The sequence below is a fragment of the Nelumbo lutea genome, chromosome 1 (genome assembly GCF_056320005.1).
Source record: "Nelumbo lutea isolate HS-2025 chromosome 1, American lotus-T2T, whole genome shotgun sequence".
In the NCBI taxonomy this organism is placed as follows: Eukaryota; Viridiplantae; Streptophyta; class Magnoliopsida; order Proteales; family Nelumbonaceae; genus Nelumbo; species Nelumbo lutea.
Window position 1 is genome coordinate 90,962,143 of NC_142684.1, and position 60,948 is coordinate 91,023,090.

General features: G+C 38.2%; 2 protein-coding genes across 10 annotated transcripts; both read left to right on the forward strand.

Annotated features, from left to right (window-relative positions):
* Nucleotides 1–11,500: 11,500 nt before the first annotated feature.
* LOC148876092 (2-oxoisovalerate dehydrogenase subunit alpha 1, mitochondrial-like) lies at nucleotides 11,501–16,070 on the forward strand. The gene is made up of 9 exons (XM_088966040.1): nucleotides 11,501–11,948; nucleotides 13,097–13,234; nucleotides 13,357–13,539; nucleotides 14,022–14,179; nucleotides 14,342–14,441; nucleotides 14,524–14,635; nucleotides 14,737–14,876; nucleotides 15,385–15,570; nucleotides 15,671–16,070. Exons 1-9 carry the CDS (start codon nucleotides 11,694–11,696, stop codon nucleotides 15,836–15,838), a joined length of 1,440 nt encoding a protein of 479 aa, XP_088822166.1. The 5' UTR covers nucleotides 11,501–11,693; the 3' UTR covers nucleotides 15,839–16,070.
* A 10,061-nt stretch (nucleotides 16,071–26,131) lies between these two features.
* LOC148876093 (MIF4G domain-containing protein / MA3 domain-containing protein) lies at nucleotides 26,132–60,127 on the forward strand. Of its 9 annotated transcripts, none has more exons than XM_088966043.1 (14): nucleotides 26,132–26,244; nucleotides 26,812–26,907; nucleotides 27,011–27,105; nucleotides 27,206–28,382; nucleotides 28,490–28,575; nucleotides 30,784–30,866; nucleotides 43,715–43,814; nucleotides 44,147–44,232; nucleotides 44,745–44,827; nucleotides 45,100–45,236; nucleotides 45,323–45,424; nucleotides 46,262–46,555; nucleotides 46,633–46,755; nucleotides 59,500–60,127. In XM_088966043.1, exons 2-14 carry the CDS (start codon nucleotides 26,904–26,906, stop codon nucleotides 59,881–59,883), a joined length of 2,754 nt encoding a protein of 917 aa, XP_088822169.1. In that variant the 5' UTR covers nucleotides 26,132–26,244; nucleotides 26,812–26,903; the 3' UTR covers nucleotides 59,884–60,127. The 9 variants fall into 9 exon arrangements, with proteins under 9 accessions (XP_088822169.1, XP_088822174.1, XP_088822170.1 ...); XM_088966048.1 differs by having other exon boundaries at nucleotides 28,508–28,575; XM_088966044.1 differs by having other exon boundaries at nucleotides 26,165–26,556.
* The last annotated feature ends 821 nt before the right edge of the window (nucleotides 60,128–60,948 follow it).

The window sequence follows — 60,948 nt, forward strand, 5'->3', positions numbered from 1 at the left end:
ATTTTTGTTGCTCGGGTGTGGCTATTCGTTGCTCCAACAAATATTTTAGATTGCGCTGATTTGTTTGGATATAGAATTTCCAGCCCAGCAAATATGGTCTCCATATCTGAATGGCATGAATGATTGCTAGTATTTCTTTTGCATAAACCAACCATGAACGTTTGGTGGCGCCCAAGGCGTGACTCATAAATGCAATAGGCCTTCCCTATTGTGATAGAACCGCCCCTATGTCGTCCCCCAAAGCATCTGACTCAATGATAAATGGCTCATTGAAGTTCATCATTGCGAGTGTTGGGGTAGTGGTCATAGCTTTCTTGAGTTCTTGGAGGCATTTTCTGCCTCATCTGGCCACCCGAACTACCCCTTTTTTAGGAGATTGGTGAGAGGGCGTGTTATGATGCCATAGTTATGGACAAATTTTCAGTAATAACTTCTAATTCCTAGAAACCCACGCAATTCAGAGATATTAGTAGGCTTAGGCCAATTCAGCATAGTTTGGATTTTGCCTTGATCCACCTTAACCCCTTGAGGAGTTACAATATAGCCTAAGTATTCCAACCCTTATACCCCGAAAGCACATTTGCTGCTTTTGACAAAAAATTGGTGTTGCCTATGTTCAAGGTGCATGTTCCAGTTGGGGCTATAGATCAAAATGTCATCAAAGAAGACAAGCATAAATTTACGGAGGTACGGGCAAAATATTGAATTCATGATTGTTTGAAATGTAGATGGAGCATTACAGAGACCAAAGGGAATAACTAAGTATTCATAGTGGCCATTATGAGTGCGAAAATCAGTTTTATGAATATCTAGGGGATGCACTCGAACGTGATGGTATCCTACCCGTAAGTCCAATTTAGTGAAGTACGTAGCTCCATGGAGCTCATCAAGCATGTCACCTACTGTGGGAATTGGAAATCTATCATTGATGGTTACGGCATTCAGCGCTCTATAATCAGTGCAAAAATGCCATGAACCATCCCTCTTTTTAACCAACAAAACAGGAGATGAGAAAGGACTAGTGCTAGATCTTATAAGCCCCAACTTTAACATATCATGAACTTTCTTTTCAATTTCGGCCTTTTGGAAATGGGCGTACCTGTATGGTCTCACATTGATGGGCTCGATTCCTTCCTTTAGATTGATATGATGGTCAATTTCCCGTGTGGGTGGGAGAATGCGTCGATTCTTGGAACGCATCTTCGAATTTTCCAGTAGATGTTGCACCTCCGGGTTGACATCCTGTGATATTGGCTCAGCGGCGGCTTGAAGGAAAATAGCAAACATTGAACTCCCTTTCCGCATGTCCTTGGAGATAGCTTTGACTGATGCGGGTTGGATTGATTGCGCATCGATCCCTTGTAGTTTCTGAGTTTAGTTGCTCCACTGGAATTCCATCGTTAGTTGCTTCCAGTTGCATACTACCATTCTCAGTTGTTCCAACCAATGGACACCTCAGACCAAATCCAGTCCCATTAGTGGTAAAGCGTATGCAGTGAGGATAAAAGGGATACCTTTTTGGAGAACTTGGACATTTTTTAATATGCCTTGGCATTTCAACGACCTCCCGCTTGCCACCTTGACATTGAATGGTTCAGTTGGTACTACGGGCAACCGCAGCATATTGGCCACTCTTTCACTAATGAAGTTATGAGTAGAGCCACTATCAGTTAATACAACCACCTCATAGGAACCAATTTTTTCCATTACCCGCATGGTTTTATAGGCTGTCCATCCTGAGAGCGCATGGAGTGAGATCTCGGGTTGTGGTTCCATTAGCCCGTAAGTTTCCTCATCCTCTGATTGTTCACTGCTGCCTTCTAATAGTAGGAGTTGTGGTCCTTTACATTGGTGAGTCAGTGTAAACTTCTCATTGCAGTTGAAGCATAGCCCTTGCGCCCTCCATTTCTGCATCTCGTCCCACGTGAGCCTCTTCATAGGTAGAGACATCTTGAACTTCGTTGGGGAAGGGGAGTCAGCGATGGGTCGGTTGAAGGACCGAATGGCTTTCCGTTGGTGCATCAACTGCTCGTCTCTCATCCATAAAAGGTTGATAGCTTATTTCAGCGACTTTGGTTTGAACATCCGTATGCCGTCAGCTATGTCGAGTTTGAGACCTCCCATGAATGTCCCGACTAAGGCTTTTTGTGTCCAACCGTGTACCCGGTTACCAAGCCGCTCGAACATTTTTTGATAGTCACGTAAGGAACCTTCCTGTTGGATTTTTGACAATGCTTTGTCAAAGTCCTCACAGTCGGTAGGAACAAACCATGCCCAAAGTTCTTGAAACATCTCCCATGTCACCTCCTTGCCTTCTTCCTTATAGGATCTGCGCAACCATTGCCACCATTGGTTAGCCTCACCTTCCAAATGGAAGGAGGCCAAGTACACCTTGTGGGATTCAAGGGTGCCTTGATATTCAAAAAATTGGTCGACTCTTGTGAACCATTCGATGGGGTCATCTCCGGCAAATCGCGAAAACTCCAACTTGGCTAATTTGGAAGAGAATAGTTGTCGTCCGACTTTGGAGTTGTCTCGGTATTCTTCTCTCACATTGTGAGAACGTCCCGTAGGAGAATTTGCCTTAAGCTCAAAGCTGTTGTTAGTCGATGCAGCTCGGTTGGAGAGTAGGGTTTCTGATAATTTGTTGATGGCATCTTCCAATTAATGAAACTTATCAGATATGCCCACCTCCATACAACTAAAGCTATATTGGAGTCCTCCAAGTCCAGTTCTAAGCTCTCAATTCGCTCCTTGTTAGTAGCCATAGTGCCTAGCTCTAATACCAAATGTTAAGTCGCGGTCAAAACTAGAACTAAGGAAAAGTATTTTGCTTAGGGTGAGAACAAACCACCATATTTTATTGAACTTTCAGCTGCCCTCCCATGCTGGTTGGGGGTGTTTAAATACAAGAAATTTCTCAACTTCCTTCCACTAACTTAGCCACTGATTAAGGGATTAGGTTCTCTGTTAGCTAGCCTATCTCTAAGCCATAGGAACATAACCACTAACAACCAGACCTAGTCTTAAGCTTAACCACTAACAACCAGTCCTAGTCTTATGTAATAACTGTTTAACCACCTTGACCACTTCCTAAGGAGCCAAACCTTGGCTTTATTAACCTATTCCTATGCACTGATAACAATGAAATAGAACAGAAATAACTGATAAGAAAATGAAGCAGCCCTAATGCCACGTCACGCCTTGACTGATGCCACATCACGCCTTGCATGGTCCATGCATGGGACGTTAATCGACGTATTTGGGATTCCTCATGGGTGTTCTCAACGACCTTCGTAGCTTATCAAATAACGTCATAAAGAAAACCAAAATAGTGGAATCCACCCTTTTGTAGGAGAAGAAGAAAAAAGCTTTGTAGAGAAAACCACCACACTCCAAGGTTGTGTTTTGTTTGAAGGGAAAAGTAGGGAAAAGAAGGGAAAGGTAGGAAACCTTTACAAACCTTGTATAGATTTCCCTACCTTTCCCTTCCTTTCCCTAACTAAGGGTATAAACAACATTTCATGCATCTCCATTACGATTTAATGATGGTGATAATTGTCAAAAATAGTAGGGGTATACTTTAAGACAGTACTAAAATAGTAGTGGTAGAGTTAGTCAATTTCCGAAACCTTAAAGGTAGTTTAAGATATATGCCCTAATAACAATTTAAAAACTTTAAATTTTTTATAATATAAGCTTGACAAAAATGGTTGTGTTGATAAAACAAGTTTTTAACTTAAATTATCTCATATACAACCTATGAAACTTACCCTTTATGACATAAAATATGTCTAGTAGGCCTGTGTATTTTTTTGGTAAATCTCTAAAAGTACCCCTACTGTTTAGCTAATTAACACGTGGTACCCTTACTATTTAGGTATTGTCTTGCAGTACCCTTAAGTTTTCTGACAATTGTCCAAGTCCTCCCTTGTCGTTACTTGACTGTCAGGTCCCATTTGCATGTGACACCACGTGTTTGATAATTTTGTCCATAATTCCCAAACTACCCTTTTACGATAAAAAATACCCTTTTGGTTTTAGTTTGGGCTCGCTCTCTTTGTCAGCACTGGATCGATTGGACTGTTACTTGTCACTAGCACTAGAACTGTGGTGTAGGGCTCACCGGCATCCTATTGCTAATCACCAACACTAGACCGTTATTTGTCAATGGCGGCATCGTCGGTGTAGTGGACGTTTTCTTAGAGTAGGGCTCGCCACTAACATCCTCTTACAGAATGGTGACAGTGTCATTTTAGCTTTCAGCATCGGCACCATCATTGGTGATTTTGTTGTAGGTAATCAATTAGGTTAATTAGTTAATTTTGTTGTAGTTTGCCCAACATGTTTAATGTAGGTTAACATGTTCTATGTTAAATTACATGTATTTGTTGTAGTTTGCCCCCGAAAACAATATAACTTTTTCTTATGGAAAGATGAAGCAATGATGTGTCTCTATAGCATTGGGCTATGTCGAGTGTTCACATCGAAAAAGCCTAACAGCCAAGGAAAACAGTTCTGGGTGTGTGTACAAAGTCTCAGGTAAGAAAAAAAATTTGTTATTCCATAATTGTTTTGGTTCAATGACTTATGAAAATTCAATTATTTTTGTAGGATGTAGGTGGTTGTAAATTATTTTCATGGGTAACACCGGTGGATAGTGTAACCATGAAAGCAGATGATGGTTCAAGACCTTCCAGAATAAATGAAAGGTCATTTAGGGACACATTGGACGAAGTAGTAACAGTTATACAATTTAAGAAGGATAGTTTGGATAGGATGTCCAAATTTTCTGATAAATTATTGAAGTGTATCAAGGATTTATGCATAAAAGATGCATGATGTGGCTTTCTAATTTTACAATAGTGTTTGAAGGTGTTTGTTTAATATATAGGGATGACACTCATAACTATCTCTCTTTCTCATATGTTTTATCGAACAGTTGTGAACCTTTTTTCATATATTGTTAAGTCTAATACTACAATATGTTTATTATCTAATTATTATTCTAAAACAAATTTCACTACTATCTTGGCCATTAAATAAGATAAGCCATCATGCTTCTATGGCATGAATCTTTCTTTTCTGAAGTTAATTTCAGATTGGAAAAACATTTTGTTTAACTTACATCCATAACAAGCTATAATATACTTAACTCACACCATTAACCCGTAAAAAAAAAAAAAAAGCTGTAACATATTTAAACTTTATAATCCTTTGCTATATAGTAAGTGGCTTGATATGGACTTTTAAGAAAACAAGTTATCTCTTGAATCCATAAGGTCCATATTCATGGGATGGAATGGAGCTAATTCAGAATGCCCCTTCATCCATCCAAGTCGTCTCTTGAACAATGAATAGGATAATAACACAACCCCTTGTGGAGACATAATGGATCAAAGGTTGTCTATTGAATAATGATGTAAATTGTTTATATCTCCATTATGTACCTGTAAATTCTGATATGTTAGATGCCTTGTGGAAACATAATGGACCAAAGACCAACCAAGTATAAGTTTAAATTCTGATATGTTGAATAGAATAATAACACAACCATCACAACTAAGTATAAGTTTAAATTTTGATTTGTTGAATAGAATAATAAAACAACCATCACAATAATGTATAAGTTTAAATTTTGTTCTGTTGAATAGAACAATAACCATCACAACTAAGTATAAGTTTAAATTCTAAATATTCTATGTCTGAAATATATCACAACATGGGTGTGTCAAAATATATCAAAGTTCAAAATATACCGAAGTTCAAAAGATAACACAACTGAAAGTTATATGTTTGAAATAACCCAATTGGAATAAATGCTAGTACAAACTTCAGCTGAAATACTAAATTGTTATGATAACTAAAATGTCTTCACTAGTCTTCTTAATGAAACAATGTCTGGATGTTGCAAGTTCCCCATATCAAATCTACCACCTCTACCTCCCCCTTCCCCTTGTTCTACCACCCCTATCAGATATTCCACTTGTACAACCATCTGCTGCTCCTAATGATGACCCAACATGATAAGTTGTTGGAGTGTGATGGGGCATGTATGAGTCAACGATAACTTGTGTAGAAATAACCCCGCTCTTGGGTGGCAAGACTTTCCTTCTTGCAGTCTGGGTAGGATTATGATCAACAATAGGCCTTTGTACCTATAATTCAAATACCCTACTTAGTATACAATACACAAATAAAATACCCTTTATAAGTTCATTTGTGTTGAGGCTTGTGTGATTTTACAATTGGAGTCTCTCTGTTCATATTCGAAGGAGGGGCTCTACAATCCCTTTTGTTGTTCCCTGTTATACCACAAATCGAACACCCGAATATCTTACATTCTAGTAGGGCACAGCATAATGGGACTACTTCATCATCTTCTCTTCTTCTTTTGGTTGGGGGTCAACTTGGCCTCCTCCTCAGTATGGGAGTTTTAACTTAGTGGTGTTGCACTTGTTGCTAGTATTCCTACCCCAAGAGAGCATGAATAAAATGATTATATACCTTTGCATAGATTGTCTTGTAGAAAGCCTTATCATATAGGTCATCCATCGTACCTCTTGTAAAAGTAACTATTGCAAGTGTTCATGACATTACATCCATCTTGGGGACATTTTTCAACCGAGTCAATTCCTAGTGCTTAATACTCATATTGTCCTGATTGGAAAACCCTAATAGACCTGTTAATGCATTACACAATAAGTAAGTACATGTACTATGAACTCCTCAATCCAACAATACAATAAATATATGGGCAATAAACATCACTTAACTTCCCTTCTTCTCTTGTCAATGATTGCTTGCACCTTTGGCAATAGATCAGACCTAGGTGCAATAGATGCCTTGTGTCTATAATAAATCTTCTACATCTATCTTTTCCTTATGTCTTCAACATCTCAACAATAGGTATTGCTCTGGTCTTCCCAATCCACGCATTAAATGACTATGTCCAGTTGTTTGTTGTATCATTAGACTTAAAAAATGGGTCAAACCCATGCCTGGACCATATGTCGGGGGGGGGGGGGGGGATTCTACTAAGCCATTCAAATGCATATCTAGATAAACTTTTCAGTATGAATATATGATTTCCCAATAGCCCATACGACATTTTTCAATGTCTTCCCCTTGAAGAGTTTTTTGAAGTTAATATATAGATGTCGCAAACAAAACCTATGATTTGCACCAGGCATGTAACATGATACTACTTCAACAATGCCTTGCAAATAAATACCACATTTATTATTGCTAGTTGTAATCAAAACAAAGGAAATTATGCATTAACTACAAACAAATATATACATACCTTCTGCCTATCCGACATAAATGTCCATTTGTGTAGGTCATCAATACCTAGAGCATCTCTTAACCAAAAACCATGTCCAACTGTCCTTGCTTTTAGCTTCCACCATAGAATATGCAATAGGAAAGATGTCATTATTGCCACCAACCCTACATTTGTGATTATACCCCCTATTGCACCAGTCTTGGTGTGGCAACCGTCTAGTCCAATAATCATTTTACAACTATCCAAGAACCCATCCCTTAGACATGCAAGGCATATGAAGACTCTCTTGAAAATCCCATATGTGTCTTTTTTTTAGCTAAGGGAATAATGCATATGAATCTGCCAATGATCCCTTGATTCTATCGACAGCCTTAAGCTTATCCTATGAATTTTCCTCCAAGTGACATCTATCCCAAACATTCTCCTAATTTCAGACCTAAGCACACTGCTTAACACGGTGGGATCAGCCCTTAACAGCCCTTCAATCTTTGTTGACAGTCATGTATTTGTTGCCTCCCTATTTGTAGTCACCCTGGTACAACCATGTGTTTCATTGAAGGTCTTCACTATGAAGCTGCCTCCATCATGACTAAGGGATGCATGAATTATCTTGTCACACTCACTTGCAATGTACACCCCAGTAAACCTACACTTCTCATTTTTCTTTCTTTTGATCTCTATACCCTCCACCACACAATATTGCTTCAATGTTTGCTTAAATTCTTTCACATTGGTAAACTACATACCAATCCAAAATCTTGGTTTGGAAAAGTCAAAATCCCTTGTATTGCCCCTTTCCCTTAGACTATCATACTCACTGATAGGCTTATAATTAGAAAAATTAGCACCACCTCCATCATGTACACCCTCATTACCACCATCCCCACCATCATCATCCAAACCCTCATGATCCCCACCATCCGAACCCTCTTGATCTCCACCATCAATTTCATAATCCTCGCCATCATCATACATACCCTCAAATCCCCCATCATTAACATCATGATGACCATCCAGCCCCTCATCATTGCCATGGCTATGATCAGTTACACCTCCATCATCAACTACATAATAGTTAACATTATCATCATCATCTTGCAATTTTTCCTTTCCATTGCCACTACACCCATCATCTATACTAATACACTTGACTTTGGTATAAATAGCATAAAACACTATCTCACGGAGGTCCCCGTGGATGGAAAACATTACCATCACATCATTTTCACAACCAAGAACGTACACTTAAATGCTCATCTAAATCCCATCCCAGTCCACATTATCCATATTTTGCCACTATCCACATTATCCATATGTCCAACCTGACCATTTACGTATGATAACTTTCCATCAGTGGTCTTCCAGTGACCACCATAATTGATGATGAACATGTATCTACTCCCATCTATCACCTACATCATAGATATAGACAAATATAGTTACAACATAAGCTATACCATAAGCTACACTACAACCTATACCATAAGCTACACTATGAGCTAGAACATATAAGCATACACAAGCTAAATTCCCCATCTATAACATTCCAATATGGACCCTACATTTATTTACTGGTATTAACAGTTTCATGTTGAAACAGTGTTTCAGACATTTTGTTGAGCACCTGAACCCACGTGTGGATCCCATGTGTATGAATTAAAGTAGACACATGGGTTCCAACACACCACATATACCCAGATCTATGAGTGGTCCCCCAAAACCTAGCTATTTACCTCAATTCCAAGTGTCGTTTTACCCAAAATTGTCAACGAATCCCTGTGAGTGGTCCCCAAAAACCTACCTAAAAAGCACATAAAAAGCTTGGACCATAACTATGTGATGACAGAAAACATAGGCTTTTAATATTCGAATCCCACTGCAAAACAATAAAAAGTTGTAAGAAAAAATTCTAAGAACTAGTTTAGAGAGATGACAAACGCCGTCCTTCCACTGAAAAAACATGACGGAAATGCATGGTTTTTCATACAAACCTGTTGTGCACCACCGTACCACCTGCCAGAGTTGTGGAAAATGACTATGAATCTTCTCCGCTAGAATGATGATATTCTTCTCCACTGAAACGATGATATATAGCGTTCAAATGAGAATAATCCTTTAATCAACCCCTCATTAAGGAAAGGTAAAAACATAATTTGCAAAATGAGTTCGATTTGAGTGAGAGTTAATGGAAGGGTAAAAACAAAAAATCAACTTTTTCATCCTGATTTAACGACGATGACAATTGTAAAAAAAACTTAAGGGTACCGCAAGACAATAGCTAAACAATAAGGGTACCACGTGTCAATTAGCTAAATAGTATGGGTACTTTAAGAGATTTACCCTATTATTAATTATATAACTAGTGGGGACCCATGTGATGCATGGGATTTGTTAAGCAAAAGCTAAACTAAAGTTTTAAAAGCCAACTTAGAAATGTCTGGCCACTAGTTTCCAAGTCAACGGTTCGACCATCTGGTTTGAATGGATGGCCCACTCCAAAGAAAATAAATAGTTAAAATAAAAAACGATCAAAAACTATTGAACAGGAATAGGTCGATAGTTTGACCACCCAAGTCAATAGGTCGTTGATCAATTCAATGGTTTTTGGCTAGGGACTAGGTTTGGAGTAAAACGGAACTGGTTTCCTAGACAGTTCTTGAGCCAAATGGCTCGACCGTTCAAGTTAACGATGGTTTGAAAACATTGAGCTAAACAATAGAAATATATAAAATATAAAATTGTTTTATAATTTTTACTTTTAAATCATTAATAATTATTTATATTTTATATACTATTTTTAATAATTTTTTAACAATACAAAAATAACAATAAATAATTTCAGCTAGGATGTTTATAAACTGATGAAACCTACCAACTCAGTTTTCCTGTATTTCCGGTCAACTTTGGCTCAATAGTTTCCTAACCCATATAATTTTTTAATATGACAAAGTGAAAAAATTCCCATATTTCTTGGTCTAAAATATTTTATTTCATAAATTTAATTTTTAAATTTATTTATTTAATAATGTTATTGTATTTTTTTAATTTAACATTAATTTTTAAGTTTAAATCTTTTGAACCAACCGACCAAACCGAAAATTGACTCAAATCAATACGACCTGAGTTGGTCAATTTTCACTAATGGTCAGTTGGTTTCGTGTGACTAACTCCCCAACCTGACCAGGTCAATTTGGTTGGCTAAACAACCTATAATTAAACTGAACCAACTAGTGAACACTCTTAATTTCAAATAAATTAACAATCTAATATTTAATAAATAACAATAGTTTAATCTCTAATAATTATTGAAATTTTATAGCACAAAATAGACAATTGTGAAAAATATATTGATAATGAAGATACAATAAATAACTAATAAAAATACAATAATTTTAACAATTACAAAAATATAATAAATACTAAAAAATATATTAAAATAATCAACAAATAGTGTAATCTCAAATAATAATTTAATTTCTAATAAATATTAATCAATAAATTATAACAAAAACACAATAAATATAATAAATAAATTTAAAAATTAAATAATATTATAAATAACAGTAATTTAATCTCCAAAGCCATTGCAGTTCTGAATAGAAATTTGGGTTCTCTGGGGCATTGTGGGGCGGCCCCTTGTGGGTAGCGGTGTAAACGGAATTCGAAAATCCGATTTTGAATTCGATATTTGACATAATCGAATCGAATTGAATCGAATTCGGATAATTCAAATATTTAATCGGTCAAATTCGGATATCCTATTCATACTGAATAGTTAGTTGGATTCAAATTCGGATGTGACCTTATTCAATTTGATAAATATCTAAATTCAACCGATTATTTAATTCTTATATATAATATATAAAATAATAATTTACATATTTCTATAATTTTTATGAATAAAATATTTAATTTATATATTTATTAATTATTTATTTAATTAAATTCAAATCGAATTGAATATTCAAAATTTAATCGAATTCGAATTCAGATATTAATTTTCAATATATGTTGGATATCAATCAAATTCAAATATCAATAATCTAATCGGATTCAAATTCGGATATTGCATGATCCTATTTGAATTCGATCCGCTTACACCTGTGTGGGGAGGAGAAGTGATTTCGGTCCTCCCTTGCCATAGTGGGTCCCCATCAGATTCTCTTTTGGATTCCCTCTGGTTCACACTTCTCGTAACACGTTCACCATTTGTGGGGACTTCTTTTTTTGTAATTTTCTAATTCCCCACCAACAGAAGTCGACGTCGGATGCAGATAAGATCAGGCTGACATGTTACAGTTACGTATTAAAACCATTTTATGGTGATTAGGATCTCTTCATCGTGTTTTTCGCTGCAACCCATCGTTCTTTTGGCATCTCTGTTTGTGATTCTAAGCTCTGTTTCATGGCAGTCTGGTTCACAAGGTCGGGAAATATCGCTCGACATCTCAAAAGAAACATGGGTTTCTTGGGAAAACTCAACCACAGCTTTTTGGGTTTCTACCAACGTAATTCCTCACTCGTATCACCAATTGATGAAAGCTATAGAAACGCGGTTGCAGTTCTGAATAATGCCATGGCCCTTTTCTCTGTTCGCTGTTCTGAATCTACTCTAGCGGAAGCACAACGTGATTCACGGTACGACGAACACGAAAATCAGGTACGAATGGATTGAAGCCTTTTTTTTTACATTTCTCTTTTATAAGCTTGCAATTCTAATTGGTCCCTATAATTCATAGATTTCCTATACTGTTTATAAGCTTGAAAATATCTGCATGTTGTAGATTTTGAAGATCCTCTATGCACATTATTCACCTCAGAATCAATCTGTAGTTCTTTTACAAATTAGATTCAACTATTTTATTTGGTAGCAGATGCTCTGGAAAAAACTTAATCTGATTACTTAAATAATGTAAAAGAGTCCTACACCATATATGGTTGAATGCCCGATTTGTAAGGAGAAAGCAGGTTTTCCTTGATATTTGTTTTCATAGGTTTCAATGACTTTTTGGATTTTTCGCTTGATCATTTAAAGCAATTTCTTGGTCTGCTTCAAGGAACAGAACAAAGATCGGAAATTAAAACCTTTAAAGAATATGGAGCCTATATGAAGCCTGGGAAATGTTCAATTCTTTTTACTGATTTCATTGAAGATAGTTTACTGGTGGATATTTCATTGTTAACTTTGACTTCCAAGTTCCAACCATTCTCTACCTGTAAGAATCCTCAGCCTGACAGTCTAAATTAAATTGATGAATGAGAAAGAAAATGATGTTTTACAAATGGAAGGCGGATAATTCATATTAAACATGGACAAAAGAGTATAGACAGGAAAATAAAATATGTATTTCTTCCTACGGAAAACCAATGACCTCTCACTTGGATGCTAATTTTACAGAAATAAGAAAATAATAATTGTGGATCAAGAAAAGGAAGAATATGATAACTATATCAACTTATTCAAGTTTATCCAAGGTATTCATTTAATTAGGGGCATTAGAATCCTTCCTTGTTTTATATGATTCTGCCATATAATTGGTGTTACAAGTTTGCAACTTAAATTTGGATGAAAATTGTTTTTATATTATGTGATTTTTATATCTATTAGGAAAATTAACTTAAGAAGCCAGCAGTCAACTGATAATATCGCAACCCTGATACTAACTTTGGTCCATGAAGGAGGCCTTGCTTCATTTGAATAATTTTTCTGCTATAGAGTTGTTACATGAATTTCAGGAAACATCTTGAACCTTTTAAAGCTGAAAATGTAATCTGTCTTTCCTCATTACTTTTATCTCATCTTTCCAGATCTTGGATTTTCCTGGAGGGCAGGTAACATTTACCTCAGAAATGAGATTCATATCTGAGTCCCCTGAGAAGCGGGCAAAATGCTATCGGGTCCTTGATGACAATGGGAGACCAATTCTAGGCACCAGTTTCCAACCGGTATTCCTCCCTCTTTGCTTCTAATAATTCAAGTATCAGTTTAAAAGAGTACATGTTTTCCCCCAACTGTTTGCTAATACTACACCTTCCTTGACAATAATTTGGGTGCTCAAATTCATCAGCTAAGCAAGGAATTTGCAGTAAGAATGTACAGCAACATGGTCACTCTTCAAACTATGGACACTATTTTCTATGAAGCTCAGAGACAAGGAAGAATTTCCTTCTACGTTACCTCAAACGGGGAAGAGGCCATCAACATTGCATCAGCTGCTGCCCTCACATTTGATGACGTTGTGTTGCCTCAGGTTGTGAAAAGTATGCATTTTTACATTCCTATCGGTACATATCTACCTGATTGATAAAATTCATATAAGTAAATGCATCAATCTTAAGGATACAGATACATACTATGAATAGAAAACATTCTTAATGAAACACTCAAGACGACAGGAATGGAAAAAGTTAAGAAGCTCTCCTTGCATCTCCAGTACAAGTGGCATGAATTCAAAGTGTTGGAGACCCTACATTAGATTTTACCTACTGAGGAAGTCTCCTTTGCCAAGAATTGATCCAATAGGATAATTCTGACCATTTCATTTCTTACATTAGATCTCCTTTGGGAACCCATCTATGATAGGTCTTAAAACCCTTCACCTGTACAGCAGAGGCAGGGAACATGGGTTATTCTAGTCATCCAATGATGAAAGTATTCCTCCTCTGCTGTGCGTCGATAATCAAATCAGTTTTATTGCCAATGATGTGAGTGTACAATTCTGTATAACTGCAGTATAGAGAGCCAGGAGTTCTCCTTTGGCGTGGTTTCACCCTGCAAGAATTCGCAAATCAATGCTTTGGGAACAAAGGTGATAATGGGAAAGGTCGTCAGATGCCGATACACTATGGGTCCAAAAAGCTCAATTACTTCACCGTATCATCAACAATTGCGTAAGATATAAGCCCACAAGCATCCATTTATACATGCATGAATGTATACATACATACATATATACATGCATACATATACACACACACGCATATGCTTTTCCGAGTATTTACTAGCCATCATGAATGCACCAACAGAAATCTTACCTTTTTTGTGTTTGCCAGTACACAGCTTCCTCAAGCTGTGGGTGCAGCTTATTCTCTGAAAATGGATAGTAAAGATGCATGTGTCATCACTTACTTTGGGGATGGTGGCACAAGTGAGGTAAATTTATAATTGATATTAAATTAAATTCAGAGACCAAATTTTTTAGCTTTCTTTCTAACTTTTTTATATACTATTTTAGGGAGATTTCCATGCTGCTTTAAATTTTGCAGCAGTCATGGGGGCCCCAGTTATTTTCATCTGTCGCAACAATGGATGGGCCATTAGTACCCCCACATCAGAACAGTTTCGAAGTACATTCCATATGCTATGCATTCTTATGTTTCAGTTCTCCATTTCTTAAAACTATTTATTAACCAATTAGGCTCATTGTGTTAGGATTTTGGCATTGCAGGTGATGGTATTGTAGTGAGAGGTCAGGCTTATGGAGTACGTAGTATTCGTGTAGATGGGAATGATGCCCCTGCTGTCTATACTGCAGTTCAAACAGCCCGTGAGATGGCCATTAGTGAGCACAGACCCATATTAATTGAGGTATGTTTGCTGTTCTTCTAATACCAAAGTTTTCAACCTACAACCAAACTGGCCAGTTACACCAGTCAACCTCACCCTGCCAGATTTCTGGATCCATTTCACCCCCCCCCCACCCACCTCTCACTTCCAAAAAATGTTCACTTGGTCAACGATCCAGTGACCTGGCTGACTGAAGCGCTGAACCATTTGGCCCGGTCAACAGGTCACAGGTTAGCAATTTATTCTCCTTTTCCTTTTCGTATTTTCAGCTATTCTTATCATTAATAACATCCAATCTCACTTATTACACTTATTTTTGTTTTATATGATGAATATATAATACTGGAATTGACCTGTTTCACCCAGATGACTGAATGCTAACCCACCACCCGGATGGAAAACTGGTTCTGTTTCTGGGTTGGTTTTAAAAGCATTGTCTGATACTACCTGTTTATTTGTTTTTATGCAACTTAAATGTGGTCATATTTTTTCAATTTATTGATTTTTTGTCTTGGTCTTGAATTACCAGGCACTTACATATCGAGTTGGACACCACTCTACTTCAGATGATTCCACCAAATATCGCCCAGTTGATGAAATTGAACACTGGAGAATGGCAAGAGACCCTGTAACCAGATTCAGAAAGTGGGTTGAATGGAATGGCTGGTGGAGTGACGAAGATGAGTCAGAGCTTAGAAGCAGTGCAAGGAAGCAGGTAGTGTTTTTTGTATCTACATGGCTTCTACCGTCTGGTTTATGTTAACATTTTATGTTTGTTCAGGAAAAAAAATCTGACTGGTTACACTTCAATGCAGATATTGCATGCAATTCAGGTAGCAGAAAAGGTGGAGAAACCTCCACTTTCTGATTTATTCACAGATGTCTATGATCACCTCCCATCTAATCTGCTTGAGCAAGAAAGATTACTTAGAGAAAACATCAAGAGACATCCACAGGATTACCCCCCTGAAGTGCCTATGTAGATCAACCTAATAAAGCAAGGATGTGGAGCTGTATGTCTCTGGACAACCTTGGAATCTTCCACCTTGCATCTATTTAACTATCATTACACCTTTGTAATTCAAAGCATCTGGTGCCTACCCATATCTGATCTTGGAGATCACATCTGATGTAGAACAGAATCAAAGAACAATGGTTTAGATGTTAAGACAGTTAATAAGCAATAAAAATAGTTTTTTTTTCTATTTATAAAAACAGTACTTTGTGTTCTATTATTTTCTATCAAACCATATACAGCCTAAAAGGATCCAACTTTTCACTAGTCAATGTAAAGGATATTTGGCTTAGATACAATTAGGTGGATAGAGCAACTTCATGTCACAGACTTGCAATTGTTGCCCATATGCAAAAATTGTCAATCTGGAGAAATGTTTGGTGCAGGTTGTACTCTCAATTATAGAAATCATCTGCATCTCGTCTCTTCTCTATCTTTTGCCTAGAGAATTGAAGCCAATGGTAATTCAAACTACAACTGATGAAGACTTACCCTCACAGGGAAGGAAAAGCTTGTTTTCTTTTAAGTCATACTCCACAGAAGGTCTCGGAACATAAGTCATCTATTAAGGCTTCCCACTCAGACTTGCTGGTTGCTCTTCAGTATTGCAGCCACCTATGGCCAAACATCACACATGCCTCCTATGCAACGCCCGGATATGAGGACCCAAAATCTGATGAGTGTTACCTGGATCTTGTGATCGGTGTCAATATAATCATATATCCGTCTGTAATCACTCAATAAAGATTTTTTCTGCGCATTAATAGCTTGCTTAACCATGGAAGAAAAGGAAATAGGTACATGATCGAGACAAAAGCAGATTTTCGAGTGATCCACTGATCATCAATCCTTCAAGTGTCAAACTTTCCATGATAAACCATTCATAGAGACAAAATCAGATATACTTTTGTCTACTGAAATCTCCAAATAACTTACGCTGTGTTTGGACTTTGAATCCACATTATATTCTAGTTTGTCTACTAAAGTCCCTAAATAACTTAAGCTGTGTTTGGACCTTGGATAAGCTTCAGGATTTATTCTTTTTATAGTCCAGAAGCACAATGCTCCAAGTTTAGGTTTTGTGCTAAACATCAACTTGGAAGCTCTGATATGACTTTGGTGCGGCTCACAACAAACTCACAGGATAAAATCACAAAGTATTTAAAACAAAATACTAATTAAGAGAAATCCAATGGCAATAAAAAAAAATCCAAGCAAAGACAATTAGAAACAAGCACCACCAAGAATACAAAATGATTTATGTGATTGACCTTATCGCTTATGTCTACAAAAAGAAATGAAAACCATTCTTCACTATCAAATAGAAATGAGAAATTATGCATGTATCTTGTGACTTGGAACCTAAACCAACTTTTAACCCTTCTACACATGTTCTTTCTTTCTTCTCCCAACCCAATAAACATAACAAGAGAAAAGGAATATACTTTTACACCAAAAGCACATTCTTTTTCTCAATTTCTCTTCTTTCACTCTCCAACAGGAAAAAAGAGCAAATTTCCTTTTTCTCATTTGAACCCCATATACAAAAGAAGCCTTTTATATATAAAAACACATTAACCTAAAAGAGGAACCACACCTACCAATAAAACTTTGGCTTGGATTGAGTTAAAATATCATTGAACCCCTTTGATCAATTCCAATAAAACAAGGATATCAATCAGATGAATTGGATTGAGTTAAAAGCCGAAACCAATACCAACCCTAAATATAAACTTTGGCTTGGACCCAAACTGCTTTCAAAACCTAATTTTGTTGGGCCAAACATGATCAAATTTCCATGCAACCCCATGCATTGCGTGGATTCACTTACTAGTAGAATAACAATCCTCCGTTTGAAGGAATGACCATTCCGCCCCCCTCCCTTGAGAAAATCCTTTTCTAATTTCCATTATGATTTATATCTAAGTCAAATATACTTTGAGAATAGATCATTCCAATTCCAACTGCAAAACCAAATGGACCCATATAATTTGAATTCAAACCTAATAAAATTCTATCTTCTTGGCTTCTCATTACTCCTTATAGGGTTATTTGAATTCAATCCGTTAATAATCGGAATAAATATGCATCCACTCTTATATAATTTGAATTGATTCAATTTAAATATACATTCTAATGAATGAATACTTAAATCACTAGCATTATATTAAGGGGAAATTCCTGATTAATACACTATACTTTGGGCCTTGTGCCACTTTGGTCCCCAAACTTTAAAATGCAAGAATTTAGTACCCAAACTTTCAAAACGTGACAATCCAGTACTTGTCGTTAATCAGATGTTAGCATGCGATTAAATGACATCTGAAAAAGACACAATGGCCTTCAAGTGTTATTTAATTTTCTTTATCAACCACCTAAACGTTGACAAAAAATTAACAGTCCCAAATCCTTGCCTCTTCCACTCAAGGAAGGAAGTTGGGGTTGGGGTGGAAGAGGCAAAGATTTGGGACTGTTAATTTTTTTTGTCAATGTTTGTAATTGTGCATGATCTGTAAGCTCCTAGTTGGAAGATGACTTGTACCTTAGTCGTGTAGCGAGTTGGACCAAGCTGCAAGACAGAGGATCAGAGAACTTGGGGTGGCTAACCCAACGAGGTCTCTCCGATGCTTAAATTAGTACTGGGTTGTGCGAGCTAAAAGTTTGTATGCTAGTAAACTAGTGAGCAAATAATCATGCATACCTTGAGTCTTGGGGGTTGATCCCCTTATATAGTTGGGATGTCGTAGGTCTCTCGAAATGTTTCCGAAATCTTCGGCTCAAATGTTGGGATTCATTCCACTTTGGTAGGAGAGTAACGCATCAATTAATGAGGTTTATTGTTTCCCTTCAATTTGGGCAGGGAGAAGATAAGGCCTACGGTTACGCAACGTGATCCTAGGTAGTTCGGAGTCTGTTGAGAAGCTTCTAGAATCGATTACATGGCACCTCGGCGTATACGGGTAACAAAGTGATTTTGGCTCCAAGGCAACTGAGCACCCGAGCTCCCCGATCTACTGACTTGGCACTTCGTGCTGAGTTGTCATCCCGCTGGCAGGCCACGTCCACATGTCCTTCACTTACTAGGTCAGGCCAAATCACCCCTCATCAGTTTGGATGGTTGATAAAAAAAATTAAATAACACTCAAAGGGCATTTGTGTCTTTTTCAAATGCCACTTAATAGCTGATTAATAGTTAGTTAATGGCAGGTATTGGATTGCCATGTTTTGAAAGTTTGGGGACGAAAGTGGCACTAGGCCCAAAGTACAAGGTACTAATTGGGAATTTTCTAATTTTTATTAATAATATTTAATATTATAATTATTTATAGTTTAATTTTCCTAATGGTTGGCACTTTTATCTTTTCTTGTTTGGTTGGGAGAAGATCTAGCCGTTGAATGACTCTGCCTCGAAAAGGCGCAAAAAGCTCGATTCGAGCTTATTTCAGGAAGCTAGAAATGAAACTCCTCGCTTTTTTGGTGTCTCATCTTTGCACATCTTTCTACGTGAATATGTTCCTCCAACCAAACAGTTTGTGGGCTGCCAAGATCTTTACATAAAAGCCCACTATATCTTTTGACTGTCAAATCTTTCGAAAGATCTTTCAAAAAAGACTTGCCAAAACAACTCCTTAGTGGTTTGGCTAATTAACTAAGTATATCCCTACTATTTGACTATTGTCTAATGCTACATCTATTGTTTCTAACAATTACCATTGTCATTAAATATTAACAAAAGGGTTGAAATGTATGTTTTGCCCTTGAATCAAATTTGCATGCGAAAATAAACTAAGTGGTTTTTGTGATATTGCTTGCTCGTTTTTTGGTTTCTAGACTTCTATGTTCTACACCTTTGAACATTTTTTCTCTATTTCTATTATGAGGTTTACATTCTTCTATGAGTTTTTTTTTTTTTTTTGTTATCTTTCAAGCTTATTGATCTGATTTGAATTCTAAAGTCCAAACAATATCACCATCTTAAAGCGGTCTACTTCAGAATCTGATAAGGGAGAACGGGTGTAGATGATTGACGTCAGGAAACTCAATCGTCTTCCTTGTATTTTTCTCAAATGGTCTCCGCATTCTAGACTGTCTCAATCTTCTTCAATGTATTTTTCTCTCAAGCTCTAAAATCTTCACCATTGGAGAAGTTGTGAGGCTAGAAGCTTAGCTTGAGTTCCTAGTTGTTTTCAAGGAACAAAATTATTCTCTATTCGCGCCAACTCTTTTTGCATTGTATGGAATTCATCTTTTCATCCTCTTACAAAGGAGAGAGGGACCAATCTTGTTCTTTCCCTCCTCATCGTGTCCTCTTCTTCTAACATTCTGCCTAAGAATATCCCTTTTCCTAGCAATTGCATCTCCGCCAAGGTAGATGTGATTTGCGACTTTGGAGCATTCTTCATTGAATAATGCAATCATGTCTTTCTTAACAAGAGTCCTTGTTGGATGTTGGTTCTTCTAGAACGAAGGCAAGTCAAGTTTCAACCTTTCCTTTGGCTTGTTTACATATTTTCTACCACTTGGGTTGGGGGTGAGGGCTGTGAAGCCACTCTCTGACATCATCAGAATCCACCTTTGCCCACTTGTCCAAGTTGCGACAAGCAACCAACAATGACTACAAGGGGGGCAAGCAAGCTTGAGCCTTACTATTTTGTTGATCTTACAAAGTAAGAGGAATAGGAAATTGCCACACCTATCCACCATTGTTGTCAATGCGGTGTGGTTTTGCACAATCTTTACCACTATCAAAATGTGAAACCACTTGCTTAGAAGATTAGGATGTAGACCTCCACAGTGTTTTTGCGGCCACCAGAAATTTGGCACTGACCTCAAGATCTGACAACATCCTCATCCCCTACCATGCCCACTACAAATTCTCAATTTAGAAGCCCTGCCAAATTTGAACCCAAAAAACTAATTTCATCAATCATGAACCATTTTTTGGTATTGTAGTTTGAACCAAATGAAATCCAAAAGATGAATAAGAAGAAGAAATCAGATGTACGATGAATACCTGCTAGCTCCATCCATGCTTTTAACCCAAAAACAATAAATAAGAATGAAAATATGAGAGAGAAAGAGAGACTTTTTTAATCATAAAGTTTTACCAAGACAGGAGAGATCTTAGAGTCGGGACAAAAGTCTCATGGCACCCTACTCTAATGGAAGTGAATACTTCAAGATCAAATTAGAAGTAAAAAACATTGCCAAATTAGTGTTGTTGAAAGGGAGAAGATGGTGAAGATTGGGTTTTTAAAAAATTTGTCACATAGTGTCATATGTGTGAATTTTGATGAAATATTAATGGATGCTGATGATAAAGGTAGAACTGGTCAATTGAAAATAGTAGATATAGTATTAGACAATAGTTAAATAGTTGGAATATACAATCAATTTTCTAAACTGATTAAGAAATTTACCCTAAATCAGATGGATAATATCCAATTCAAATTTGAATATAAACACCAAAGAATTCCATTGAATGGTATATCCTAGAGTTTGTGTTCGTGTGGACCTCACCAGTCCGTTTAAACTACAAATTCTCTCACTTCTAGTGGGCAAGAACACATTGTCAAACCACTTTATGATAACATCTATGATTTGTGCTTAAATTGTGGATGGCGTGGACACAAAGCCATCAACTATCTGGAGTTACAGAAACAAAAGAATGAGGATGGATGGACTATAATGTAGCAAAAGAGGATGGGTAAACCCAAGATTCAAGAAGGTAAAAAGGTGGGTGGAAACAAGAGCTTTAATAGAATCTGGAACAGCAAATCTTAGAACTGGATACAGGCAAATCTCAGGAGCGGGTGAGAAATGGTGCATGTTTTAAATTTATCAATCCCGATCACATGACTATTGAACTAGCTCTGAAGCCAAATTTGAAACAAGTTTGAGTTCATAAAGAATACTCTAAAGTGTCCAAGATGATCACCTATGGGGGAAGTCACAACGAATCAAAAAGCCACAAGAACAATGTGGTGGGTGATATGAAGGATGACAGGGAAGATGGATGTGATGTTGATGGACCAGATGATAAGAATGTTCTAGATGAGGAATGGGAAGGTTAGGACATGCAAATTGAAGATGCTTCTTTCATTGAAGTTGAATGAGAATGGTTACCTGAATGAAGTAGTTATGAAAGAAAATATAGGTCTGGGAAATCATGTTAGTAGCAAATGAAATGATGTGTTGGAATGTTAGAGGGACTGGCAAACCCCTTCTAAGTCGCCAAGTTTGTTTTTTGTCAAAAATTCACAACCTTGACATTTGTTTCTTAATGGAAACTAGGGTAGGTCCTGATAGAGCTAAACAAATTGTCAAGTCTCTTCCTTTTGATGATTCTGTCATTGTTGAACTTATTGGATTTTCTGGTGGATTGTGGGTCATGTGGAAAAAGAGTCAATGCAACTTGAATGTTATTATTACTAATGACAAAATGGTTCATGCTTTGGTTACTGATTTAGCCCATAATTAGTCTTGGTTTTATACATTTGTATATGCCCCCCTAACAAACTTGAACAAAGAATTGTATGGAATTGGCTTAATAACACCGCTGAGGATATGAATCAGTCTTGGTGTGTTGTTGGTGACTTCAATGCTTATAGATATGGGATAACAAGTGGGGTGGTAAGGAAGTCGTAGCTAGACAAACTAAGGACTTTTAATGATTGCATTTCTCAATGTGAATCAATTGAGATGAAAATGATTGGTATGCAATTTACATGGAGGAATAAAAATCTAAGAGAATGATTGGATTGGGTTTTTTTCTAATGTAATTTGGAATAACTATTTCCCTGAGGCTACCCTTACAAATCTCCCTTTCTTAGCTTCGGACCACTCTTCTCTTCTCCTTCAAACTAAGGAGTCCTTGAATTTGGGTCCAAAGCCTTTTCAGTTTGAAGCCATGTGGTTCATTGACTTTGATTTGGAAAATTTAGTCTAAAGAGCGCGGAATACAGACTTTGTAGGCTCCAAGGCTACTCAATTCATCAATAAAAGAAATGCTCTAGTTCAGGATTTGAAGAACTGGAATAGATGAAAATTTGGCAATATCTTTCAACTAAAAGAAAACATATTGAAATAAATCGAAGATGTTCATAATTAGATTCTTGAGGATCCTACCAACACTTCTTTGATTAACTTAGAAATGGCCCTTCAAAAGAACTTAAGTAATGTCTTAAATTGGGAAGATGTATACTGGTCTCAGAAGTCAAGGATTTATTGGATCAAACTGGGTGATAGAAGTAATACCTTCTTCCACACCTTTGCTACAATCAGGAGAAGTCGAAATATGATTTATATAATTAAGAATGGTGAAGGGGGCATGATCACTGATCAAATGGATATCTTGGATTTTGTCAGAGGTAAATTTGAGGACAGATTCAAAGTTGAAGGTGTTGAGGGCATTAAGGAATTTATTGATCCTATTAGCCCTTACTTTTCTAGGGATCAAAATTGTGCTATTGTCCAAGAAGTGACGGATGAAGAGATAAAATCCACTTTTTTCTCCATGAAATATCTAAAAGCCCCTAGCCCTAATGGGCTTAATGTTCTTTTTTTTTTTTAATTTGTCCATTATTGGTCACTCCTTTTGTAATGTGGTTGAAGCATTTTTCCACTCAAGGAAGATGAATGAAATTATGAATAAAACTTTCATCACGTTAATCCCGAAATCTGAGAACCCTAACTCGGTTAACAATTATAGGCCTATAAGCCTCTACGATGTTATTTACAAAGTTATTGCTAGAATTTTGATGAACAAAATTAAACCATACTTAATTGATATAATATCCCCCTTTCAAAGTGTCTTTGTTCCAAGGAGGCAGATTACTGATAATGTCCTAATTGCTCATAAAATTTTCCATTAAATAAAGAAAAAGAAAGGCAAGTCTAGAGTTATGGCCCGTAAGATTGATATGGAGAAGGCTTATGATAGACTCGATTGGAATTTTATTGAGAATACTCTCAAGAGGTATGGTTTTCACCTAAATGGATTGGTTGGGTGATGGAATGTGTTAGGATAGTAACCTATCAAATATTGATTATTGGTGTTCCAACTAGAGAATTCTCTCCTTATGGGGGTATAAGACAAGGTGACCCTCTGTCCCCTTACTTATTTGTTCTATGTGTTGAGACTTTAACCAAGAATCTCTAGAGACTTATGTCCACCCAAGGAAGCCTGATTGGCGGTAAAGCTTCAAGATACGACCCTACCATTCCGATTTTGTAATTTACCGATGACTATCTAATCTTTGCCAAAGCTAATATTTAAGCTTGCTAGGAAATTAAAGATGTTTTATTGGATAATTTTCCAAAGCTTCTGGCTAGGCTCCTAAATTTTCCAAATCAAGTATTATTGTGTCTAAAAATATTCATCATAGAATTCAAAGGATTCTCTCCAAAATTTTGAAGATTCCTTTGGGTGCCCAGGGCGAGTTGCTAAATTTTGCAAGAAAACATTTAAGTTCCTAAATGAGAAAATTGAGAGGAAACAAGAAAAATCACTCTCCTTAAGTGGTCTGCTAGCATGATTCCTTAATACATCATGAGGTCTTTTAAAATCCCTAAGAATGCCCTAGACGAATTAGAGAGGAAGCAAATGAAGTTTTTATGAGCTAAGCAAAATGACAAAGCCTCTTCACCTTGTCAATTAGGGCAGAGTTTGTCCCACAAAGCATTGGGGAGGTTTAGGTATTAAAAATTGGTGGTGGCCTAATCAGACAAATTTGGCCCAACTGGGTTGGAGAATTCTAAATGAAAATGATAATCTTTAGGTTAAGTGGTGAGTAAAAAAAACTTAAGGAATAAGAATTTCTTGGATATGGTTAGCCAGAAAGTATTCTCTTGGGGTTGGAAAGACGTTCTTTCCTCTAGGGAGTTAATTAAGAGAGGGACTAAAATTGTTATAGGTAATGACAATTCTATTAGGTTTTGACTAGATAATTGGGTGAATGGGAAGCCCCTTACTAGTTTAGTTGATGAAAACTTAATCTCAAATAGTGATCTAAAAGTGAGTGAGGTGATTGACAAAGATCGATTCACTTGGGATGCGCCAAAAATTAGAAACCTTGTTCCATCTTCAGTGTGGAATGAGATCAAGCCCATCTTTGTCCTTTCGAGTGGTGTGAAAGATAAACGAATTTGAAGACCTAATCCAAGTGGGGAATTATTCATTAAATCTGCATATAATGAGGCATGTTTAATACATGGACATGATGTGAGATCTATGAATGGAACAAATAAAATATAGGGCATGAAAACCCCTCCAAAATACAAGTATTTCCTTTACCTTTTTCTAAATAACAAACTCCCCGCTAAGAAAATGCTAATCACAAGAGGAATGGATATTGATGGATCCTGTGAGATTTGTGGGGATGAAGAAGACACAGACCATATCTTTATAAATTGTTTGGTTGCCAAATAAGTTTGGTTGGGTATTAGAGACTCAGTTAAGGTTCCTAGCGACTTGAATGGTTTTTTCAACGATTGGTGGAACCTCATTTCTAGTAATGAAGGTGGGGGATCAATTAGTTGCCCTTATACAAGGAAAAAATTATGTTACTTCTCTGGCAACTTTGGAAAAATCGTAATGATATGGTTTTTAACAAAAGAAATGTGACTCTTCCCATTATTATTGAGAAAGCACGAAATTCTTGGGATGAAATCCAAGTTAATGAGGAAAAGGATGTGATTGATTAGAGGAGAAGAGAAATTATTCCTATTAGTTGGTCAAGTCTTGGATTAGATGTCATTAATGTCAACTTTGACGTCTCTTGTATTAATGGGAACTATTTGATAGCTTGTATAACTAGAGACCATATGGGTCAGATATTGGGCTTCAAATCTTATAAATTAGGTTTTTCTATTGTCAATGTGGCTGAGACTTAGGTTGCATGGGAAGCCCACAATGTTGCTCTTAATTTTATTAAAGGTCCATTATCATTGAGGGTGATTCTAAGGGGATGATTGATTGTCTAAAGAGTTCTACCAACCCCTTGTGGAGAGTGAAACCAATTATTGATGGTCATAGGATGATGTTTAAGAGGTTTCAAGGAATGATGGATTTTGTCATGTCTTCCGATAGGGGAATATGACTGCAGATTGACTTGTTAATCATGCGCATTTTAATTGATATCTACTATTGTGATTTTTTGGGACGTGCTACGTATAGCCACTATTATTCTATCAAAAAAAAAAAAAATCGAATATAAACAAGTCGAATTGGATCGACCTATATCCGATTTATTAGATCCGTTTTACTCCTCCCCCGTCACCCGCCCTCGCCCCCCTCCTTCTCATCTCAACCCACCCCACACACTCTCTCTTTGCTTTCATTGAAGTGCTCCAACATAGCCGCTGCCGTTGCAGGTAAGACGAATCCCTGCCGTAGTAGGGTTGCGCCCTGTTTTTCTTTTTATATTCTACTAAATCCTCCATGTATATACTTCCGCCATGAAGTAAGAGCAGTTGAAGGAGTTTCGGACCAGAGAGTCTACTTCTCTATAAAGGGGTCTTTGAGGTTTTGCAATCGACGCAGACTATTGAGATCGCCATCTGATCTTCTATCGTATTTTTCTTCCTCCTCACAACCTTAACCATCTCTCTCCCTTCTTCATCATTCCTTGCTGGACTATTTTGTGGGTATCGTTCTATCCAATCCCTACTTCGGCTCTTGAACTTGTAGGTAACGCAAAATGTCGCCTTTGCAGAGTTTGTACTCTTTTTTTTTTTTTTTTTCCTGATCCTTGCTAAATCTTCCATGAATGTAGTTTGATGTAGCAGACATATTCCTTTGTTTTTTTTTTTTGTTGGGGGGGGGGGTGGATTTTGGTTTTTGTTAACCGAGGTTCGGCTAGGTTTCAGATTCGCTCGTATCACGCTTCTCATTAAATTCATGTGTGGGGTTGACGTGCTCTGTTCCTATTGGTAACGCAGCCTACCTAGTGCAGCTAATCCGGACACACGACACACCCTAGCGTCTCTAATTCTGTTGCAATCTCTCTGTTTCATCAAGTTCTGCCTGAAGCATGGGTAACTGCTATCTCTCTTCAGCTTGGTTTCGTTTATTTTAGGGTTTCTATGTGAGAACATTCTTATCGTTTATGGCTTTATCTGTTTGTCTAATCTGTTTCAGAGAGTAAGTTAGGCGAGAAATCTCGAAAAGAAAGGCGAAAAGAAGCTCGATCAGAGAAGCAGAAGAGTCGGTATTTATCGTGGATTGAACATCAGGTAATTTCAGTTATTTAATTTTGTAACTTTTGAATTCCGAATCTTTTAACTAGTTACTTGGAGGGACGTATTTAATTGGAAGTTTACTGCATCCACCCAGAAATCTAGCAAATTGAAGAGGGTTTCTGTTGAGGCCAAACCGGAAGTTAAGAAGAAAACCAAAGGAGCGTGTAATGAGATTTCAGAAAGGAAAGAAGTTAGACATTCAGATGGGAGGGATATAAGTGAAGAGCAACCTTCATTGCCTGAGAGAATGAATTTATCATGTGATTCTGATCATACAACGCAAACAATGGTGAAGCGGAAGAAGAATTTGAAGAGGAAATCAAAGACAAAGTTTGAAGAGTATATTGAGATGGAGATGAAGAAAGGTGTTGTGTCTGCTGAGGAAGATTTGGAATTGGAAAGTAAACTTGCGAAGAAGCTCAAGGTGAAAGGTGGAAGATTGCGGGGAACAGATGATGGGATCAGTGAGTTATTTGATGGAATTCCATCTGTTCTTGATTCATTAGTGGATGAAGAAATTCTAGATGCTGAAGAAGCTCTTGTAAAGAGCTCTAATCACAATTCTACTAGTAAGAAACATAAGAAGAAGCAGAAACAGTTGCTGGATGCATCAGAACAAGAACCAGTAGATGAGGTTAGTGATATGACCATTGGAGGGCTTGATGAGAGAGAAGCTTCTTTGTTTGATGAATCCAAGTTGAAGATGGATTCATCTCATGGTTCTGCCGGTACAAAGGTGGCAAAGGCGAAGGGGAGGAAGACCTTGAAGCAAAAGTCAAAGACAAAGTTTGAAGAGTATATCGAAATGGAAATGAAGAAAGGTGTTGTATCTGCGGAAGAAGATTTAGAACTGGAAAGGAAGCTTGCAAAGAAGCTCAAGGTAAAAAGTGCAAAATTGAGGGTCACCGGTGATGGACTCAATGAATTGTTTGATGGAATTCCATCTGTCCTTGACCACCTGGAGGATAAAAAAGTGCTAGAAGCTGAAGAACATCATGAAAAGTGTCCCAATCACAGTTCTAGTAAGAAACATGATAAGAAGCAGAAGTTTCTTGATGCACTGGAAAATGAACCAGAAGATGTGCTGGGGGGTGATGTGAACATTGGAGGACCTGAGCAGGTGGAAAATGGTGGCACTGAGGTGGCATTGGAAGAACCTTATTCCAAGTCCTCTGCAGTGGATGGAAATGCTGCAAAGTACATACCTCCACATTTGAGACATTCTTCAGGACAAGAGTCAGAAGAGTCCCAATTCCGTCGAAGGATGCATGGTAAAAAGTTGACCTGATCTGTTAAATTCTATCTTCCCCTCTGTTTTGTTTGTTTGCTTGTTTGTGTCTCTGTGTATACTTTCTGATATTAAATTTAACATGCTTAGAAAACAAATTTCATCCAGGACTCCTAAATAGGCTTTCTGAATCAAATGTGGAATCAATTACAGGGGAAATATCCAGCATCTTCAGAGTATTTTCTTACCCTTATGGTTGATCATTCTTTCCAGTTGTTTCCTACTACAATATCTACATGAGGCATCTGCATAAGTGACACAATTTTATCATTCTTTTCTCCTCCGCTCCTGCGAGTAGAATGTTTCTTATTGGTCCAATAGTTGCAATCCAAATCCATTAAACACTTTGATCTCTTATAGTAGAAAGGCACTAAAACTTTTTCATTATTGGAAAACAGGGAGCATGTAGACCTACTTTGTTCTGGGCAGAGATGTAATTGTTTGTAGTTTGGGTCAATGCAGTGCGGAAGCCTAACTCTTGTACCTTAGTATTATATTTGAAATTAATAAAAGTCTTATTTTCTGATAAAAAAAATATAGGAAAACTTGCAAAATAGATAGGAACAGAATGGACTTTAATAAATAAGGGAGTGATATGGTTTAGATGGATCATCCATAAATCAATCTGGAAACCTTAAGTGTGGCAGTGAATGACTGATTATGTGTCAACCTCGAGAGAGCTGGGTGAGAATTTCTATCTCCAATGAGAAAGTCAATAGCAATCGGTTTAAATTTTTCGAGTTTGATACAAACCCGCTTAATCAAGATGATTTTTTAACTTTAACTAAGAAAGGAAGGGGTGGCTGGTCGAGAATATCTCTGAAAGCAGAGGAGACGACCTGGACGAGAGATTTCCTCCAAGAGGTGATTTTCTCGCAAACAGGAATAGTGAAAGAGCATAAACATGTTCACAGAGGGAAGGTGCTTCTCATTCAACAAAGTGAAAACCGTTGGGGAAGATTCATCCGATTAAGCTGTTGGGAACTCGCCAAAAATCTAAGGTCAATCTGCATCCCGATTAGCTCATTTCTTGGCTGAAGCTAGAGGTATCCTATCTAACTTAAATGCACAGCTGGGTTGGATCCCTAGGGATCTAAACTCTGATGTGGATGGCCTAGCAAAAGCTGGTGCTTACAGGGATTTCTTGTTTAGTGATAGCTTTCTTCCTACTTAACATTTGAGTTGTAATTTCTGTGTACATCTTCTTTTGTACCCACTGTTTCATTAATAAAGTTACCATCTTTTTCAAAAAAAAAGGGAGTGGCTAGCGTGCACCACCTTTTCATGATTAACTATGAATGCCCGATCACTTTCTTACATGTAGTGCAGAAGTAAATTGCAATGGACTCAGCTAATTGTCCTGATATTTATTTAATGAATATAGAAAAGAGAAAGGAAGAAAAACATGTTTGTTAACATCCTCCACATCACTCATCAAAAAAAAAAAAAAAACAGAATGAGTGTTCCTGGGTGCAGAAAGCGGTGGGGAAGATTTGTTCCTGGGTGTCGGTGAATGAGGAGTTTAAAAATCAGAATGTATCTCACCTATTTTGCACTAAATCATGGATGTACTTGTAATTTGTTTTGGGCCCAGGTAGACCTAGTGGTCTGGGCCTTGTTGTAATCTTCATTCTCTCTGAATAAATTACTTTACCTTTTTCCAAAAAAAACAGCCTCCACATCTACAGAAAAAAATTAGTAAAAACAGCCAAACATAGTACTAGGGGTGATCATTTCCAGCCTGGCCTGCAATATATTATTTATACATATTGATAAAAATATAATTTATACATTAAACATGTAGTTATATATACATGTTTATATCATATTGTTCTATGTTATGTACATAGATATTATAAAATGACACACACACATATATATGTATATTATAACTTATATCGTATATTATATATTTATAATATAAAATATTACATTATATAATATATGCTATATTATATAAAACTTAAATACTGACTTAAGTCCAAAGTCCAGCCTATGATCACCGCTAAAACAAACCATATTTCATAAAATCTTCTCTTTCTCTCTGCCTCTCGTAGACAAACAGACCACACTGAAAAAAATAGGTAAATATTGGTACTTCTGAAAATCATGCTGAATTGGTGATGGGCTGATAGCACACATCTTCATGGAATCTTTTTGAAATTTTATTTGATTATTCAATAGAGGAGATTTTAAATGTTTCATCATCCAATCAAATGGTGGGTCTTGGATCTCATTTTGCACTAATTACCATCCATGGCACTGAGTATCAATTTACTGCTGTCTGACTGCCCTCATTCATTGTAATTCTGGTTAGTCCCTAAATTAGCAGCAAATATTGTGCTGCTTGTGGATTCAGACTTTGTAAGCTGACCCTTTTGCAGTCAATTGTTCGCAGCGCCAGTTCTCAGATAATCAGTGAGGAAGTTCTTACATTCTTTTCTGGAGGCCCTCGCCAGACTGAACAGTTAAGAGCTCTATCTTCCCCCCATCCTTTCATCTTCTTTCCCTCTTTCTTTCTTGATACTCTTTTTCGTTTTCATTTACTTTTTTTTTTATCAACAACAGAAATTTTTGTTAGAATACAGAATTCTTGAATCAGAGATGCAAGGACAATAAAATGGAGAAAATTGCATGTAGCCTAGGAAAGGTCCAAAACCTAGTCTTCCTACAAGACTTTATTTGGTAAATTATATACAAGGCTATTCCTCATTATCAATCATTTACTTGTACATCAAATCCCAAAATGGAACCACCCCTAAGGAATACTATCCCCTAATATGACTCCTCTCTATGAGCTCTCAATCTGGCTAAATTATCGGCTAATTGATTAGCAGATCTCCTTATCCAAATGAATGGGATGTTCGATCTAGAAGCTAGAGCCTGTGCTTCTTTGATGAAATATCTGATTCATCAAGGTCTCCCAGTTCCTCTGCTTTGTAAGGTATGATGCTTGCTCTAGGATTCATGTTCTTTTCTGGGAAGACACTTGGGTGGGAATTTTGCCTCTTAAGGATTTGTTCCCCTCTTTCTTCTCTATTTCCCTTAATAAAAAAGAACCTGTGTCTTCCTTTCTTTTGTCCCCATATACCCCTTTGTCGACAAATTGGGACCTTGGCTTCCGTAGATGGTTGAGGGATGAGGAATCTTTATCAGCTTTTGAGCTCTTATTGTTACTTGATTCTGCTTGCTTGGACCCACTCAATTCTGATAGGAGGATTTGGACATTGACTCTGAAAGGGTCTTTTACTTTTGCATCTTTCTTTAAATCCCTTTGCTCTAGTTCCTCTCCTTGGGCTTTCTCAGTTAAGGAAGTTTGGTTTAGCCTTATTCCCCCCAAAATAGCTATTTTTTGTTGGGAAGTTTACTACAGTAAAATCAACGCAATGAATAACCTGTAGAAGAAAAGACCTTTCTTGTGTTTATCCCCTAACTGGTGTACTTTGTGCAAAGCGTAGAATGAGGACTGTTATCACTTATTGATTTCTTGTCCTTTTGCTGCAGCCATTTGGAATTGGGTATTTGGATTTGTTTGAGTGCAGGTGGAACTTGCCAGCTAAGGTAAATTTGTTGTTTTCCCCATCTACCTTTGTGTGGACCACAAGAAGAGGGAGAATTATGTTGAAGTGTATAAGAGCAGCTCTCCTTTGGACTATTTGGGAAGAGAGAAATTCCAGAATTTTTCAAGAGAAGGAAAGAAGCATTCTTGATGTCAAAGAGTGTATTTTTACAAGGATTGTTTTGTGGCTGAGATCTTTAAAGCTCTTTGAAAATTATTCCTTTGAGGGTTTAATGAGGAATTGGTCTTCAGCTGCCCTCACTTCTTCTAGGAAGCCTAAAGTTCAAGTAACTTGGACTCCGCCGATGGAGGGTTTCATTAAGCTGAACTTTGATGGAAGTAGTCAGGGTAACCCAGGACTATCTTGGATTGGTGGCGTACTGAGAAATGAGAATAGCAACATCATTGCCCTTTTTTCGGGACTGGTGGAAATAGGAGACTCTGTAAGTGCTGAACTCCTAGCTGCGGCACAGGGGATACAAATTGCTTATCAACTTGGAGTGTAGAACTTAATGATTGAAGGGGATTCCAAGGTGGTAGTAGGATGGTTGGCTGACCTGGGTACTGTCACTTGGGACTTTAAGGATATTTTAAAAAAGGTCGAATGGCTATTGAGGGACATGACAGTTAGATTTCAGTGGATGGGTAGATCAGCTAATGCCTTGGCTGATTATCTTGCTAAACAAGGGGCTACTCGGGTCTCCTTGTATTGGGCTTCTCTGTAGTTCTCTTTGTCCTTGTTATGTTTATTAACTAAAGGGTTGATGGTTTCCTCCATCTCCTCTCCTTAGAGGGGAGGTAGCATCTCATGCCTCTCCCTAAATTGTATTGTCTTTGGCTTTGAATTAATAAATCTTACAATTCACTGATAAAAAAAGGGTCTTCACGTTTCATCCAGCCGACAACACTGTAGAGTCACCTTCCACTTCTAACCTTTGCAAAGTTGAAGAAACCATTTATCCTCAATCCTTGTAGAAGAGCAAAATTTTCTGCTCTAATGATCATCCCGTGTTAGGTCTTGACTGAAATAGACAAGGAATTTGTTCATCAAATTTCCAAGAACTCTTCCCACTTCTAAATTTTGTCGATTTCCAATTTAGCACTCATGAAAATTCAGTTTGATTGCTTCTTGGGAAGGGGAGCTCCAATTTTGCACCTGGATCTGTCTTCTTGTGGATGATGGGGAAATCTCATGCCATGTCCTCATTACATCATTCGCTGAAAAATTTACAAAAAAGGAAAGAAAAAAATTTTTCTTGAAGGAACCCAATATGTTCTTTCAACCGAATAATGTTTCCATCTGATTTATCTTCTTGTGAAAACTTCTAATTTTCCTTTCTTCGCTAATAGTCCATATCCATAATATATCAACCATTGTACACCTTCTACATAATCTTCTCTCTTTTAGTTGAAGGAGAAAAAATATAAGGAAGAGTGTTTTTTGGTAATAAAATAAAAAATTATTAAAAAAGAGGAAAGAGATACAAGAAAAAACATAGCAAAGAGTGTTTTAATAATCATGTGTTGACTCATTTAATTCTTGTTCATCAGCATTTCTTTTTTGATAAATAAAAGTTCATAAAGAATTCATTGTCAACAAAAACAAAAAGATTGATACAAGCATCCCAAGGGGAGGCGTGAGGTGCAGCCTCACTCTTTAAAAGAAAAAAAAAAAACAGCACAAAGATTACACTTGGGCCCAATACAACTGATCCCTAGTTGTTCCTTGCTTGGCTATAAAGTCAGCAAATGCATTAGCCTCCCTTCCCACCCATTGTATAGTCAAATTCATATGTTGTGTTGCCCAATTGAATTTCTTCATTTTTTTTGAGGAAAGGTAAAGTAATATATTAGACAAAAAGCAATAACCAAATCTGCACAACAAGGAGCTGTGCAGTGCTCAACCAGAAGCTGTACATCAAAGTACAAGGTTACTCTGTAAGCGTAGAACAAAAATAGCTCCAGGATTATAAAAGGAGCAATAAGATCTATTCCTGGACAGATTATGAGCCCCTACCCATGAATATATCCCACGCCCAAAAACCTTTACATAAATTATCCTCTGAAACAAACATATTTTTAAACATTCTTTTGTTTCTTTCTGTCCATATTGTCTAGATCACTAAAGCTTGACCTGCTCACCAAATTACCTTGCTTTCTTTTGAAAGTCCCTTCAGATGCCAGCTCTGAAGAACTGCTAGCACATTTTCTGGGAAACAGAACTGAGCTTACAGCTGCAAAAGCCTTGTCCAGAGGAGCCGAGCAACTCTGCAATGGATTAGTAAATGCTCTAAGTCCTCAGATGCTTCCCCACACATAATGCACTTGCTAGGCAACAGATTCATCCCTCTTCTGGCCAAAACCTCAGCTTTCAAACATTTACCCGACACTGCCACCCATAATAAAATTGCAGCTTTAGGAGGGGCAACAGATTTCCATACAACAGCTTCTGGGAAATCCACCACCTCCACCTCCGTGAGTTTGCTATAGAAGGATCTTACCGTGAAGGATTCTTCTTTATCCCACTTCCAAATTCTCCTATCTCTGTCTGTGGAGCCAAGGGTTATACCAGATAGCTGCTGCCTCAACTCCATCCACTGTCCAACCTCCCAATCTTTTAAATTCCTTCTGAACACTGGACACCAACCATGCATTCTTTGTTTTGAGCAATCTCATAAAGATTGGGAAAGCTCTGATAAAGAGGTTGATCTCCACACCAAATATTAGTCCAGAATTTGATTCTTGTGCTGTCTCCCACCTTGTATCTGATTCCTTTTCTGAATTCCCCCAACGCCTTTTGAATTCCTCTCCATACAGCACACCCATAAGACATTATAGTCTCCGCTGGCTCCCAAGATATGATACATCTGCTCCATACTTAGCTAGAATAATCGTTCTCCATAATGCATTAGGCTGTTCATTCCACCTCCACAACCACTTGGCCAGACAGGCTAAGTTAAACTTTCTCAACTTCCTTACCCCCAAACCTCCCACTTTCTTTGGGCCACACACTTTGTTCCACTTTACCAGATGTAGCTTATATTTCTGCTTCCATCATTCCCACAGAAAATCACACATTTTCTTTTCAATTACCATAGTCATGCTAGTTGGAATGAGGAATGGAGAAAGTAAGTAGGTGGGAAGAGACGAGAGAACACTTTTAATTAGCACCACCTTTCCTCCCTTTGACAAGTATCTACCTTTCCAAGATGCCAACCTCCTCTCCACTCTTTCAACTATAGGCTCCCAAAATTTCTTAGCATTACATTTCTCTCCTAAAGGCATCCCCAAATACCTAGTGGGCAGCTTTCCCAAATTGTAACCCACACTCTCCTTCCCCAACTGGCATAATCTCACTCTTATGAAGATTAATCTTGAGACCTGAAACAACTTCAAACCAAATGAGCATCATATGGATGGCTTCCATCTGATCCTTAGCTGCATCAGCAAAGAACAGAGTGTCGTTTGCATATTGTAATACTGCCACTCCTTCCTCCTCACCCATCCTAAACCCCCCCACAGATCCTCCATCAACTGCCCTCTGCACCAACCTGCTCAAAGCCTCCGTTACACAAATGAATAACAGGGGAGAAAGGGGGTCCCCCTGTCTCAAACCTCTTGAGCTGAATATTCTCCCTACATATTTTCCATTTAGCAGAAAAGAAAAGCTTACTGATGTTATGCACACTTTTGTCCAGTTCCTCCATTTTCTGCCGAAGTTGAATTTCTCCAACATGTAGTCCAAAAAGCCCCAATTTACATGATCGTAGGCTTTTTCAAAATCCATTTTAACAGCAGCCCCAGTACTCCACTTCTCACTCTTGAATCTATCAGCTCATTTGCCACTAAAACCCCATCAATAATCTGTCTCCCGTCCACGAAAGCATTCCGACTTTTCGAGATTAAAGTTCCCATGACTCTACTCAACCTCTTAGCCAGTACTTTTGATAAATTCTTGTATACACTTCCTACCAAACTGATCGGTCTAAAGTCTTTCAGCCCGGTTGCTCCTTTCTTTTCTGGGATTAAGGAAATGAAGGTGGAATTTAGACTTCTTTCTAGTGCACCATTCAAATGAAATTCTTCAAAGACCTTCATCAAATCTCCCCCTAAAAAACTCCATTGTGAAGCCATCTGGCCCTGGAGCTTTATCAGCTTCCATTTCATTAATTGCCTCCAGCACTTCTTCCTCGGTGAAAGCTTCTTCTAGTCTGCTTGCTTCCTCAGAAGACAAAAGACTGAAGTCTAAACCATCCAGAGTGGGCCTCCTGTTCCACATTCCATCTTTCTCCGTACACTTCCCAAAAGTAATTTAGGATAGCCTCCTGTAATCTATTTTCCTCTTCAATTACATCCCCTTCTACCTCTAATCTCTTTATACAATTCTGTCTTCTTCTACCATTTGCTACTTTATGAAAGAAAGAAGTGTTCTTGTCTCCCTGCTTCAGCCAGAGACACCTGGACCTTTGTCTCCACTTTATCTCTTCTTGGTAACAGATTTTATCAAATTCTTGTTTGGCTGTAAGCCTCTGACACTTATCTTCTCCTGATAGAACCCCTACCTCTTCAGCCCTATCCACCCTTGCTATTGTTTCCAGGCATTCCTTTTTCTTTTCTTCCACCCCTTTAAAATTCTGTTTACTCCACTTTTTTAACTCTGCTTTCAGCTTGATCAGCTTTCTACTAAACCTGTGGCTTACTGAACCTTCCACCTGATGCTCTTCCCACCACTGTTTCAATTTCTCTCCTATTCCCTCCTCCTCAAACCTGAAAGGAGGGTTTTTAATGGCCACAATTCCTCCACAGTCTAAAAGGATAGGGGAATGGTCAGAAAGTGGTTTTGGCAAAGCTTCCTGAGTTAGCCATGGAAAGGCATCTTCCCAAGTTGATGAAACTACAAATAATCCAGCTTTTCCAGAATGGGATGATCTTAGTTATTTGATTACGTGTATCTTGCTCCTAGAAGTGGCAAATCCACCAATTCCCAACTGCTCATGAACTGAGCAAAGCCTCTCACTCCCCTACCGACTCTCTGTCCACCCCTCTTCTCATGAGAAAACCTGATCGTGTTGAAGCCCCCTCCAATCTCCCAAGGCAAAGCCCAACTCTCTCTTATCTTCCCCAATTCCTGGCAGAAATCTTGCTTTCTCCCATTTTCTGTTGGCCCATATACTCCAGTCTTCACCCAGCTAAAGTCTTCCTCCACCATTTGAACCGGACAGAAATTGAAAACTGATCTCTTTCCACTTCCCTTGCCATCAACATCAATGGGTCCCAAACCAACAATAAATCACCAGTTGTGCCCCTTGCTGGGACGAAATCCCATTCACACTTTCTTTCCCCCCAAATACCCTGGACTAACTCACTGTATGCATACTCCAACTTCGTTTCTTGTAAGCAAAGAACTCTGGGACTCCACTTTTTTAGGAAACCCCGTACTACCAGCCTTCTATACCCTGAGCATAGCCCCCTAACGTTCCAGGAAATAATTTTCAGCTGATCCATAAAAAGATGGTTTGTATAGTCTTCTCCCATCCCTCCTCGAGTTAACATCCTTTTTGACTCCCTCTATTACCTTGTGTTGAACTCCCCACCTTGTCATTCAGCCCCCAGGAGGGCCTAAAAAGTTCCCGATCTATCTCCTTCCTTTTTTCCCCTTCTCCTCTATTACTCTTCTTTCTATCTCCGCCAGCAGTTGTATGGTCTCTGCCTCCATACCTTTAAACGTGACTCCCAGAAATTCTCCAAAGGAGACCAATTTCGACAATACCCCTGGGGAAATCTCTTTCTGATCCTTCAACCGAAGATCCATTGGCGTCCTAGTACCCCTGTTTTCCACTCAAAACTGATTCTCCTTTTTGTAGTATTAAGATTATGATAAATTCTGATTTCTTATAAAACTTAATGAATTTATTATGATTTTTAATACTAAATTTATAATAAATTATGATTTAGTATAAAATTTATTAAATTTATTCTGATTTTTTATATTAAATGTAGAATATGGTTTATTATAAAATTTAATAAACTTTTTCTGATTTTAAAAATATTTTTAAAAAATACTAGCTAGTTAATATTTTATTACTTGAAAAATAATTTATGTTTTATATTATAAAGTAATTAATTTATTCTTTTGCTTTTATATTTTGTTAATTCTTTTTATAAATATTTTATTTGAAATATTAAATAGAAATTATTAATGGAATAATCTATATTAATATACTGTATTATATTAATATAATATACTAATATATTATATTTTTAATGTACATTAGTCGACATCCTGTCGAAATAATAGGAAAAACTGTATTTTTTTGGTTATTTGGACCGGTTTGGTTGACATTTCCTATATTTCGGAAATGTCGACCGACATAATGTAATTTTTATATTACCATCCACTTTCATGTCGGTGAGCCTCGACATCGACATATGTTGGGTGACATTAGCGACATTTGGCGACATTTGAAACCATGAATGGGAGAGGGGATTATTTCCTCTCATTCAAACCAGATTTTTCTCTCCCTTTCTTCTCTTCTCTTCTTCTTCTTTCTCTCCTTCTCTTCCTTGTTCTTGATTGTTACCAGCCTAACAGGATTCAAGGGCATGCCGAATCCTAATATAGTATCAGAGCCAAACTAAGCAAATCGAATCTGCCTAGAAATCTGTTCTCTACGCACCCAGTCTAGGGTTTCCTCTTGGTTTCTTTGCTATTAGTTGGAGATAAGGGAAATGGCTGAAAAGGAGTGGTCGCCCTCTTCCTTGGAGGTTTCTATGCCTCCAGTTGTGCTGTTCGTGGTTGGTTGCTGTGGTTTATAAGAAGCCCTCCCCTAATCGATGAAGAGAAGATGGCTGATTCGTGTGGTGCAGTGGGTGTCTTGTGTGGTCTGATTTTTGGGTGATTAGGTAAGAGATTTCTATACAATTTCTTGTTGTGAAGCAAATGATAAGTCTGTTTCTGATTGTATGGTGGGATTTCAGATTGTAGTGTGCTAGGGTTTATGCTTTTTTTACTGTGATTCAAAGGGGGAGTGGTCCTCAAACAGTGTGGTGAGTTTTCAGGTAGTCATGGGGTAGGGTTTGTGGTGTAAGGAGTGCAATTTTCAGCAATAATAAGTGCTGAAACCAGTGTGTTAAGTGTGTAGTGTGGTTTAGTGTGAAGTGTGTTGAATTCAGCTATGGGAGACAGCAGTGATAGCAAGACTAATGTGATGGTCCCTATTGATTACCTGAATGTTCAAATGACCTTCATTAAACTGGATGGAGAAAATTATGTACATTGGGCTAAATCTATAGAAGTTTTTCTTAAGGCAAAGAAGAAGGTGAATCACATAAGGGAAGAAAAACCCTCCACTGATTCTCATGAGTATGATGACGGGGAACAAGAAGATGCATAGATTATCACATGGTTATGGAACAGTATGGAACCCAAGATTAGTGTAAATTTCATGTTTCTTAACACTGCCAAAGAAGTGTGGAACCATGCTAAGAAGTTGTATTCGGGTTAAGACGATACAACCAAAGTATATCGGCTGTATCAGGAATACTTTAATCTGCAACAGGGTAATCAGAGTCTTGAGGAGTACTATGCTAGTATGAGAAACATTTGTAATGAGTTGAATGTTTATCACCTCACTTTCGATGTCAAAATTCAGCAACAACAGAGAGAACAACTGGATGTGACTTGATTTTTGGTGGGGCTGAAATCTGAGTATGAACCGGTGCAGGCTTAGATACTAGGAGGGTCAGCTCTTCCTTCCTTAGAAGAGGTGTTTGCTCGACTTAGGAGGATTTCCATTAAATCTACTGAGAAACTTGTGTTTTCGATAGATCAACCAGCCTTTACAGTATCGAGGGGTCGTGGTGTTAGAGGTGGAGCTCGAGGAGCTCAGTCTGGCCATGGTGATAGCAGTGGACCAGTATATGGCAGGAGTGGTGGTGGTGGACCTACATATAACTGTGGTGGTGGTCGTACTAGAGGTAGAGATTTAGGGGGAGCTCATGGCAGAGGACGTAGTTCTGGTCCAAGGAGGTGTACACACTATGGTATGGATGGACATACCATTAATTATTGCTATGACTTGCATGGTCTACCCTCAACTTGGACCAATCATGCCATGACCAGTGACAATAGCTTTAAACAGGAGAGTCGTTCAACAGATCAAATACTTCCTACAACCATAGATGTTCCCGGGAAGGAGATGATGAGTGTTCCCTGTGATGAATATGAGAGGTTTGTCCATGCCACATCTCAGTAGAACACAACCACTCTTGCACACTCAAGTATGGCTTGTTTGGCACCCACACCCAATCCCTGGATTATTGACTCTAGAGCCTCCGATCACATGAATGGAAGTCTAGGTGTGTTTTCTTCTCTCTCTCATTGCTCAACATCACAATCTGTTACCCTTGCTAATGGCTCCACATCCTCCATTTGTGGTGTTGGCAGTGTTAACATGACCCTCTTACTTTTATCCTCAGTTTTGTATGTCCCCAAATTTCCGTTTAACCTTATGTCAATTAGTAAGTTGACCAAGTCTCTTAATTGCTCCATTACTTTTTACCATTCTTCATGTGTTTTTCAGGATTTCAAGATGGGGATGAAGACTGGTGGATTGTATTATCTTGATGGTGGTGGAAGAACGTCAACAACTCTCTAGTCATCTCTCTCTCCTCTCCAGTGGCACTGTTGATTTGGTCATCATTCGCTGAAAGTTTTGAAGTCTTTGGTTCCTTCGTTGAGTCATCTTTCTGTATTGGATTGTGAGTCATGTCAGTTGGGGAAACATCACCATGTTCCCTTTAGTCCTAGGGTTGATAACCGTATGTCGAGTCCTTTTTCGTTGGTTCATTCAGATGTTTGGGGCCCATATAAAGTAATGTCATACAGTCGATATAAATATTTTGTCATTTTTGTTGATGATTATTCAAGGATGATGTGACTCTATTTAATGAAAGAAAGGAGTGAATTGTTTATCATTTTCCAAAAATTTTATGTTGAGATTCGCAACCAATTTGGTGTTCACATTAAAATTTTTCATTCCGATAATGGCTGTGAATATTTATTTTCATCATTTCAAGAATACTTGGACCAACATGGCATTATCCATCAGACATCATGTACTTACACCCCACAACAAAATGGGGTGGCTGAGAGAAAGAATCGTCATCTTTTGGAAACAACTCGATCTCTCATGCATCACATGAATGTCCCCAAACCCTTTTGGAGTAATGTGGTGCTTATTTCTTGCTTCTTGATTAACTAGATGCTCACATCTATCGTTGATGGTCATTCTCCATTCACCACTTTGTTTCATGCCTTGTCTTCGTTTCCTCTTTCTCCTTGGGTTTTTGGGTGTGTCTGCTTCGTCCATAATCTGGGGCCAGGAAGGGACAAGCTAGATGCACGATCCATTAAGTGCATCTTCCTTGGCTATTCCAAGACTCAGAAAAGGGTATAAGTGTTATCGTCCAAACTCTCGACGTTCCTTTGTGAGTGTTGATGTTACATTCTTTGAGTCTACTCCGTTTTTCTTGGGGTCCGGTGATGTTTCTTCCTCATCACCTCCTCCCCTTCCTCTCCTAGTTGCGGATTCTGTTCCTCTTGTTCCAGTTGTGACCAAGTCCTTGCCTTCGGTGCCATCACCTGTTGACGACCACCTATCCTTCATGTGTATACACATCCCCCACATGTACCGGCTCCTCCTCCAACTCCATCATCGTCGACAGATTCGACAATTGTCCCCACACCAGCCCTACTCTTGGTATTTGACCTTGATCTTCCCATTGCTTTACGGAAAGGTAAACATAGTTGTACCCTTCATCCTATTTCTAATTATGTTTCTCACTCACCTTTCTGCTTCTCATCGCTAGTTTATCTCCTTGTTATCCTCTGTTGTTGTCCCTAAGGATGTCCAGGAAGCCCTTGCCTCTCTAGGATGGCGCCGTGCAATGGAAGAAGAACTCTCAGCTCTAACTCATAATCATATATAGGACCTCACCACTCTTCCTCCTGGTAAGCAGATTGTTGGTTGTAAGTGGGTTTATATTGTTAAATACTTATCTGATGGTAGTGTAGAGCGACTGAAAGCTAGACTGGTTGGGTACTCCCAAACCTATGGTATTGACTACAGAGAGACCTCCCCGGTTACTAAGATTGGTTCAGTTTGTGTTGTGATCTCTCTTGCTGCTATGTATGATTGGCCCCTCTATCAGCTTGATATCAAGAATGCTTTCTTGCATGGTGATTTGCTCGAGGAGGTCTATATGGAGCAACCACCGGGGTTTGTTGCTTAGGGGGAGGATGGTAAGGTGTGCAGACTAAAGAATGCCATTTATGGGCTTAAATAGTCTTTTCGAGCATGGTTTGGTAGGTTTGGTGAGGTGGTAAAGAAGTTTGGTATGAAACAGTGCCAAGTTGATCATTTAGTCTTCAATCGTGACTCTCAGGATGGAAAGATCCTATTGGTGGTGTATGTAGATGATATTGTTATTACTGGAAATGATTAAATGGGCATTGATAGGTTGAAGTCTTTTTTGCATGAACATTTTTAGACAAAGGACCTTGGTAAATTGAAATATTTCTTGGGGATAGAAGTAGCAAGGTCTAAGCATGGTATTAACTTGTGTCAAAGGAAAATGTTCCCGATCTGCTGGAAGAAACAAGTTTGTTAGGTGTTAAACCAGCTGAAACACCTATGGAAACAAACACTAAGCTGAGTAGTGATATGGGTGAAGTGTTTGAAGACCCTGGCAGATACCGACGACTTGTAGGTAAACTGAAATACCTAACCATTACTCAGCCAGACATTTCATTTGTAGTTAGTGTGGTAAGTCAATTCATGCAGAAACCTCTGGTTCCACATTGGGATGCGGTTCCAAGGATTGTGAGGTATTTAAAGGGGGTTCGTGGTCGTGGTTTGATATACAAAAGTGGTGGAAAACTTGAAATAGAAGGATATACTGATGTTGATTGGGCCGGTTCTATGTCTGATAGGAGATCTACCACAAGCTATTGCACTTTTCTTGGGGGTAATCTGGTGACATGGAAAAGTAAGAAGTAGACAATTGTGGCAAGAAGCAGTGCAGAGGCAGAATATAGAGCTATGACACATACTATTTGTGAATTAGTGTGGCTAAGGAACCTTCTACAGGAAATGGGATACATTGTTGACACTCCAATGAAGCTCTACTTTGACAATCAGGCTACAATTCATATTTCTTCTAATCTGGTGTTTCATGAAAGAACCAAGCACATAGAGGTTGACTATCACTTTGTGAGAGAGAATGTGCTGAGTGGAGTGATAGATACTGCATATGTTAACATAGGGAACTAGTGGGCAGATTTGTTTACTAAAGGGTTGAGTCGGGGAAGAGTGGACTACATGTGTAACAAGCTAGGATTATATGATATATATTCTCCAGCTTGAGTGGGAGTGTTAGTGTCGAGTATGTAGGGGTATTTCTATCTTTATGCTTATGTTTAGGTTGCTGATATGTAAGATTATGTTAGATCTAGTGCCCCTCACTTAAGTAGGGGCACATGTGTCTTTTCCACAGTATTAGTAATATAAATCAAATCTGGCTGAATGGGAGGAGGGATTTTTTCCTCTCATTCAACCAGACTTTTCTCTCCCTTTCTTCTCTTCTCTTTTTTTTTCTTTCTCTCTCTCTTTCTCTTCCTTCTTCTTGACTGTTATCAGCCTAACAGGATTCAAGGGCAGGCCGAATCCTAATAGCATCCTTTTCTCTTTTTACAGGAATGTTGCTGGTTTTGCAGCTTTTGTTGCTGGCATGGCATGTTTGGTTGGGATTGACTTCAGTGCAAAGCTTTTGGCTTCCCTTGCAAAATCTTTCGAGGTAATCGTTTTTTTTTTAATTATTCTATGATTGGTTCTTTTGAAGTAAGTGTTGTCCATTTTTTCCCTTGAGTGGCTAGTCTTCAAGGTATAATTGCAATTTACAAGCTTAAAGAAGGTTTACATCATTAAACTAATAAGACCAATTTTAGTTACTTTTCTTTTACACTTGTCATATTATTTGTTGGTTTAGGTCTCTAGTTTTAGTTTGTATATCTGATTCAAAATTTTTTATTTATATTTCTGATGTGGAGAATCTCATTTTGCCTGTAGAATTCGCAGGTCTCAGTTTTTGAAGAATTTAGTCTCATAACTATTTGATTCTATTTTCAGGATGCATATATGAAAGAAGATAGCATTTCCTTGAGAAACCTAACCCTTCTGCTCTCTTATCTGTGCATATTTGGTGTTTGCTCAAGGTTGGTAGCTTGCATAATACAAGAAGCTTAACCTTTATAGTGGTAACATTTTTAGTGGTGTAGTTTCGGACAAGTTCACCAAGACCACGTCTTTTGTAGTAGTCAAAGTTTTGCTAATTTGTAACCTGAAGTGCTTACTAAAAGGACATAATATTGTAGAAAATGCAATGTCCTAATGTGAACATATAGAATATAATGTTCCATAGCATCTATTACCATTTTTCAGCTTTTTGCATTCCTCTACCCCAGTTGCAATTTTGAATTGAATGGCTGAACTTCAAACATGAACCATGTTCATCTATCTCAACATAGACTCTATGTCTAGAGCTTTTATTAACATTTATTTTCTCTTAATCTTTTCTTTAATTTTCCTTGACTCATAGGCATCTTATTTCGGCAATATCCCCTGGGATAAGGGAAAAAGTACATAGTTTTATTGAGTATCAGTTAATTTGTATACTGTTTTTGCAAATTCTTTCTCTAAAGGTTGACATTTTGGTAATGATATCCAGTGATTTGATATATGATTTTCTGATCATGTTGAGCAAGCGTTTGATTGAGATGGATGTTTCCACTATCCTGACAATTCTACAGTGTAAGGCCTCCTTTTGTTTGTCTTTAGCTTATGTGAAACTTATTTATCTTAGTAATTGTTGAGACTCTTGTGCGTAATAAAAATGACAGTTCTCTCCACTTTTAGTATTTAGTGTTGAGCAACACCTGAGGCAAAAATCTCCTATATCGTGTGATAGAATGATAGAAGAATGCATTTACCTGTACAGGCATACTAGCAACAAATTTCCAATATTTGAGAGAGTTCTTATCTGAGTTGTAATTTAGGTTACATTGACTATAATTATTCAATAGGTTGTGGAATGAAACTAAGGGGTGATGATCCAGCTTCCATGAAAGATTTTATATCGAGTGTTCAGAATAGAGTGAATGAGTTGAAATCCCCTTCTGGAAGTACAACACCTGGCCAGCCAAAGATAAACAATAAAAGGGTATGCTTTTATTTTATGTTTATTGTGTATCTGATGTGCTTATTTTGCATTTAGTTTAACGTATTTTTATCTGGTAATCCTTGCAGATGGAATTCATGCTTGAGACTATAATTGATATCAAAAACAACAAAAGAAGAGTTAAAGAGGATCCTGTTCCACATACACGGATAAAGAAGTGGCTACAGAAGGTCTTCTTTTCCTTTACATCAGCAAACACTTCTTGGCTTAATTGGGTTGGCTTGCTGGAAACTGATAGTAACTAGAGAAGATGTTGAAATTATTGAAAAGAAAAGTATAAAAAGGAAAGAAAAAGAAGGGGAAAACATATAGAAAGATGGGATCTGGTGTAATTGACAGAATAGGGTAGAAATGGTAGTTAACTTAAGATTTTCCAAGTGGGATCTGGTTTGGTCCCTTTGGAGGTATGACATGAATTTTAAAACACTAGTTATACTAGTCATAAGTAAACAAATTAGATGGGAGAGCTACACTTCTTTCCTCCCCTTCCCATAAAACTAAGAGGCCAGGTCATACCACTGGATGCTGCTTACCAGCTAAGTTGCACTATTAACTTATGCGGTGTTTGGAATGGCTACATTGTGTTTCCATTGTGTTTGTACTTAAGTCCAGCTAGGCACCATTTAGGCATTTTGGTTTTACCTGCTAGAAATCCTATTTGGTTGGGAAAAATCATGTAGAAGTGTTTGTTATGTGCATAGAGGTGTTGAGGGATGCTTCAAAAGTTGGCCGCCCCCCCCGGAAAAGGGGCATTTCCACTTCCACTTCAAGTGTCCTATGTGGTGCCTAGTGGAGCCTAGTAGCATCACAATAATAAATTACTATGCATTGTTTCATGTGCCACAACAGCTCAATCTCCCGAAATCCAATGCAAAAAACCTAGTCATTCAAACTTGAAACAAAGCCATGCCAAACACCCACTTAGTCAGTTCAATGTCTTAATATTGTTTCTTTATCAGTCAAGTCTATTTATATTAATTGCTTCATGCTTCATTTGCACTTTGCAGTTAAGAGTGGAAGATATTTTACTTCGAGGGCTCAAATGGAGCAAGCTGCTTGATCCCCACAAAAAGGGCCAGTGGTGGTTATCAGGGGAGGTTGTCTCTGAAACAGATAACATCAAAGAGGTTGCCAGCACCATAGACCATGAGGTTCTGGAAGCCCAAAAATTGCTGCAGATTGCAGCTGCACAAAGAATGAATACAGATACCAGGAGGGCGATTTTTTGTATAATAATGAGTGGTGAAGATTACATGGATGCTTATGAGAAGCTTCTAGGTTTGGGTTTACCTGGGAAACAGGTTAGCATATTTAAACTTCTCTTATTTATTTTGTTTTTCTTCTATATTTTGTAATATATTATGGCATAAATATGCAGGATAGAGAGATCATGAGAGTCCTTGTTGATTGCTGTTTACAAGAGAAAGTATTCAATAAGTACTACACTGCTTTGGCATCTAAATTGTGTAGCCTTGACAAGAACCACAAGTTCACTTTACAGGTATTCTTCCTTTGTTGGCTATATGGGAATACTCATGGTCATATCATTTATGAAATAAAATTAGGATTATAATTTGCTAGGTATCTAGAGATTATATCTAATCCTTGATTTCCTAGGTCAAATTCATTGGTGCATATGAAGTATGTATAAAGCAAAATATCTGTTCTGGTTTAGCATGGAGTCAAGTATATGGTCAATGCTTCAAAATTAGAATTTTAGTCTGAGGCAAAATACAAAGGATATGGATATTCATCAGAAAAAAAAATAATAATTATAAAGAAAACTGTTCTGGTGTACCATGGAATAAGATTTTTGAAGGTTCCAATCAAATATATTTTGGTATCTTTAGGATTAGGGAGTTAGAATTGCAAACATGCCAACTGACTAGTTAGTAAGGTCTCTTGTTGAGTGTAGTGGATACTTGGCATCGAATTCTGCCTGCACCAGGGTTGGGGGTTATGGGTTTGGGGAATGGGCAAACCCCCCATTGTGTAGCCCCATGAATGAAAAAAAAAAAGAATTAGAATGAAGCAAATTAAACAAATAGGAAGCATGGGTAGAAATATTTTCATGTTTTTGGATCTGGGTTCATGGTTTAGCGGGTTTGATGTCACTAATGCAAAATACCTGTTTTGGTATAGCATGGAATAAGGTTTCTGCAGGTTCCAATCAAATGTATATTGGTAGCTTTAGAATTAGAAAGTTAGAATCACAAAAGTGCCAACTGGCTAGTTTGTGAGCTCTCTTTGCTGGTTGTAGCAGAGACTTGGGGTTGAATCCCACCTGTAACAGGGTTGGGAGGGGGTAGTGTATATCAAAGAAGACAGAAATATAGAACGACACCTCTTGAGGAATGGTCGGAAGAAGAAGAGGTGATGTTGGATGAGATCCATGAGGTTGAAAGGAAAATTGATTTGGAATCAGTTATCAATAAGGAGGTGGAGGTGAGTAAAAGGTTGGGTTTATTCTTCTTGGGTGGAGAGGATTTTGCAAGGGAAGCTTTTATGGAAGTGGAAGAAAACTCCAAGGGGCCTTTGAAGGACAACAAGATGGATATATTGAGTTCTGATGTTCCTATTATTGGGGCGGGGGGGGGGGGGGGCGGAGATCTTCAAAGTGAAGCACGGACATCACAAAGTAATGGAGTTTTTCGGGTAGCAAAGCAAGTGTTAGAAAAAAATGCGGACCTAGAGCTTGAAAGGATTAATGAGATTCATGGAGAAAGGAAGAATTGTGAAGATCCTCCTAATGCGGTTAAAAGGTTCAGACATAAAAAGCTTAACAGATCTGTGCCAGTGCCGAAGGTGTTTGCTAGACTGAAGGGGGACTTTCTTGGGGTTGGAAGTAACAAGAGGATCAAGAATACAAAAAGAGTTGTCAAGAAAAAGAAAGAGACTTCTAACTCTCCCGATGGAGGATAGGGGAGGGTGTGTTTGGTGTCTTTGGGTAGGTGGTTAAATTAGTGAGGTTGTTTCTGTTTTGATCTTTGGGAAGGTGAGTTGGGGGGTCAAGTCCGTGGTTTGGTTGTGATCAATTTTGGTAGTTTGGTTGTGGAGTGGGGTGTTTTGAGTTTTGCTTGGGATTGGGTTTGGTGTGGGGTGTTTGGAACTGGGTTCATGGTTTAGTAGGTTTGATGTCACTTTGGGTTTGGTAGCATTCCAGGTTTATGCATTGAACCTGTTGCCTTGACCAGTTTTGATGCTTGGGCAAGAAGACAACTTTTCATAAAGAACTACAACTAACTACAACTTCCAGTATATGTTCCATGATGACATGGAACATGTTGATAGCTTCATCTGGTCCTGTGAGGCAAGAATAATACTTCTGACTTGCTGCAGAAAAGAAGGCCTAATATGTGCCTCTCTCCTCACATGTTGTGCTATGCAAAGGTTGTGGTGAAACCATCCACCATTTATTGATATCATGTCCTTTTGTGCTTTGTGCTTGGGAGTATTTCTATTCTCTCTTTGATTGCAGGTGGGTTCCCCCTCAAGATGTGGTATGCTTATTCAATCCCAACATTTTGAGACAACCAAAAATGAGAGGAAGAGTTATGTGGATGGCAGTAAGGGCAGCAGCGGTGTGGACTTTGTGGGAAGAAAGAAACCAAAGAATTTTCAATTATAACAGTAATACAGTATATCTAAGGAGGAGCTTATAGAAGGTATAAAGGCAAGATCTGCACATTGGGTAAAAGCTTTCGGACTTTTTCGTAGTTTCTCAGTTAATGAGATAGTAAGATCTTGGTTAGAAGTGGCACAAATAGATAGAAGGAGAGACATTGTATGGATTGGAAAGCCTCAACTGAAAACAAATTGGAACTGAATTTTAATGGTAATTCTATGGGAAACTCAGGAAGGGCAGTCATGAAGGGAGTATTCAGAAATCATTTGGGTATGATGTTGGGCTTATTCAGGATCAATTGGTTTTGGTCACTTAGTTAGAGCTAAAACTTGGGCATTGCTACAAGGAGTGAGGCTAGCTAAACAGCTTGGTTTCAAAGATTTGGAAGTGGAAGGGGACTCAAAATTGGTCATATCTTGGACAAGGCAATTAATTTCAGCATCTTGGGGTTAAGGAACACTTTCAGGGAGATAGATTACCTATCAAGAGAACTCAACATCAACTTTAGCTGGATTATAAGAACTACAAATGGGATGGCAGATGTTTTAGTAAAATAGGAGGTTAACAGACTTACTTTGTTTTGGGCAAAAGTGTAAATCTGTATACCTGGGTTGGTTGGAGTGCTCCAATGTTGTACCAAACTTGATTCATATCTTAATCTAATGGATCTCTTCTGCTGATGAAAAAAATAAAAAGGTACTTTCAGAAAAGTCAAAAGTGCAAAAGAGTAAATTTGGGATCTCCAGATCTCACCAAGATGCTCTCAATGTAACTCCCTTCAGCACATTTCCTGTTAGACTACTCATAGCTTCCATTGTGCAAATAAAAAATGTGAAGACAAAGGTTCTGGATGCTGAACTGTTAGATTCTGGGAGGATCCGTGGTGGGGAGAGCTGCTTCTTTGCCAGATATTCCCTAAACTCTTTTTTCTTTTTGTTTACCTGAGAGAAAGGTAACTGATTTGATTATGAATAAAAAGGACATGTACATTAGAGGATGTACAAAGTGGACAATAGTTGTTAACTGACAGCATCATTGGAGGGATCTGACTATGAACAGGATGGAGGGTAACAGCATGATGGGATTTTCCCAAGACTACTACGTTTTACAATAGTAAGGTATCCCCAAATTATAAAAAATGGAAAATTACTAGAGTTACCCCCATCTCTTTCTGCTTTTGCACTCCAATTGGGTTTCATCATGGGGTTTTGGACTCTTAGGGGACTGTATTTGGGAATTGAAGTTTAGGATGGAAAATGAACCATGGAAATGCTTCTTTCTGAATTTTACTTTATAATAGAGCCTTCTCTATTCATATGACAATTTTCCACATATCCTGCGATTTTGTTGGTGGATTTTTGAACTGGTAAGAGGGTCAACCTGAGGATGACCTCATAATCAATAAGATCATGGTTTAGCCATTTAAGGTTCTATTATGAATGGTGGTGTTAGTGTTAGTGATCTCCCCTCATTCCCAGTTGGGGTTACCATAACCTTGGTGAGCATAAAAAGGGGAGAGAAACAAGTATGTTCAATATTACATGCATAATCAAGTTTTCTTAGGTTGACAGTTTCTGAATAAACCACCAAGGCCATGGGACATGGCAAAAATTAAGTTTACAATCTAATTATAACCAAAAAGCATCTTGTAAATTGAAATTGGCACAATAAAAGAGAAAACTAGGCAATAACATGAGAAAATCAGGGCATTCAAGTTCATTCTTGTGCTTTCCCCTAGATATTAACTGGATAGGACATACTTTCTCCATTGCTTCCCTTAGGCATAGTTTGGGTACTCAAGACAGTAGGGGTGATCATTTTTGGCCCAACCAGGCCCAACCCTCAAATTTCCGGGCTGGGCTTGGGCTCAACACTTCAGGCCCACCTGGGCTTGCAATTATATCTATATTGTATATTATTATCTATTATATATAGAAATATATTTTATTTTATATTAAATGTTTTATATAAAAATTTAATATATATTATACATATTCGTGTGTTGAGTCTGTTGACACACTCACTATTCATGAGTGTTGTCCCAACTCAAATAGGAGAGAATAACTTGTTCTCTAGGTTTTCTATCCATTTATAGAGGAAGACAAGGCCCTCATTCCTACTCCTAAGCAATGTGAGACTTGGAACAACACTCATTGTTAAGTGTTATGAATACACATGCACAAACACATACACTCAATAGTGAGTGTTGTCCCAAGTCCCACATTGCCTAGGAATTAGAATGAAGGCTTTGCCTTCCTCTATAAAAGGACTTGAAATTAGTTCTTGATGATATTTGAGTGGACAAACGGTGACTGGTCAAACTTCTTCCTTTTTTCTTCTCTCTTTAACTCCTTACTCTTCTACACTTTTTGCATAAAATGACTTATCAAAGCCTCACATTTTTTTGTATTTTCTCAGATTTGGGACTTCAATGAGTTAGAATAGATTAGGGAAAGATTTTAATTCAGAGGACAAAAGGGTGTGGTCAGCAGATCGAAAGGCTCAATTCACAGTGAAGTCTTTTTATAATAAATTAACAAAAGCCCCAGGGCCGGGTGGGTTCACAATGGCTTTTTATCAGGACTGTTGGGATATTTTGAAAGATGATCTTTTGTGGGTGTTTGAGGAGTTTTTTAGGAGAGGAATTGCCAATCCGGGTGTGAACTCTACATTTATAGCCTTAATTCCAAAAAAGAAAGATGCTTCCCACCCGAAGGATTTTAGGCCAATTAGCTTGGTTAATAGCTTGTATAAGATCATTGCAAAAGTGTTGTCTTTGAGGCTGAAGAAGGTTTTGCCAGATATCATTGCACACTACTAAGGAGCTTTTGTGAATGGAAGACAAATTACTGAACAAATTTTAATTGCTAATGAGAGTGTGGAGAGCTTTAAGAGGGATAAGAAGGGAGTGGTTTGTAAGTTGGACTTGGAAAAGGCTTATGACTTGGTGGACTGGGAATTTTTTCGGAAAGTTTTGACTAAATTTGTGTCTGGAATTGTCATTACTCAGTGCTAGTGAATGGGACAGTGGTAGATTTCTTTCTAGCCAGTAGGGGTATAAGACAAGGAGACCCCCTTTCTCCTTTCTTGTTCATTCTAATTGCAGAGGTTTTGGGGAAACTGATTCACAGAGCAGATTCTAGGGGGCTTATTAGAGGATGGAGAGTTGGGAGGGTGGAAACCCCCTTACTCACTTGCAGTTTGCTGACGACACGATTCTGTTTTGTGAAGGTGGTAATGTGAGCTTTATCAGGAATTTGAAGTCGGTGATACAACTATTTGAGCAAATATCCAACTTGGAGGTTAACCTTGGGAAAAGCTGTGTTGTGGGGGTGAATTTGGAGGAGGGAGAGATCAGGGAGAGTGCTGAAGTGCTGGGGTGTGAAGTCTCAGGGTGACCTTTGAACTACTTAGGGTTGCCATTAGGTGATAATCTTATGAGAGAGAGCTTTTGGAACCCGATGGTGGAAAGGTTTGAAAAAAGACTGGTGTCATGGAAAAAGAACTACCTCTCTCTTGGTGGGAGAATTACTCTTATTAAGGCCACGCTTACTAATTTACCTATCTTTTTCCTGTCGGTGTTTAAAATCCCCAGTGAAGGTTGCTAATAGATTGGAGAAGTTAATGAGAGATTTCTTGTGGGAACCGGGAGAGGAAAAGAGGGATCATAGAGTTAGCTGGGAGATAGATTGCAGGAGTAAGACGTGGTGGTTTGGGGCTTGGGAATATTAGGAGAAGGAATATGACTCTGTTGTGAAAGTGGTTGTGGAGATTCCCCTTGGAGAAGGAGAAGCTATGGGTTAGAATAGTGGCAAGTATTCATGGGATGGAGCATAATGCATGGGACGCTGGAATCAGAGCTAGGACCACAAGCAATTCTCCTTGGAAAGCCATTCATGACCTGCTACCAGTTTTCTCCCCTAATATCAAGTATGATTTGAATTCCGGTAACTCCATAAAATTATGGGAACAAACCTGGGTGGGGAGTGCCCCTCTAAAGGATCAGTTTCCTTATTTGTTTGCTCTTTCTGATCTGAAAAATGAGCCAACTTCGTCTTTTACCACCCCGTCCTCTTCCACTTCTGGGATTGGGTGGAACTTGGGCCTAAGAAGGGATTTAAGGGACTCAGACTTTGACAATATTTTGAGCCTTATTACAATTCTCCCAACGACATTTTTTCTTGTGCTTCTTTCTTCGAAGTCTTAAGTCAGTCCACCAGTCCTACCTTCCCTCCTTTTCCTGTTGATGAGGTTTGGTGCAGAGCAATACCTCCTAGGGTTGGTAGTTTTTGTTGGGAAGCCTATCTGGAAAGAATCAACACTGGTGATCTGCTCCAAAAGAAGAGACCCAATACTTGTTTGTCACCTCAGTGGTGTGTTCTTTGTAAAGCAGATGGGGAGACTAGTTTTCACCTACTGGTGTCTTGCCATTTTGCGAGGTCAATTTGGGAATGGGCTTTGTCCCTATTTGGATGTAGCTGGAATACCCCATCAGACTTGCAAGGCCTTTTTTCCCTTTCTCTTTTCAGGTGGCAGATAAAAAGGGGAAGGACAATGTGGAGAGGACTAAGGGCTGCAGTATATTGGACACTTTGGGAAGAAAGAAACTCCAGGATATTCTCAGAAGCTCAGAGAGGAGCAACAGATCTGAGGGCTATCATTCATATTAGGGCAGTACAGTGGGTGAAATCTTTGGAGCTTTTCACAGATTACACTATGGATGACATGTTGAGGAAGTGGGGTGAAATTGCAAATTGCACACAGACTAAGTCAGTAATGAGTGTGGCTTGGACCCCTCCACCTAGTGGATTCGTGAAACTAAACTTTGATGGGTGTAGCAGGGGAAATCCGGGACAATCGGGGATTGGGGGTGTTTTTAGGGGTGAAAATGGGGTCATTTCTGCTATGTTCTCAGGCCCAATTGGAGTGGGTGACTCCCTTAGAGCCGAGATCTTTGCAGTTATGGAAGGAGTACAGAAAGCTAAGGAGTTGAACATCAGGAAACTCTTAATTGAAGGGGATTCAGAGGTGGTGATAGGGTGGCTGATTAAAGATCACAATGGCTTATGGAAGTACAATAATGAGAGGAGGAAATTCAAGTGGCTGGTGTGGGAGATGGAAGTTAAGATACTTTGGGTTAAAAGATCAGCTAATTCCCTAGCTGACGGTTTAGCTAAGCAAGGGGCATAAAGGGATTCACTTTTTTGGGCTAAGCTGTAACTATAGTGTGTTTTCTTTCTTTTTTTTCTTTTCTTGAGGTTCTTTGTTGCTCTTGGAAGATAAGCGTGTGTCTTCCTATTGTAAATCTTCTTTTGATGAGTTAATGAAAGTGTTATTGATCAAAAAAAAAAAAAAGAAAGAGGATGACAGGTAGGGCTGTTCATAAGAAGACCCAACCCGACCAACCTGGCCAACCCGGACCGATCCAACCCGAGTCGGCCGGGTTATAAAAAATCATAAACCGATGATTTGATTCGGTTTCGGTTTTCATGTATGAAAACCAAAACCGACCCGAACTGAACCGACTTAGTAGTTAGTTCCTAGTTAGTAGTTACAACCTACTTAATTACACTATATATCTCTCATCTCTATAGTGTAAGTGGACACCAGTTGGCAAATAGTACTCTCAAACTCTGCTCCCTCCGCAACTGGATCCATGGATGGGCCACAAAACATTAAGGAAATGCTGGTTTCCTTTGGGAATGTAGAGCCAGAAATGAACACTTGAACAGCAACTAAGTTACCACTAAGTAGAGCTGAAACCGACCCAAACCGACTCAAACCGATCAGGTCGGTTTTGCAGCCAGAAATGAACACTTGAACAGCAACTAAGTCACCACTAAGTAGAGCTGAAACCGACCCAAACCGACTCAAACCGTCAGGTCGGTTTTGCTTAACACAGGGTCGGTTTCGGTTTCAATTTCAGGTAACCCGACCAGGTCGGGTCGGTTGGAAAAATATCAGTAAACCGACCCAACCCGACCCGTGAACAGCCCTAATGACAGGATGTCCCTTGGCATGTAATCTGGAGTAAGTTTTTATTCCTTAAAAGGTGGCTTTCTTTGTTTGGTCTGCCTATCTGAACAAGATTCTTACAAAAGACAACCTGATTAGGAGGGGAATTTCGACTGACTCACCTGTTTGTGTGTTATTATGTAATAGATCAGAAGAGTCAGCTGATCACCTGTTGCTGCATTGCAGTTTTACATACAACATATGGTGAAAATCTTTAGAATTTTTGCCATTAAAAGCTGCTGCCCTGCATCAGTGGAGGCTTTTGTATAAAAGGCTGGTGAACACATGGTCTGAGTAAGAGAGGGAAAACTCTATGGAAAATGGTCTCAGGAGCAGTTTTCTGGTCAATTTGGTAGGAAAGGAACTCAAGTCTCTTTCGAAGTAAAGGCTGTCAAGAAGAGGAAGTGTGGCAAAAACTAGTTTGGGAACTGCTATCCTGGTCATCTGCACATCTATCAAGAAATAGTGTTCCTCTGAATTCTCTCTTTCATTTTGAAAACCTTTTTATAATGATAAATGGGATAGTGGTCTAATGTTTGATTGTATTCCCCAATCCTCTGGGTGTACATGTGCCTTTTTCTTATTGAGGTAGGGACTTAGGGAGTGAGGGAAGTAAGGTTTAATGGGTAGAAATGACAGGTTTTTGGTTGTTCCAACTATTTTCCATATTCCTTTGCCTATTTGCCCAAATTTTGTATGGATTTATCTTGTTTAATAGGTACATGAGAAAATGTACTACGGAGAGGATAAGACAAGAAACACTTGGATTACAAAGGATAAGAAAACACTTGTTTTATTAGCTCCAATGGTGGTTTTAGATGTTGAAGTTGGAAGGCTGGTTGTCAAGGGGGGATTCTTGGTTATTTTGGGACTGGTATGGTATGGCTAATAAAGGAAATAGGAGAGGTAATTGAGTTACGAATTTGAGGGTTGAGATTAAAAATGGGTAAAGGGGTTCTAATAAAATGGGTGATGTGTGGATAATGTTGCTTTTATGGGTTGCCAAATCAAGGTCTAGGCTAATTACTGATCTTCCCACCCTCCAGATCTTTTCAAAAAGGGTAAGATTCTAAGTTAATCCAAGCCACTCATTGGGTGAGTTTCTAGATAGCAGTCAGATGAAACTTGAAGGGTGGTTGAAGCTAGGACTGGTCTCTGATGTTTATTCTTTCTGAAGTCCAATGGTTTCATCAGATGGGCCATTTGATGCTTATATGATTAAATATTGGTCCAGGCTATGATTAAATAGTATAAAAATGTTTTTTTGGTCTTCCATGCGGTTTTGCATTCTATTAACATGCCATTTATGTTAATAGGTGATCTAGTTATCTAAATCAATCTGTTTATTTTCAATTTGATGATGTAAGTTCTATAGATGATTTTTGTGCTACTAATTCTGATTACTTTGTTCTATAAATATTTTATGCCTAAAACAGAATGGAATGGTGAAACAGAATTCACATAGCTGATTCATATGGGTGGGATAAGGCTTGGATGACGATGATGGTTAACCTAGGTCCACCCCTGATACCTGGCCCAAGGCCAAGGGTAGGGGTGCAGCTCAGGTTGGCCCAGTTTTGCATTTTACATCGCTTCAGGCTTGGGCCTTTGGGTCAGACCCTTTCAAATGTTACAAAAGATCAACCTTCGCCCACCCAAGTTGCACCCCTACCCAAGGGCCCAAGCCTAGACTGCGCCTGAGGTAAAGTCCAAGCTAGAAAACTAAACCCAGCTTAGCTTGAGCTAAAATTTAACACTTGGATTGGGCTCAGGCTTGGGTCCAGGTGGGTTGCTTGAGATTGAGGGGGTTTACTGGGCCAGAAGTTCTAGAAGGGACATGTTTTCATCTCAATTCAGCAACCCTTACTGGAACCTCCTTCCAGGCTCAGGTTCAGCCAAAGTCATCCAAGCGCAGCTCATCTGCCCATGTACATTGTTGGCTTGGGCTACTTGCCCAAGTTGCACCCCTATTGATTTTGCACCTCTGTCTTTGTGTTTTGCACCTTCAAGTATAATCACCACCTATTTTTGATCAGTAGAAAGCCTTTATGCCGACTCATAGACTGACTAAAGGATGCCTTTTTGGACCCAAATGGTTAGAATTATTTTTTTTTGATGAACAAATAAAAGAAAATTTCTTAAAAAGAAAAAAAGGTTACAGAGTAGGAGGTGACAAGTTATCATGTCTGGTTATCTAACTTGAAAAGTGTATTCTCTCCCTCATTCTTTAAGACTCTTGATGTTGACATTGATGCCTTTAATGCCCTAGCAATGGAAATGAGGACTTGTGGACTGTCCCCATGCTGCCAAACTTATGGACATCTTTATCTTGTTTAAGGGTGGTTTCTTCTCACTTCGCATTAATAGGAGGATTATGTTGAGTACTTGACATGCCGGGAGTTTGTGAGTGAGAGTCCATGACTTTCTAATACAGACACATAGATCATCATTGAGTGGATGCTAAATGAATTTGATGGTCCATGGAGTCTGCTATTTTATTAGGGTAACTAGAGTGGTAGAGCCTTACATAGAAACGGCAAAGTGATTTTTAAGATGGATTCTGAGATCGTCCAATTTGATGTAGAATGATAATGGACCAATGTGTATACACCAGAATATCAAAATGCAAGATTAGATAGAAATTTAAGATGGAGAGTTAAGGACGAAAGGTAAAATATCATAACTAGTTCTATGATAATGCTGCTGAACAGAGATTTCAGTGGTAAGAAATTGTAGGAAAACTAAAGATAAGGAAAGAAGTAGCTAACTAGTTACACTAAAGAGAAAAGAGCAAATCAGCAGATGGAGAGGGAGTTACCGACTAGCTTGCTGGTAAGGTGCCTGGATGGTACTAGCAGGTGCTTGGGATTGAATCTCGCCTTCACTGGGGTTCGGGGGGGGTGTCTTGGGGGTTTGGGGAGAGAGATTGTTAGAGGCACAAGGGGGCAGGAACTACAAGTATATTCTAGAAGGAGAAGAAGGCCACCTCAGCATAAGGAAGCCAGTGCAAAGACATCTGGAATTAACTGAATCAACTTGGAGTTAACTAAATCAAACAAGTTGGCAAGTTACAATGCTGTTGTAAATCAGTTAAGGCCACCTCAGCATAAGGAAGCCGGTGCAAAGACAGCTGGAGTTAACTGAATCAGGCAAGTTGGCAAGTTGTTATAATTTTGTTGTAAATCAGTTACATTGAAGGCAAGATTGAATATAAATACAGAGGTGTACTTACAATAAGGAATAATAAGAAGATTTGATCTCTTTCTCTCTTCACTCCTGGTGTTCTGGTAGTGTTTTTTGCTGTTTGCAGGTCTATGTTTTGGATTGTTGAGGTGGTGGTTTGTTCTTTGGTTACTGCCTTAGGGCAGGGTAGTGCAATGATGGGCCTGGTTTGTGGTCTGTTTTTGATGTACATAACCTATTCTTTGGCCTGGTTAGTTTTTTGTTAGTGGGCCTTCTTGCTCTTGTATCTTTCTACTCTTTTTTTAATAACTATTTTCTTTACTTCCAAAAAAATACTAATTTTGACTCATAAAATGACTCTTAGGTATCTATTAGTAATCCTCCTATAAATTAAATAACTAAATGCAACTCCAAGATAGGCCCAGAAAATCAAAATACAAGCTCAACTTTTGTTATGAATTGATGCACTAACAGTAAAATGTCTAATTACTCTCTTAAAATATTTCAAATTCAAAATATCTTGGTCTCATTGGATAGGTAATGTTTCTGGAAATCACCAAAACAAAATCAAATGAAAGTCAAATGGAAGAATTTTGGCCCCTTATAGGCTGAAAGAAATTTGACAAACTAGAAACCTCAATTTCTCTGAACTCTAAAAACTCCAGTAATGCAAAGTAGAAAATCATTTTTAATTAACTCAACTAAATTGACCTCTTCCATGTTTTCTTCCCAATTTTCATATTTTCATTACATGAAGTCTTGCAAAATTAGGGTGGTGATGATTGGAGAGGTGCTATTTATATTTGCATAGCGGTCTATGCATCCAGAGTTGTCTTAAACTCTTCATTTTTGTACTGATGTTGATGGTAATTATGAGTGAGGTTCCTAAGCATCCCCTCTGGACCCTCTTGATGGCATCTGGAAAAAATGGAAAAAGGTTGCGATTATTATATTTCATAGTTTTTTACGCATCTTAAGTGATTCTATTATGTTTTGAGTCTTGACTCTTGACCAGTAACTTTAGCACTAAAACTGAAAGAATAACTGTTTAGAAAAGGGAAAATAGAAGGAAAAGAATGGAACTATGTGCTTAATACCAGTTTCTTTGGTGTTCATGCTTTTATCCAGATTACATAAAGTATAGTTTGTAGTCGTTCCTGATTTGCCAAATGGCCAAAAAAACATGGTAGTTTCCACCACCCCTCTCCCCTTTAGAGGCTTTCTACAGTATCTTTGAATATTGTTGATAAAATGCTGAAATTCCTATGTTTCATTTTCTACAACTAAACCAATGCTGTTAGCATGTATACCATGTCCTCGTTATTGTTCACAAGGCAATGGAGAGTTGTCCTACTGTTTCTCCTACACAGCTTCTACATAAAATTGTTTGTCGACACCTTATGGTTGTCTCAAAATTTTCAGTATTGCCTGTGGGACCACTTCAAAGAACTTGATTCGATGGAGCTTCATAGATCAATGAACTTGGCAAGATTCGTTGCAGAGATGCTTGCCTCCTTTACCCTCTCCCTTGCAGTCCTGAAGACTGTCGAGCTAAGTGACCCCAAGCAGTTGAGTGCCAAAAGGGTTATGCACTTCCGAATGCTTTTTGAGGCTGTTTTGGAGCTCTCAGATGCACTCGTATGGAACATCTTCACTCGCATAGCTGGAATACCTGAACTTGAGTCTCTTAGAAATGGCCTTGGGTTCTTCATCAAGCAGTATGTAGTGAATGATAACAAAGTTTTCTCTGCAAAGTTTAAGGTTGCAAGAAAGGCCCTCGAAAATGTTGCAGGAGTCCTGATGTAAGTTTTTGATACACTTTTTCAGCTATACCAAATTGTATTATTTGCCCACACATGGTGTATGCTGGGGTTGTTTTGGGAGGTAGTGGTTTGCTTCATAAAGTATTGTTACACCTCAAGTGAATCATGAAAGATTAGATTTAATGGCTTCATGTATTATTCTTTCCTATGCAATCAAATCAAGTGCTTGTACTGGTAAAAAAAAAGGTTAAAAGAAATGTAGGTAAACCACAAGCACTCAAAGAGAAGTCTCTCTCTCTCTCTCTTTCTCTCTCGACAGTTTATTGATGATATTTTGGATATGAGATTGATAACCCATTACTGGTTTTCTGTTTATTAACGTATGAGGCGATTCAGTCATTCATTGATGATCCTCATGTCAACTCTGAGGATCTGTTTGTCTGGAAACCCCCAAGTTACCTGCTGGATAGGTTGAGCCAAAAGGACAAGAAATGGTGGGAATTCGAGGTTCAACCTGCTCAACAGGTAGCCTGGGATTGACCCATCAATCACCGTTTATGTCATGGTAGGAACTAGGAAGTGGTAGAAATCCCTAGTCCCTACAAGCTACAACCACCTCCTGGTTGGCCGGTTCTAATGTTGGCAACTTGCATTTTTCCTCAAAAGATTCCATGGCCCATAAATAAACAGTGATAGTTCATTTGCTATTCCTTTATAGTTTGTTTGGTACCATTGCTGCTTGAAGTCTCAAAATTTGGTCTTGAGCCTCTACATGAGTCCCATGTAAACATCGACTTTGCCAAACCTGTATCATCTTTGGGCAGATTCAAAGTATAAGGCTTTGTTTGGTTGCAATGCAAATAAATTTGTACGATGCAAAACTATGGCATTGCAAATTATTTGAGGGTAAATTTTGACCTATTTTGTTTGATTGCAGTAGAAATGAAGTAAATTAAGACATGAAGCAAAATAAAGTAAAATCCAAAGCAAAATTAAACAAGAATTTGCATTTTTACATTTACACTCCCATGCATTTGTACTAGACTACTAGTTCTAATAAATTTGCACTGCAACCAAACACAGCTTAATTGTTTGTACCATCTTCACG

Excerpts from the sequence above, each read along its gene's own strand:
- LOC148876092 (XM_088966040.1), top strand. The coding sequence starts at position 11,694 with ATGGCAGTCTGGTTCACAAGGTCGGGAAATATCGCTCGACATCTCAAA. Across the intron at positions 13,235-13,356 it reads TAGGCACCAGTTTCCAACCG|CTAAGCAAGGAATTTGCAGT; the intron begins GTATTCCTCCCT and ends CAAATTCATCAG. Across the intron at positions 14,636-14,736 it reads CACATCAGAACAGTTTCGAA|GTGATGGTATTGTAGTGAGA; the intron begins GTACATTCCATA and ends TTGGCATTGCAG.
- LOC148876093 (XM_088966043.1), top strand. Across the intron at positions 28,383-28,489 it reads ATTCCGTCGAAGGATGCATG|AAAACAAATTTCATCCAGGA; the intron begins GTAAAAAGTTGA and ends TAACATGCTTAG. Across the intron at positions 44,828-45,099 it reads TATCCTGACAATTCTACAGT|GTTGTGGAATGAAACTAAGG; the intron begins GTAAGGCCTCCT and ends ATTATTCAATAG.